At 37.9% G+C, this 71,936-nt stretch overlaps 4 protein-coding genes and 1 pseudogene across 6 annotated transcripts; 2 read left to right on the plus strand and 3 right to left on the minus strand.

The window, feature by feature from the left end:
* Window positions 1–12,016: 12,016 nt before the first annotated feature.
* Window positions 12,017–18,059, minus strand: LOC127630996 (probable dimethyladenosine transferase; annotated as a pseudogene).
* An 82-nt stretch (window positions 18,060–18,141) lies between these two features.
* Window positions 18,142–26,069, plus strand: LOC127631124 (DNA polymerase alpha subunit B-like). The gene is made up of 19 exons (XM_052109120.1): window positions 18,142–18,244; window positions 18,485–18,616; window positions 20,016–20,140; window positions 20,295–20,380; window positions 20,484–20,541; window positions 20,789–20,898; window positions 21,138–21,331; window positions 21,786–21,874; window positions 22,001–22,153; window positions 22,287–22,349; window positions 22,463–22,517; window positions 22,638–22,762; window positions 22,926–22,964; window positions 23,063–23,136; window positions 23,245–23,353; window positions 25,128–25,234; window positions 25,456–25,512; window positions 25,647–25,773; window positions 25,853–26,069. Exons 2-19 carry the CDS (start codon window positions 18,535–18,537, stop codon window positions 26,003–26,005), a joined length of 1,806 nt encoding a protein of 601 aa, XP_051965080.1. The 5' UTR covers window positions 18,142–18,244; window positions 18,485–18,534; the 3' UTR covers window positions 26,006–26,069.
* Window positions 26,070–26,312: 243 nt separating this feature from the next.
* Window positions 26,313–28,651, minus strand: LOC127631307 (centromere protein H-like). Its single transcript, XM_052109393.1, has 10 exons — window positions 28,555–28,651; window positions 28,177–28,302; window positions 27,999–28,054; window positions 27,868–27,904; window positions 27,703–27,771; window positions 27,569–27,625; window positions 27,421–27,484; window positions 27,234–27,285; window positions 26,817–26,974; window positions 26,313–26,672 (listed from the first exon to the last, which is right to left on the minus strand). Exons 2-10 carry the CDS (start codon window positions 28,290–28,292, stop codon window positions 26,586–26,588), a joined length of 696 nt encoding a protein of 231 aa, XP_051965353.1. The 5' UTR covers window positions 28,293–28,302; window positions 28,555–28,651; the 3' UTR covers window positions 26,313–26,585.
* A 47-nt stretch (window positions 28,652–28,698) lies between these two features.
* Window positions 28,699–32,488, plus strand: LOC127631210 (alpha-ketoglutarate dehydrogenase component 4-like). 3 transcript variants are annotated; one of them, XM_052109254.1, is made up of 5 exons: window positions 28,699–28,838; window positions 29,244–29,380; window positions 29,743–29,806; window positions 31,590–31,798; window positions 32,036–32,483. In XM_052109254.1, exons 2-5 carry the CDS (start codon window positions 29,330–29,332, stop codon window positions 32,051–32,053), a joined length of 342 nt encoding a protein of 113 aa, XP_051965214.1. In that variant the 5' UTR covers window positions 28,699–28,838; window positions 29,244–29,329; the 3' UTR covers window positions 32,054–32,483. The 3 variants fall into 3 exon arrangements, with proteins under 3 accessions (XP_051965214.1, XP_051965216.1, XP_051965215.1); XM_052109256.1 differs by having other exon boundaries at window positions 28,714–28,838; window positions 29,312–29,380; window positions 32,036–32,488; XM_052109255.1 differs by having other exon boundaries at window positions 28,729–28,838; window positions 29,247–29,380; window positions 32,036–32,485.
* Window positions 32,489–32,710: 222 nt separating this feature from the next.
* Window positions 32,711–47,697, minus strand: LOC127631209 (mesoderm induction early response protein 3-like). The gene is made up of 13 exons (XM_052109253.1): window positions 47,679–47,697; window positions 46,875–46,899; window positions 43,867–44,012; window positions 42,913–43,047; window positions 42,604–42,727; window positions 42,146–42,219; window positions 41,934–42,006; window positions 41,697–41,842; window positions 40,434–40,515; window positions 40,245–40,339; window positions 38,342–38,469; window positions 36,751–36,902; window positions 32,711–35,832 (listed from the first exon to the last, which is right to left on the minus strand). Exons 1-13 carry the CDS (start codon window positions 47,685–47,687, stop codon window positions 35,381–35,383), a joined length of 1,641 nt encoding a protein of 546 aa, XP_051965213.1. The 5' UTR covers window positions 47,688–47,697; the 3' UTR covers window positions 32,711–35,380.
* Between the last annotated feature and the right edge of the window lie 24,239 nt (window positions 47,698–71,936).

Below are 71,936 nucleotides of genomic sequence, written 5' to 3' on the forward strand. Positions count from 1 at the left end.
TGCTGGCAGCGCCGATAGGGAAATGATTTGTGCTCTGAAAGGAGTACCGATCACCTTGGGGACATAGCCGTGTCTAGGCTTTAAAATGACCTTGGAGTCACTTGGTCCAAACTCAAGACACGCAGCGCTGACAGACAGCGCGTGAAGGTCTCCCACACGTTTAACTGATGACAGGGCAGTTCGAAAACGGTTTTGAGTGAAAGGTATTTCAAATCCACGGATTGAAGCGGTTCGAAAGGGGGCTTTCATAGCTCGAGAACTACAGAAAGATCCCAGATAGGAACCGATGGGGGGCGCAGGGGTTCATCCTTCTAGCTCCCCTGAGGAAGCGGATGACCAGCTCATTTTTTCCCAGTGACTGGCCGTGCAGGGGTTCAGCGAACGCCGCGACGGCCGCCACGTACACTTTGAGCGTGGATGGGGATCTGCCCTTATCCAGCAGCTCTTGTAAAAACACGAGCAGCGACGACACCCCACATGTCCGTGGGTCCAGGTCTCTGTCGGTGCACCATTTTGAAAACACAGACCATTTGGACGCATAGAGTCTTCTCGTGGAAGGGGCTCTAGCGTGTATGATAGTGTTTATTACTCCTTCTGGCAAAGTGACGGGTAGTCGTTGATCACCTACGCGTGCAGCGCCCAGTGCTCTGGGTGGGGATGCCAGATCGTGCCGCGAGCTTGAGAGAGGAGATCTGCTGTCACTGGAATGGGCCACGGGGCTGTCAGTGACAGCTGCGTAAGCTCCGGGAACCATGTCTGATTCTCCCAGCGCGGGGCTATGAGGAGCATCAAGTGACGCGTTTCCCTGATCCTCTGCATTACCTGTGGCAATAGCGAGACGGGAGGGAAGGCGTAAAGCGGGCGGTTGGGCCAGTCCTGGGCCAGTGCGTCCTCGCTTTTCAAGAAAAATACTGGGCAGTGAGAGTTCTCTTCTGACGCAAAGAGGTCTATCTCTGCTCTGCCGAATATGCTCCAAAACTTCTGGACTGTTTGAGCGTGCAGGGACCATTCCCCTGGGGAAATATTGTCTCTGGACAGTCTGTCTGGGCCGTCGTTCAGGTGGCCTGGCATGTGCGTCGCCCTCAGCGAGCGCAGGTGGCACTGGGACCAACTCAGTATGCGTTTTGTCAGATGGAAGAGGTTCCTGGATCTGACACCGCCCTGACGGTTTAGATAGGAAACCACAGATCTGTTGTCCGAACGGACCAGGACGTGGTGACCCTGAATGACCGGGAGGAAGCGCCGCGGCGTACTCGACCGCTATCATTTCCAGACAATTTATGTGAAGAGCTTTTCCTGAACTGACCATAGGCCAAAAACCGGAGAGCCCTCGCGAGACCGCGCCCCAACCCGTGTTGGACGCGTCTGTCGAGATGACTTTTCGGCGTGATACAGCTCCCATCGTCACTCCCGCTGATACCATTCGGCCACTGCCCAGGGCTGCAGAGCTGAGATACAGGTCTGAGTCACTCTGATCGGCTGGCGGCCCGTGGCCCAAGCCCGGCGAGACGCGCGGGTGTTTAGCCAATGCTGAAGCGGGTGCATGCACAGTAAACCCAGCTGAAGTACTGCTGCGGCTGAGGCCATGTAACCTAGCATTCTCTGAAATTTTTTCAGAGGCGTGAGGCTGTTCATCTGAAAGGACGCGGCTAGTCGCTGAACACGGCGCGCGCGCTGCGTAGATAAGCGAGCCGTCATCGCCATGGAGTCTAGTTCTATTCCAAGGAAGGAAATTGCCTGACTGGGCTGTTGTGAGCTCTTGGTCCAATTGACTGCAAGACCCAAACTGTTCAGATGACTGAGGAGAACTGTCCTGTGAGACAGAAGCTCCGTATGTGACTGTGCCAAAATCAGCCAATCGTCCAAATAGTTCAGAATTCGCAAGCCCTGACTCCGCAGGGGTGCGAGCGCCGCATCCATGCACTTCGTGAAAGCACGGGGTGCTAAAGACAGGCCAAACGGAAGGACGGTGTATTGATAAACCTGGCCGTCGAGGCGAATCTCAAGAATGGCCTGTGACGGGGATTTATCTGAATCTGAAAGTAGGCATCTTTCAGATCGAGAGAAATAAACCAGTCCCCTGGCGCACATGCGCGAGGAGTTTCCTGATTGTAAGCATTTTGAGCGGTCTTTTTGCGAGCACCTTGTTCAAAACCCTGAGATCTAATATTGGTCTGAGGCCGCCGTCTTTCTTGGGGACAAGAAAATAACGTCTGTAAAACCCGACTTCGCTCAGAGAAGGTGGCACTCTCTCTATGGCCCTTTTGCACAGAAGGTTTGCTATTTCTGAATGAAGCATGCAGACTGCTTCCGTGTTCACAGTAGTTTCGAGCACGCTCTGAAGCGGGGAGGCGGCGATCGAACTGTAGCAAATAGCCCTGTTTTATTGTGCTTAACACCCATTTGGATATCCCTGGGATAGCTTTCCACGCTTTGAAGCGTAGCGCTAGAGGGTGAATGGCCAAGTCGCCCTGATTGCCGCACACAGCGAGCTGAACAGAATGTGTGGCGCGCTTACTGTGCTTATGCATGACTGCTCGCAGACAGCAGGGACAGGCTGTTCTGTGAGTGACTTCCCGATTGAGGTGAATGGGGAAAGAGTCACATCTGTTAAGTGATGCTTGGAGCATAGTCACGGGCATGGGACTTACATACAGAGAGGTGTTTGCTGGCCGTGTGACAGAGCGGGCAGCGAAGAGCGCGCTGACGGACTCGTGGGGCGTTTATTGACTCTAACACTCGAGCTGGCTGTGCCCGCTTTATGTGAGTGGGCTCTGATAGGAACACGGGAAGTGTAATGCTTGTGTGTAGGGGTGAACACTGGATTGTGGGCACATTTTCTACACATAAGGCATGTTTGCTTTTACAAGATTTCTTTGGGTCGCCGTGAAAGCGGCATTTGAGTGCAGGCAAGCGGGCAGTATCACCGGCTTGTTGGCTGCTGAATCCACCACTGCAGTAGCCTGAGAGAAGGGGACTGACAGGGGCGAAGCTTTGACGGTGGTCCGGCCGCGGCGGACTGAGCCGTCGTTTCCTCAACAAAGCTAGGAGGACTTCGGTTGCTCAGGTTTCAGCGCAATCTTAGGCCGAGGCCCGCGGGGCGGCGGTCTGTGGCGGCTGTCTGAGCGCGATCTAGGGCGGCCGCCCTGTCGACGCTGAGAAGTCTGGCTTTGCTGAGCTGGGCGCTGTGAAGAGGCTCGTGCAGGAGGCTGGTCACATGGGCGGCCTGCAGAGGAGCTAGCGCGACGAGGCAGGAAGACATTCATGGCTTGGGTGGCTTTCTGGACTTCCGAGCGGTCAACAATGCCACTCACCGCGGAACCGAAGAGACCGGACGGAGAGAGCGGGCGTTGAGGAACGTGGAGCGTTCAGCTTCTCCCATGTCGGCTAGCGTTAGCCATAGGTGTCTCTCGGTCACAGTCAGCGCGGCCATGCACTTCCCTAGGGCTTGAGCTGCAGCTTTGGTGGCGCGAAGGGCGAGATCCGTCGCGCTCCTTAGATCTGAAACAGCCTCTGGGTGTCTGCCTTTCTCATCCCACTCTCGAAGAAGGTCCGCTTGGAGGATCTGTAAGACGGCCATGGAATGCAGAGCAGATGCGGCTTGGCCGGCGGCAGCATAGGCGCGGCCAACACAGGCGGAAGTAGTTCTGCAGGCCTTAGACGGGAGCACTGGCTTAGACCGCCATCTCGCGGAGGGCGGGCAAAGGTGTGCTGCTACCGAATCCTCGACCGGGGGGATGGAAGAGTAGCCCCTCTCGGTGGCGCTGTCCACCGAAGCGAGAGAGGTGGAGACATGGGATCGGTTCCTGGCCGAGAGAGGCGCGTTCCATGATTTAGAGAGCTCGGCGAGGAGGGAGTGACCCGAGCCGCGGGCGCCGCGCGGTGACGGCTCTGAAGTTCTCTGAATTCCTGGGCCGAGGAGGAGGCTTGGGAGCCTGACCACTCCTCGCTGTCCGAAGCCATGATGGAACAGCAGCCCTTATCCTCCGCCTCGTCATCCGAGATGGCAGCAGTGCGGCCGCTCGGCAGCAACTGCGCGTCCCGGGGGGCAGGGAGGGTGAAAGCGAGGCTCGAGGAGAGGCTCCGGCGAGGTAGTCGCTTCTAACACCGGTTCCGGCAGCCTTTGGGAGCTGCGCTTCTTTCTGCGCGGCAAAACGAAAGGCGGCGCGGTGGCTTCGGTCTTGAGTGCGTCGAGTCGAGCCCGCAGGGTCGACATCGGAAGCTCCTCGCAGAGGTCGCATCCGCCGTCAGCGAGGGCGAGCTCTGCATGTTCCAGTCCCAGGCAGAGAGCGCAGATGAGGTGGCGGTCTCCGGCGCTGAGAGGGGCACGGCATGAGGTGCAGGTGGTGCGAGGCATCTTTAAAAAGACGCTCGTTGCTCTTTTTGTGAAGTTCAGCTGAGGAACTAGCTTGCTCTAAAAGGATACGTCGCCGGATGGCGTAGCTCGCAGGATGGCTGAAGGTGGCGAAGACGGCCGGCTTCTTCGAGCGCTGTCCAAGCTTGCTAGATGCCCCTCGAACGGCGACGCGGCTTCTGCAGTTCAGAGATGCGAAGAGCTTCGCTGAATAGATGAAAATCAGGGTTCCAGCCTATGAACTTACGCTTATATGCACTCTAGCCACGTCCATTCTGGCGGGCTTTGATACAGTGACGGCGCGGGCGCCTCTCATTGGACGCGAGTTCACTCAAGTTCGTCTATAGGCTGCAGCAGTTGCCGCAGAGCAACCAATGAGCTCGCTAGCTAGCCCGCTCAAGGTATGCAGCTGCTGCACTGCGTTGACAATGGATACAAAATTAAGGATAATTTTTTGGCTTCAATATCTCAGAAAAGATTAATCTTTCCCGTAGCGTAAGCTAGCTTACGCAATACGAGAGAACCTCTCATAAGAGAACGCAACTGCAGCCTGACACCCAATTAAATGAGCGAGATTCCTTTCACTTGCTCTCTTGAAGACATAATTTGCAACTAACAGCCTTGGCACTCTTGAAGTGGGTTTAATGTTGCTATTCAAGTAGAGAGCTAACATTCCTTCACACCTGAATTGTAATTTATAGAGGTCTGTGCTGCTCTCAGGCAAGGAACAATTACTGCATGTGTCATCTCTCTCTCTCTCTCGTGTGTGTGTGTGTGTGTGTGTGTGTGTGTGTGTGTGTGTGTGTGTGTGTGTGTGTGTGTGTGTGTGTGTGTGTGCGTGTGTTTGCTCAAGTACACTCAACTCATTGTCCATATTCACAGGTTATTAATATAATACAATTAGATATGTAACCAGTTTCTTTTACCAGGAAAGTACTTTATCTCAAGGAACGAATGAGATGTTCTGTCAATGTACATAATAATATATTTCTTACATTATATTTAAAGTGCTTCTCTTTCAAACTAACCTTAAAGAAGTAATTCTGATTTTAAAGAGTTTGACAGAGAGCTTGAACTTTCAGAACTCAAAACTAATTCCCAAGGCCAAAAAGACCATTTATTGAAATCAAGCTGTAAAATTGACCTGCTGAACTTCTGCAAATTTGAGACGTCACATTGATAAACACAGGACCGCCCACATTTACACATCAATGACCCCTATTGGGTGATCTGAAACTTGGTCCGTCCACTCACGGTGAGGTAATTAGGAGAAAAATGGATAGACACAGGATATTATATCTAAGAACCAGAAGAACTAACAGTATTATGTGGGAACATTTGCCAAACCTTGTGCTGTTCCTCACTCTGTGTAGCACCTACAATTCTGCATATCCTCAGCAATTGAAACAAGTGGCTAAAGTTTATTTTTAACAAGATCCCTGATAATGTCTTATCATTACAGTTTGAGTTACGCTTTTCACCACAGATTGTTTTGTGAATCTGTCACAATGTACTGCAGGCTTTGTTGTTACTAAAGCATAAGGGATGTAAAAGTCATATTGGACACAGCAGCAAACTTGCAGCCAAAAACAGACCGTTTCATTCTAGGGACCAGAGAGAGGGTGAAAAAAGGTCAAGAAAAACTCAAATATGACTAACATTATAAGTACTTTACTAACATCAAACTCAACTATGAATGTGTCCCAATTTTGGTCGAGCCATGCACATTGAGGAACATGATTGCTCAGCATGAATTCTAAAAATCCTAATATGAATATAAAAGTAATTTTGCTTTTGCCACAGGGTAGAGATTATCCCCCTTGGTTGCAAATTAAATGTATAGTGGCTGGGCGTCTGGAGGACAAGCTTTCAAATCTTTCGCCATCAAAGAGGGAGCTAATTCATTCAAAATCACAGTGCGAAGAGGAGAATAGAGGAAGGAAGGAAATAGAAAGGAAACCTGCATGGCAGAATGAATTTTACAGCCATTTTCACAAACCACAATCCTGATAATTGGAAATTGTTTAAATAGACAAATACTCTTACTGTTATTGTTACTGATGTAAATCGATAAATTCATATGGGATCTCTTCCAAACAGTCTAAAGAAGACATAAGAAGCTTTCTGTAATTTGATTATTTTTATGAAGACAGTGGTTGTTAATACCATGTTAAAACCGTTTTATTGTTGTAACATTTATTGCAGTGTCTATGGTATTTTTGTAGAAATTATAGGCCTTGTTACAATAGTACATTTTGCCAAATGTATAAGAGCCCATACAGGTATTCCAGACATAAAAACACTGCCAAAAAATATTTTAATTCATGAAAATGTTTGTCTTATTGTCCAGTAAAAACATCTAAGCATTCTTAAATAAGATAAATATAATTGAGAAGCAAAATGGCATAAGATAACAAATTATGTTTTGTCTTGTTTTCAGAGAAATTTAACTAAATGTAGAAATGTTTATGCTTCTAACAAGAAAAAACTGTTTGCCAAATAGGTTAGAAAAATAAACTTGTTTTTAAACACTTACCTTTCTCCCTGTTCCTCATACATTGCATTTAAAAAATGTTGCCACTGTACATGACTTGAAAAAGAATGCATTTTAACATTTGTATTACAATATCAACTGCATTTGCAAGCTTGTTTAAGAACAGTCAAATTGCTCAACAGATAAAGCATGGCACTTGTGATGCAAAGTACCAGGGTACGAGTCCTATTGAACATTTGATTCAACATGAGTTTTGAAAGTGCCACGAAAGCACCGCAAAAATAAAATAGTTGCTTCAATCACGCTTTGCTTTTGATGATGGTTAGATTTAGGTTTAACGTTCAGGAAATGGAGGTAGGTTTTGTTGATTTTAACATTTTAAGGCCATTAACCATAAATGCCCCATCTGTTTAGAAGAAAATATTACTCGCATTTGGTGCCTCACAGTGGACATTTCCACTCGGAACTGCCACCTTACACTGTGCGTGTAAGGAGCCACGTAATATATTTTGCAAAAATCTCATCAGTCAAGTAGTTTATAGGCACTAAGGCTTTAATTATGAAAATTTGAAAGTCGAATTATGAAAGTTGTAGATTGCGTGAAGCTGAGTATGAGAAACCACTTTCCAAGGAGTGTGTTCTGTAACTGACTGAGTTTCACAGCCTCATAAAACCAGTGCCTGTTAATGTCATTCGGGCAAGTGCAGGAGATACGGCTCTCCATTCAATCTGTCTTTCTCTCTCCCTCCCCCTCTGCGAGACCGCCATGCCACAGCCTCATGACATCCCTCAAACCTGCTTGAAAGGGACTGCCCTGACAGGTCTCTGTGAAGAGGCCTGTCACAGCAAGGCTACCTCTGAAAAGCTCCAGATCATCGTCTCCCATGGGGAAAATCTTTCTCTCACTGTCTCTCTCCCTCACGCACACACACTCACACACACCTGTCAGGATCTCTTAACTGGTGTTTGCTCTGGAGTGGCTAAACTTGGGTAGCAGCTGAAAAGGCTGAACAGCATTTTCTCTCTCTCTTTCTCACTCTCTGGTAAGCTCTCTCTCGTCCATTCCTGTATACCATCAATAATGCAGTTTGAATCCCCCTTATATGATTTATCATGAGCAGGAAGGGATGTGATTGTCCTTTCTGCATGCGAACATCTGCAGACATCAATATATGTGGCGGCCTAGGTCAGCCTCGAGCCGTGCTTCTGTGCCATACCCCACTGAGCATGCAGGGAATACCTCAATATACAGATAGTCCCACTGCACATTTCATACATTCTTTAGTCTAACAGTGTAGGAGAGGAAATATATGAAGAGAAGACAGACAGTTCCAGGCTTAATCATTAGTGTGAAATATTTTAAGGAATGCAGTACATGAGGATTGCTGTTTTTTTTTTTTGCTTACGCGCTGCGAGATCTTGTCACAGGCGTATCATTAATTTAGTAGCCTGTGTACATTGAATTAACATATATTTAAGATACATGAGAATGTGAAGTGATAAAGTAAAATAAAATTACTTTAAAAAAAAAAAGTATTTTATGCATTTGTGTGGAGTGAAGTGTTGGAGCAGTGTCTATTCATCATTTTCAAAACCAGAAATAAGTTCCTTTTTCATTCATTTCATAATTGAACATTAGTATAAAATTGGCATCATTAAATTTTCTTTTACTTTTAAACAAAAAAATAAATAAAATTTATTCTGATTTAAACAGACTCGCCAAGTTGCCTTTCAAACCGAAGCAGCAAATGTTAGAATGTTCATTTATAATTTCATTTAGTTTTGAGATATCTGATAGCATGACAACAGGAAAGACCATTGTACTGATGTGGAGAAGTGTAAGCAAGACTTATTAAATGTAAAGTTGAGAAAATCTACCTGTGGTCACACATTAGGTGGCCTTATCTACTATGTACTAACATTTAATACATACAAGACTTAGTATTTTCTGTGTAACTATATGTTGTTCTGCAATTCCCACATTTATTGCTAGGTATGGGTAGGTTTAGGAGTAAGGGTAGGGTTAGGATTAGGGGTTAGAGTTAGGTAAATTTAGGGGTTTAGGGGTAAATTTAACAGTGTAATAAAAAATGTATTTAAATGCAAGTACTTTATATGTAATTACAATGCAACATGTGCATAATAAGTACATTGTATCAAATGGTTAAGTACCTAGTAATTAAGGCCACCTAATATAATGTGGGTCCCTACCTGTTTAGAGTATGTAGATGCATAAGTTCCATTTAAAGTGTCAGCCACACAAGTTTACAAAACTTGCATATAATTAGTTTTATTTTGTAAAAAAATAAATAAAATAAAAAAGTAACCGAATGGGTCAAAACATTGGAATTATTTGATTCTTCTGACACCCCAAATATGTTTATTAAAAAATTTAAAAAAAAACATAATTTCTGTTTTATTAAGTTTGACAAAGTAAAATCAAAAATTACCCCCTGGAATCTACTTAAGTACCACTTGGGGCGCACATGCAACCCTGGTTGGGAATAACTGAGTTACAGCATTTCATCATATTTAGCTGTTGTGCTAATATGCAGGCAACGTGATTTCAAATCTGGCTGGAGTCATTTCCATATCCTATTTCTCCCATTCCCTGGACTCACTTCTCTCCTATAAAATAATAAAAAGGCTAAGTGTAATGAAAAACAAAAAAGTGTGCAAAAGAGAGAAATACAAAATCTAACAGAACATTCTTGTTACCTTGAATGTTGCATTTCTAAAATAATTGCAATTGTGATATAAAAGTGTTTCTACAGACGTGTCTAAGAAGACCCATGATGGCAATGTGATAGAATATGATTGTCAATGGCAGGTTACACAGATCAACTCTGCTGAAAAGAGGATAACCTCATTTTGACCTTACTTGGGAAAAACTCAAATGATGGAGTGCTCTGTCTGTGTCCTGTTAGAGGATTTAAGACCAGCTTATCATAAAGACCAGTCCTGCACCATTGACCCTGACAAGAGCAAAATGATATATTGAGTATTTATGGGATACTACCACGGTCTGCTGCAACTAGCCAATCCGAATAACCACTTTGCTCATCTGGGCATGGACACATATGACGAAAAATGGAGATCAGTGAAGGCAGAGGAACTTTTCTTGCAAATAAGAGGATGGGTAAATCCACACTGAATATAACACAGTTTTCATTTTCATCTGCATTGTTTGGAGTAACTAACTAGAAGTAGTGACACTTCTAACTTATTGAATTGCATGTTAATAGCTCAGCTGTTATTTACTGTCAGAATAGCATAGCTTTTTTAGAAATTAGCTAATCTTTCCGGCAAGTTGCAATGTAGTGCGTCAAAATGTAAGGAATTATTAATAAATCATAAATATTGATGTTTTTGTCATATTATGTATTGTGTCCACAGTTTTACAGTCGAGTAAACAGAGGAAGTAAACAAAAAACAATCTTGGTCCTTGTACAGGATTTAGCTTTTTTAAATAGTGTTTTTTTAATTATTATTAAAAGCTTTTTTTTTTTTTTAATCAATATACTTTTAAATCATCGATATAAACCCTGCAGTGAGTAATTTTTGACCCATATGTCCCATGACATTTAATCATTCAAGTTCTCCTTTATTCTGTATCACAGTGCTCAACAGAATCCAAGTATCTCCCCCATGTGAACTATTAAATTAGAAAAAGGGAACAGATACAGCAGACAAATAAATACATCTCAAAGTCAAACACGTTTCACAGCATCAATGTGCAAACTCGGCTGCCATGTCCTCCAGGCCCCAGACTCAAAGCTCTCTCTCTTTACTTCAAAGAAGACATTTGAATTTCTAATCTCGATCCAATCAGCAGGCCTTAGGCTAAGTGACTGACGAGAACCTGAATACAGGAAAACTAGGACAGTATCTGGACAGCATAAGAGGGATTCACATCTAAAGCTAAATTAATTATGTTCATCGTGACCTTAGGAGCCAAGAGGAAAACCAATAGGCTAATTGAGCATTAGTGACACAGCAGCAATTTTGCAGTGTTTGTGCTGGTGAGTGCATTTTTCATAAATTTCTTTGACAATTCAGCCACGCCTTCCGCAAGTAAAACTGATGTATTGTGAAACAAGATAACAAGAATAGCACTGGAAAAGCCAAACTGAAATGACTGTTTGTTCTTTAAAATGTTATGTATTATGCGTCACTTTAAAGTGTGTGATTTATGAAAAGTGTTGAGAGCCAATGTGGGGAGTTTTCTAGAAATTCTTTCAAAAGCTGAGAATATTGAAAATTAATTTGCTTAATCCATAGTTGACAATAAAAGAATGGGGAAATGAGGGTTAAAGATTAACTTTTAGGATATATACATGTAAATCTAAAATATTTCTTGGGTCAATGGCATGATGACACTCATTCTACAAATGTATTGTTTTTAATACACAAAACCAAAACCCTAACTGCATGAGAGATGAGTCTCTTATAGGTATCTTATAGGATCTCTTAAAATATATCCATCTATCTACCTATTGCTTCACCTCCTGCTCTGTCTTTGCATATATTTCATTTGAACCCTTGGTACTCTCAGTTTGTAAATTCATTAATCAATTAAACTAATAACTGCATATGCAGTGGATTTGCTGTTCTGTCTCCATCAAGACAAGTAGACAGAGTTCATTTTTACATTGATCGACAGAAGAGGTAATTGTCACTCAGATGAAGCTGTACACCTGTGGTGTTGCAACTCTAATCAATTTCTTCCTGCTCCCCCAGGGCAAGACATTTCACCGTGGTGCTTCTAAGAATCCCAGCCAGCGGAGATGGAGCTGTTAATACTACGGTAAGGAACTAAAGCCAAGAAATGAACGAAGACATTTTGGCATTGGTGGGCGTGAAATTAATGACTTTCTTTGTGAAGGGGAAAATACTAACTTATTTGCATCAAGTTTCATGTCAGTCTATGTTCTCTCTGTGTTTTTATAAGTATATTTAGATCTATTTTAGTCTCCCACCCTTTCTTGCTGTCTTTCAAAAGTCACACAGTATTGTTAAGTATTTATTGAGCTCTTCGTGACAAGAATTAACAACATGTTCAAAATAGCCATTACTCAGAAAGGCTTCATTGGCAACAGCATTAACTGTTAACTTCCACATCAATACTTGAGTGCCACCCAGTGGTAAATACTGTAATGGCCAAAAAAAAAAAAAAAAAAAACATTTCAAAAGATAGTTTGTCCAAAAATGAAACTTGTCATTTACTCACCCTCATTTTGCTTAAAACCCAACATAGGCAGTGCATTAGTCTCAGTCACCATTCACTTTAAAAGCAGATTTTTCCATACAATGCATGTGAATGGTCACCGGTCATTCTGCATAATATCTTTTGTGTTTAATGAAAGTATGTAATACAGGTTTAAAAGAACATGAAGATGAGCAAATTATGACAGAGTCTTTTTTTTTTTAGGTGAATGGTCTCTTCACTGTTCTTGGGGACTGCATCGCTTACATAGCCAGCAATGCAATTCATGAAAATAATGATCCAGTCATGTAACCTCATGTCGTGTGAATAAACAACATCAGTTGCCATTATGAATGTAAAGTATTATTTGTAAAGAAAGCTACTTTTTCAGACCACAATTAGGACAAGTGGTGGTTAGAAATAATAGGTGACACTTTTAACTGTATTAAATAATAAATGTTTAAAATATATGGTGGGTCCAACTGGGTTGTGTAAGGTCAGAATCTGTTCTGCCAGTTTTAAGTCCCAATAATGCCACTCAGTGGTGTCCCACCCTGTATACAAACTCCACTATGGCATTAGTCACCACTCAGTACCCAGTGTACATCGTGCAGTTTTTTTTACATGCACAGTACAGGGCCCATCAGAGTTCTCATGGAAAAGTTAGCTCATTTGTAGAGAATACGACAAAAGGGCAACCATATCAATATAGAGCACCCTTATTGTTTATACTTTGTGGATGTGCTTAGTGGATAATGGTACACTCAAAGCATGCTTCAGCTTTAATATTTTGTGATAATATTGTTGTTGTTTTCAGGCAAGTTCTCTTTAAAATGCTTCATCCAGAAAGCTTGGAATACTCAAAATCATCCTTACCTTTTATCAACACAAAAAGCATTAACTTTAATAAGAAACATGCCTTTAATTAATTTTAATAGAATAGGTATAAAACCTATTACATAAATATAATTTGTCATCAAATATTGACAAGTCAAAAGATAACATAATACACCTACAGTTAACGTAACTGTACTATGTTCATAAAGGCTAATCATTTCTCACTGACAGTTCAGTATTGTGGTACACAGTGGTAGGACAGTGTGTGTAGTGCTGAGATAGATGAGGAAGACCAATATTCTTTGTAAATTCAGCCTCAGATACACAGACTTTGCCTTCAACATGAACTCTTGACAGTCACCATGCACACAACAGTTTTTCTACTATCTGAAAAGAGATTCTTCAAATATTTTCCCATTCAGGAAAGGTACATAAAACCTTCACAACTTGAATGACTAAGTGTCCCTTTGTATGGCCACTGAAAAGAAATGCAGTTTACTGGATACCAGAAGACTGTGAAGCTGTTCCTTAGGAGAAGTGTATCCCAGCTGAGTTGAATGCATGAAGAAGCCTACCGTAAAATATGGATGCAGAAGAGACACTTAAACCAATGCAAAGTAGTTATACATTACAAAAACACATTTCAATTTGTTACCAATACAGACAAACTGAAGAAACATGTCAATACTTACACCATGAAATCATCTATATCCATAGAGCGTGCCCTCTTTTCACTAAACTTTGCTTCTTGGAGGACACTGTAAATTTTCTGAGCCATGTTAAAATCATGTGCCACTTCCTGCAATACAATTTGAAAAAGCACTTCAGCAAAAATAAAAAATAGAAAAAATAATTCTAAAAATATGTATAATTTGTGTACTTCATGTAAGCAGACTCACTATGTTGTGCACGGAGCAATGGATTCTGTAGTTCTTCTCCAAAAGTTGCTTGACTGCAGCAGACCTGAGTTGAACAACCAAAACATCAATTTAGACCAGCTTTTTTTAATCTATTACTACTGATTGGTCAACAAGAATACAGTCTATGCAAGTCTTACTTGAAGGCAGCACTTAGTGTTTTGTTCTTTCTAACAAAAGCAATTCTGACAAGGCCATCCCATTCCTACAAATGTGCAAAAACAATGTTACATGTTTGTTAAGCATTGAAAGCAAGTTTCACTAAAGCACAACCATTATACACTCACCTAAAGGATTATTAGGAACACCTGTTCAATTTCTCATTAATGCAATTATCTAATCAACCAATCACATGGCAGTTGCATCAATGCATTTAGGGGTGTGGTCCTGGTCAAGACAATCTCCTGAACTCCAAACTGAATGTCAGAATGGGAAAGAAAGGTGATTTAAGCAATTTTGAGCGTGGCATGGTTGTTGGTGCCAGACGGGCCGGTCTGAGTATTTCACAATCTGCTCAGTTACTGGGATTTTCACGCACAACCATTTTAGGGTTTACAAAGAATGGTGTGAAAAGGGAAAAACATCCAGTATGCGGCAGTCCTGTGGGCTGAAAATGCCTTGTTGATGCTAGAGGTCAGAGGAGAATGGGCCGACTGATTCAAGCTGATAGAAGAGCAACTTTGCCTGAAATAACCACTCGTTACAACCGAGGTATGCAGCAAAGCATTTGTGAAGCCACAACACGCACAACCTTGAGGCGGATGGGCTACAACAGCAGAAGACCCCACCAGGTACCACTCATCTCCACTACAAATAGGAAAAAGAGGCTACAATTTGCAAGAGCTCACCAAAATTGGACAGTTGAAGACTGGAAAAATGTTGCCTGGTCTCGATTTCTGCTGAGACATTCAGATGGTAGAGTCAGAATTTGGCGTAAACAGAATGAGAACATGGATCCATCATGCCTTGTTACCACTGTGCAGGCTGGTGGTGGTGGTTTAATGGTGTGGGGGATGTTTTCTTGGCACACTTTAGGCCCCTTAGTGCCAATTGGGCATCGTTTAAATGCCACGGCCTACCTGAGCATTGTTTCTGACCATGTCCATCCCTTTATGGCCACCATGTACTCATCCTCTGATGGCTACTTCCAGCAGGATAATGCACCATGTCACAAAGCTCGAATCATTTCAAATTGGTTTCTTGAACATGACAATGAGTTCACTGTACTAAAATGGCCCCCACAGTCACCAGATCTCAACCCAATAGAGCATCTTTGGGATGTGGTGGAACGGGAGCTTCGTGCCCTGGATGTGCATCCCACAAATCTCCATCAACTGCAAGATGCTATCCTATCAATATGGGCCAACATTTCTAAAGAATGCTTTCAGCACCTTGATGAATCAATGCCATGTAGAATTAAGGCAGTTCTGAAGGCGAAAGGGGGTCAAACACAGTATTAGTATGGTGTTCCTAATAATCCTTTAGGTGCGTGTATACAGTAGTTCAGTTAAGCAACACTGACCTGGAAGCTGACAGGTGGCGGTGGATTTTTTTGGCTCTATCCTTACCACGCTGGACTCAACTTTTGGAGGTGGTCTGAAATTGTTCTTTCCCACCTTCAAAAAGATTTCCTAGCTCAATATTTAAGCATTTGCTGATATCTTCTTTTTTTGTGTATCTCATCCTAAATTGCTTAAAAAATTCAAAACAAAATCAAACATAAAACAAAGGCAATCGGAGTAAACACAAAATATAGTTTTTAAATGATAATGTTATATATTGAAGCACAAACGTTATCCAATACCAACTGGTCCATTGTCATAATTCAAAAATACTACAAATCAGCAATAGTTTATCATAAATGTCTGAAATTGGTTGCGAAACGTTCTGAAGCAGCTGGAAATACTGAATCTCAAGTTCCCCTGCATGCATCACATTGAAGCCTGCAGCACATGCAGACAATACGTATATTAAATGAAATTGAACAGCCTTATAAAGTTTAATAATCACATTAGGGCAATATCACGATTCTGGTCTTTATCTGGTCAAATTTAAGACCGGTTAAATGATAATGAAGACCATTTAAGAGATTTTTTTTTATGGCCTTAAATTTAGAAAACTGAATAAAACAATTTTAGGGCCCAGGTCAATCTCCGAAACATTCCCCATAAACATTGATTTCAGATGCTTCAATATTAACAATAATAAGAAAACAGCAGTCCTGAAATTGGGAGCTTTGTTCCACAAGTCATAAGCAGTGTCCCGCATTTCAATTTTGTCTGTATAATTTTTTATCTTTATTATTATTATTTCGGCATCATTTTATTTCATCGTCCTTTAATTACAAAATCACTATTAAAAAAAAAGTTCATAAGAAAACACTGAACATGCGCAGCGCAGCCTTTTTTCTTGCCAGAGCGGAAAACCCTGAAAAAAAAAAAAACAGAAAAACGGGTCCATCCGGATCTCCCGAGAAGAAAAAGTGTCTTTGTTCGTATAATAAAGAATTGGAGAAAATATATACATGGTTAAAACCAGTTACAGGTGACCCTAAAAAAGGAGAGTGCAGGGTATGCCACCGAAGTTTCACGGACAGCTCTGCTGAAGCATTTCAGTGACCCAAACATGACAGCTCTGATATCTTTGGCTTTGAGCATTCCTGTCACCAACGTGTTCATGGAGAGTGTGTTTTCACTGATGACCACTGCGTGGACCGAGACAACTATGGACCTCATCAAAAGTGAGCTCCTGGTGAAAGTGAACACCTACACCTGCCAGGAGTTCTACAGTCATAATGAATGAGAAGGCCCTACTCGAAGCAGCCAGATCTGACAAAAAAATGATGCACTAAATCTGGTAAGAACGCATTTAATCTTTCTAGTCTTTAATAATGGAATTGATGTGCTTATTTGGAAATGTGCTTTTTAACAATTAGATTATTATTTTTACTTCATTATATTTACATTGAGTAGGTCTGAGCTGTTCAAATTAGTTTGTATCGTAGACCTTTTGCTAAACTGACTGACGTTCACTGCACTTTCATTAACATTTAACATCACTGCAAAAACATCTAATATAAAATCAATATTTATTCACCTAGTACAATAATAGTAAGTTATCTCTCCCTCCTGTCCAGCAAAATCAGGTCTGCTGACCTGCAACAGAGCAATAGCCAGGTGGTCACCCTATCGTATGGTCTTTACCTCACAAATATTTAATTACCGGTTAAGGAGGTGTTCTTTAAACTGTTGCACCATTTTTACCCAGTCAATCTTTATTTAAGAAACACCTGAAATAGATCCACTTTGCAGGTGTAAATTGACGGGTCCTTAAACAAGCCCTCATAATAAATCTCCAACTTATTGACGAATTCACTTGTGAAATGGATTGCTGTGAACTGCATGCCAATGATTGACTTATGATCAATAATATGGTAGTAAACAATACATTGTATTCTAAAGCCGCTTTTTATATTGTCTTATTAATGATGAACTCTTCTGCTACAAGAATGTAATGCATTTCAATTATCTGAATTTTTTTTATTTTATAATATTTAAAGATAACTATGTATAATTATTTCATCATTATGTATTGAATTATGGTTAGATGAGGGCCTTCTCAGTAAATATTTGTATATGCGATTAATTAATCGACACCATGTAATTAATTTGATTAAAATGTTTTATCGATTGACAGCCCTAATATATATGTATAAAAAAAAATACCGTTTCAATCGTTACTGCTTTTGTTATGAATATACATGCTACGGCAATATTACATAGTAGAAAATAGTACTTAGAGATTTGGCGCACCGTCCACATTACTTACCTTCTCTATGATGCCGTTGACAACTAAAGGATTTTTCAAAATATGCTGACCAATACCCGTATTGAACATAATCCCTGAAACAGATCAAGACACGTTGAAACTAACCATTCCTCAAAGCTGCACCCTGGAAAAACGTTATATGTTCAAAAATGAAAACAAATGTATTTACTGTTTTGTTTTCACCAGTGATCTCTACATTGTAAGGACTGGCTTATCAGCTACAATGCAGTACAAAAATATCTCAAGAAAACCTACCTTGACTCTTCACCTCCAGGTGCTGTCGAGATTTTTTCTCGGCTTTAACTTTAGGCATCTTACTTAATGATATTTAAGATTCTAAGGAGCGAAATCTACAGTGCGAAAGTAAATAAAACGGTCACTTTATCCTAAACACTTGTGCAAAATACAGGAGGCTGGGGTTTCTTTCATCTGATTGGGATGTCAACAACCAAAGTCCCTTTAGCGCCCTCTATCGCAGTGGAGTAAACGTGAAGAAACCGGAAATGACATTTCATAGCTGTTTTGCGGGTACTTTTTCGCGGCAATCCGAACGTGATACAAAAGCTGTGGAAAAATATGACAGCCGCTCTTTGGCTGTAAAATAGAAGGTAATCTTTCTTATTATGCTATTGTCTGTGACTAAGATAGCTTTCTTATTTCGAACATACTCGTAAGGTTTTTCTTGTTATTATAAATAGAAAGCCTTGTTTAGTGTCTAGTAAACTATGTTGAGTATGTTCTGCGCCAGTATTTTGAGAGAATTTAAAGGCATTCTGTATTACAACAGGAAATAGTGAAATGTGTAATTTACCAAAAACGTTTACATCTTTAAGTTGTTTCTGTTATAGAACAAAAGTTACAAACATTTTACTTGTGAACATCAAAGGAGACTATAACAATGGCTTCAGTCACTGCAGAGGAGATAAAGTCTGAACTGGACACTTTCAACATAGCCTTCACCAGTGAAACCGTGGACAAAAGTAAGAAAATGTTATGTTTGTATTTTACAGATGTTACATCAGTAACTTTTGTCTTTATATCTTCTTGGACTTCATCATTTAAAATCAATAGTTTTCAGTTTCAGATACCATTGTAGAAATTTAGTATTCACAATCAGCCATGATTACTTTAATAAATGAGTGAAAGTGTCAAATAACTAGAAGGTTACTGAGATTAAGTGAGTAGTATTCCGCTGATCATGTGATTCTAACATGGCAGCCCCCATGTGCGGACCCTCTCCATGTATAATAAAACAGCTTTTATAAGGTTACTGATCTGACTAGCGTCATCATTTTAATGTGAGTGGTCATGATTTCCTACATAGATTGAAAAATTACAATTCATGTCTATAGGAGTACACCTTTTTTTAATGAGGAAAAAATTACTGAGTACTCCTTTAACTTCGAGGCACAATGAAATATGGGTAACACTTTAGAACAAGGTTCCATTCATTAACATTAGTTAATACATTACGGATCATGAAAAAACAAATAACAGTATATTTGTTACAGCATTTATTCATCTTTATTAATGTTAGTTAATAAAAACACAATTGTTCATTGTTAGTTCAGTGTGCATTAACAAATTCAACATTTGATTTTTAAAATACACTTGTATATGTTGAAATTAACATTAACTAAGAATAAATTCTGTAAATGTATTGTTCATTGTTAGTTCATGTTAGTGTTGTTAACTAATGTTAATAAATGGAAACTTTGTGTAAAGTGTTACTGAAATATGCTTTATAAACAAGTTTATTGTAATTATAATAATAATCATAAGAATAAAAATGTGCAGTAAAATAAAATTGAAGTGTAGACATTTATGTACAGATTTTTATTATATACACCCATCAACCACAACATTAAAACTACCTGCCTAATATTGTGTAGCATTCTGAGATTATATTCTTCTCACCATAATTGTACAAAATGTTTATTTGAGTTAGCGTAGACTTTGTCAGTTTGAAACAGTCTGGCCATTCTCTGTTGACCTCTCTGTTGGTGCAGATGGGCTGGTTTGAGTATTTTTGTAACTGCTGATCCCCTGGGATTTTCAAACACAGCAGTCTCTAGAATTATCAGAATGGTGCCAAAAACAAAAAACATCCAGTGAGCGGCAGTTCTGTGGATGGAAACGCCTTGTTGAATTGCCAGACTGGTTCGAACTGACAAAGTCTACTGTAAATCCGATAACCGCTCTGTACAATTGTGTTGAGAAGAATAGCAACTCATAATGTTATTCTGAGATGCGGGCACGAGGGGGACCTCCACAATATTAGGCAGGTGGTTTTAATGCTGTGGCTGATCTGTGTATACTTACACACCTGTCTATCAGGAGCATGTGCTATTTTTATACTGTCTGTCTTCTCCCTTGTAGTGTTGGAGCAGTGTTTGTTTCACAGGCTGAAAGGTGATGAGATTGTATTTGAGTGGTTTGCTTTCAGCACCACTAAAGACCAGCTGCCGCTCTCTCTTGATAATCTTGAACAATTTGAACATGAGGTGAATACAAATTAAGCAAACATGTAACCTGTCAATCTCTAACAAGACATTGTTATCTTTTGACAATGCCCAAAAAGAAATTAGTTGTTTATGTTTAGTGGGAATTGCATTTCTCCTCTTGATTTCATTATTCCTGACTATGTACTACTTTCAGATACTGAACAAGAAGAAAAAAACTAAAGGCTCATCAAAAGGAAGTCAGATTAACAAGACCAGAGATATCAACTCTATCCAGGAACTGTATCCTTTAGGTTCAAACCAACATCAGAGGTTTATTTTTCATTATGCTCCTCTATTTGTAGCTAGAAATGCACACTGTTGCTTTCTTAACACAGTCTCACAGAATCAAAGCAGAGGAGGAAGAGGAAAGCATGCTGGACTCCTATTCAACCCCTGCCAAGGTGTGAAAACTGAGAAAGGAAATGTACAGTAGATGGGTATATCCACATTTGTAGATGTGCTTATTGATCCTCAGTGAGAAACTCATATTGAATTAAAATTAATCAGATCTCATTTTGTCTTTTCACTTGACTTGCATACATTGCAACTTGCTTAATTGTTAAACGGTATAACGAGTTCCTTTTGATGTTGCATTGGTAGAAAGCATCAAACAATAGCATACATTTTCTTTTCCCTATGTGACGGCAGGGCTCTCAGAAGAGAGCACTGACCACTCCAGAGCATCCTCAGTCTAAGAGGGGTGTAGCTCGACTTTCCAGTACTAGTCTAATGCTGTCACCTGCCAGCTTCTCACCAAGGTGACCAAAACTCTGATAAACACACTGTTTCAATTGCATTTCTAAATAATTACCCCTAAAAGAGGATTTGGAAAATTTGCCATGAATATCTGATTTCTGAAACAATCACATGCTATTCTGTTTCTATTTTGCAACCTTATATACTGTGCATTTAGAACACAGTACTATATTTTCATATTATTGTAATATTATGGATTATATGTATATTTCAATGGTTGTGAAATTGTGTGTGCATGTAGTGCAACACCATCTCAGAAATACGGCATGCGTGGAGGCAGAGGGGAGGTCGTCTCAACGTTTGGGGCAGTGCAGGGTCCTCGCTGGCTTGGTACAGGACAGAGTGGTGTGAGGGTGGAGTTGCTGGAGGGTAGAGAAGATTCCCTGAACAGCAGCTACAAATACATGTTCCAAAGGCTGAGAGATGTGCGGGATGGTGAGTCTGTGCTCTCGATGCATTCTTGAGCACTAATGTGAATGCTCAGACCATGTTTTACTCTTCTAAATTAGAGTTGGTATGATTCCTGCATGATTGTTAGTTTATGTAAGTGAAGCGGATCAAATTCAGAACTGGTACAATAATTATTTTTTTTTTTTTAAATCGAATCTATCAACCTTATGGATTTCAAGGCATTTTGATTTAGGCGAAAAGATGCAAAAATCAGTATTTAAGTATTCAAAGAACCGTTAATGGAATTACTAAGGAATCAGAACCAAAATTGCTAAATTCCTAACAATTTTCATACCTAATTGAACCAAAATATCTAAAGGGGAGGAAGTAATTTCGTTTTTGTAAACACTTGGATGAAGGCAGCACAGACATGCACAGTAGTACTGCTATAGATAACGAACTACTGACTGAATGAATTCCCTCTTTTTTTATTTGCTAGTTCTAACTGGCAAGATTGAAGAGCTAGGAGAAGAGTTGCGGACTCACTTCAACATAGAGGAATTCTCTCCAGTTTCATCACCTGTTCAGGTGCAAGCACAGATGGCATTATATTGAGTCCAAATCTTTCCCAAAGCCAAGTCCCTACATAAATATTTATGTCCAGATCAGACTGGGCAGTAAAGTGACCACCTTTTTTTTCTCTTTCTCCTGCAGGACAGCATTACAGTACTGGGGCAGATTTGTTGTGACAGTAATGGGAAGCTAAATGCCCAGTCTGTACTGCTTGAGGCAGGGCAGGAACAGGGTGGCAGACAGGTTCCTGTGGATCTCTCAGAGCTCAAAGAGTTCTCACTCTTCCCTGGTCAGGTGAGGCTTACATACTCTCATCTATTTTATGCTTGTTACTTCTAAAAGTATTACTATAAAGTGTCATATATTATTAATGATTTTGTCAGAGCTGTTGTAACTAGTTGCAGCTCTCTCTCACTTTGTTTTACAGGTTGTTGTTATGGAAGGTATGAACACTTCTGGAGAGAAGTTTGTAGCCACCAAACTATATGAGGTATCTCTTATAATATTTAATTTGCCTGAACATTTCTTATATTTTGGAAAGATGGCATCACTACAGTGTCAGTCTTTGGAGAAGTTTGCTTATATGATTTGTTTGTCTTCCAGGGTATGTCCCTACCTTTCTACTCTCCTCCTGAAGTGAAACAGGAAATAGATGAAGGTAAAAACGTATTGGTCGAAATGAATCAAGAACGTCCTTATCAAATGCTTAGCTGAAATTAAACCATTCATAAATTCATAAACCATTCAAAAAAATTTACAAATCATTTTCCTGTCACAGTATCTGAGCCTGTGATGGTGATGATGGCCTGTGGACCATTCACTCCCTCTGATGGCCTGACCTATGACCCTCTGCTTGACCTCATTAATATAATCAACAAAGATCGTCCTGATGTCTGCATTCTGGTGGGTACAGCTCCATGCCTTTTCTTCTGATGTTGTGATCCAATAAGCTGTTTTATTATGTTACATCCTAATCCATCTTGCAGTGTGACTGCTTTTTTGGACATATGTATGCCTTAAATTTTGCATTTCAGCTAATAGTAAACTGTCTTTATTTCCTTCATAGTTTGGACCTTTTGTTGATTCCAAACATGAGCAGATAGAGGTAGACCAGATTCTGTTTGTACTGTATTTGAAATTCCTATATTCACATTATTCATCATGACCACAATGTAATTACTTGACGTTCAACATTTTTAATAGAAAAACCAGGTAACGGAAACATTTGAAACCATCTTCAAGAGATGTGTGGACAGTATCGTGGAGGGAACCAAAGGGTATTTATTTATTTTTTCTCTTATCTTTGTGATATTGCTGACCAATTTGTAATTGCATTTTTATTTTTGGGAGCATTTACCTTTATTCAACACATACACTTTTTGTAGAACGGGGTGCAGGTTGGTGTTTGTGCCATCTCAGAGAGATGTTCATCACCATTACATTTATCCTCAGCCACCGTTTATCCTGCCAAACCTCAGCAAGGATGACACAATGGTGAGGCCGAGTGGTATTATACACAAAGTACATTACAAAACACGATTATAAAAAAGTCTGCATGCTTCACTCTTTTGAATGCTGTTGGTTAAATATACACTCACCAAGTACTTTATTAGGAACACTATGGTCCTAATAAAGTGCCCACATGGTCTTCTGCAGCTGAGCACATCAAGGTTCGACATTGGAGATGCTATTCTCTTCATTACAATTGTACAGATTGGTTATGAGTTACAGTCAGCTTGAACCAGTCTGGCTATTCTCTGTTGAAATGTCAACCAGGCATTTCTGTCTGCAGAACTGCTGCTCGCTTTTTGGCACCATTCTGAGTGAACTCTATAAACAGTTGCGTGTGAAAATCTCAGGAGATCAGCAGTTACAGAAATACTCAATCCAGCCCGTCTGGCACAACAATCATGCTACTGTCAAAATCACTGAGATCACATTTCTTACCCACTTTGATGGTTGATGTGAACATTACCTGAAGCTCCTGACCTGTATCTGTGTGATTTTATGCACTGCACTGCTGCCAAACAATTGGCTAATTAGATAATTGCATGAATAAGTAGGTGTACAGGTGTTCCTATTAAATTGCTCTGTGAGTGTATTTATGTGACTGCATTAATCATAAATGTAGTTTTACGTTAAAAATATCTTAATTCGGGGAACTCAATAGACAGACTGTGGACCGGATCCGGACTGAAGGACAATTCAATCCAGACCGAGATCCAAGTATTTGTGCTCGTTATCTGTCTAAGTGACTGTGTAGGCTTACAGACGCAGAGAGGGAATAAAGCAAGGAAAGCCTATTTATACTTGAATTAAACAAACAATATTTTTTACTTTTATTATATTATTAGATTCTCACTTTAAGGAAAATATAAAAGTGGTCCATTCAGACTTTTACATTTTTATACATTTTCTCTCAGGGGACACCCTTGAACCCCCATATAGTATTTTTTATCCTTCAAAAGGCCTCCAATGCTGTGTCCCATACATGTATATTCTGATTGTTAAAATATTTCAACAAAAACTGGACTGCTGTCATTCAGCTTCAAAACTAACGGTTGATCTTATTCTGATGGTTTTGAAGAGGCTTTTGACTGTTTAGGATTTCTTTTTTTATCTTTTATATGAAGTACTATTGCTGCCAATGTGGCAAGTTATAATAGCTATTTAAGAATATATATTATGGAGGCCTGGGTATCTCTGCGAGAAAAGACGCTCACTACCACCCCTGGAGTCGTGAGTTTGAATCCTGGGCGTGCTGAGTGACTCCAGCCAGGCCTCCTAAGCAACCAAATTGGCCCTGTTGTTAGAGAGGGTAGAGTCACATGGGGTAACCTCCTTGTGGTCGCCATAATGTGGTTCTCGCTCTCGGTGGGGTGCATGGTTGTGCGTGTATGCCGCGGAGAATAGCGTGAAGCCTCCACACATCTCCACGGTATCGTGCTCAACAAGCCACGTGCTAAGATGCTTGGCTAGATGGTCTCAGCCGCGGAGGCAACTGAGATTCGAGTCACTATGCCACCACGAGAACTGAGTGCATTGGGAATTGGGCATTCCAAAAATGGCAGGGGAAAAAATTATATTATATTATTTCATAGTCCTGTAACACTGTAAGCTACGTATTATTATCCGGACCTTTGCTGGGAAGGAAATGTAGATAATTAAATTTGCATGGAACTTTATTTGAGATCCCCTATCTTAAACTGAATAATTTAACTGTTTCTCTTTCTACTTTTGTTGTCCAATATTTGTTTTCCACCTTTAGCGAGTAACCTTGGCTCCTGAACCATGCACTCTCCTCATTGGCAAAGTGACCTTTGGCCTGACTTCTACAGACATTCTGTTTCATATGGGAGCTGAAGAAATCAGCAGGTAACTTATAGCATGAAAAGCAACATATGACTGACATTTTTACAATTTACAGTTTATGTGGCACTGATTTCTTTACGAATGAGAATAAATTGTATGTTTGGATAAAATGTACTCTTACAGTTGATTGTGATTTCATTAACATCTTGTAATTTGAATTTGAAAATAATTTTCAAAGCACAAGTAAGCACAAGCACTGATTGAGTTTTACTGTGGTATTACAGTGGCACAGGCACTGAACGTTTCTCACGGATCATGAAACACATGTTGACCCAGAGAAGGTTAGTAGAAAACTACCTGATTTAAAAATTTAAAACATCAGACATGAGTAGTAGTAGTACTTGCCTCTACACTTCTCTGCTGGTTTTGAGATGTACATATTCTTCTAAGTTTCCATTTTATTATGTTATTTTAGCTACTATCCACTATATCCTCCTGCGGAGGAAGTTAACATGGATTATGAGAAGTTTCAACACTTTGGCCAAATGGCCATCACACCTGATATCCTTATTGTTCCTTCTGAACTTCGTTATTTCATCAAGGTAAATGATCATATCTTAGAAATGTCCCTTCTAACTTAACATCTGTCATTTGTGCTCATTAAATAATGTCACATTTCAGGATGTGATCGGCTGTGTGTGTGTTAATCCTGGACGTCTCACTAAAGGACAGGTGGGTGGGACATACGGACGTTTGCTCATTCAGCCAAACCCTGTGCTGGTGGCAGGGAAGAGAGTGAGCCCATGTATAGCAGGACAGGTGGTGAAAATATGATATGTGGATGTATTAGTCTTTTCTACTAGATTTCTGTTTTTGAACTTTGTTCATTAAATCATGTCTGCATTTTTATGTTTATATGAAATCTTTCACTTTAAGTGATTGGGAAATAAAATGCTTTGTAAATTAAAGCCTGTCCAATCAGCACGTTATCTAATTGATGTTACTTTAGGGTGAAAAAGGTATTAGATACACATGAGAAATGGCACTCTAAACTGTCAGTCCATTAGTTAGTATGAACTTTATTTTTTAAAAGCTAATTCATTTGCAAATTTAGTTCATTCAGTCTACTACCATTGTCCATACTTTCTGGATGATTCTTTAAACATTATATTAGACTTAAATGAGCTGGTGTAAAAAGCTTAAATATACAGCAAGCATGTTGAAAGATTCTTCCCATATCGGTCACTAAAATGAATCATTACAATTTTGCATACATTTACAGAAAACCTGTTTTGCTGCTTCCATGCACATTGAGGTTGTTTTCCGGTAACAATGGAATTTTGTTAAAAAGTAACTATGCATTTTATAAACCGTATTTACAGTGGTGGGAGAACAGTGTTTGAATGGGTCCTCTTCAGTTGGGTATGTGCTCCAGTCCCATTGTAATGTCTCTTAATTTAGGGTCATCTCTCCAGTTCACTTTACTGGCAAGTATGATTCCCTGAAACAAGGCAAAATGTGTTTGACAGGTTTTCAAGTACATGGGGTTTCTTAAAAAAAAAAAAAAAAAACTTTTGCTAGATGGGCAGATAAAATTAGATGATGAAAATAAAATTTTCAAATGATACTATGAGAAGGCACATACCCGGAGAACATTTTGTAAAATGGCTGTGACCTTCTGATATTTCTGTAGGACTGCTTCAGCTCTTTCCTTAGCCCTTTGCTGAACCTCTCCATGATTTCCCATCATCTGTTTCAACTCATTTATCTCTTGCATTTTCTTCTTTATCTGTCCTTTTAAATCTAGGAAAGAATCAGATACCCTGTAGTTATTACCAGTCACTCTAATGGTACTGAAAATCTGAGTGTACTTTTTTCCTCTTTTGAAAAACGATTAGAGCAGATGTGTTTCATCTTGTCACAGCATTGTTTTATGTTGAGATATGGGGATTCTAGAGATACACTGAACCCAGTGCAATATTAGACCCCACTAGAGCTGAGGAGAGAAAAAAATAGACCATATAAATAGTTTGCAATTCAGAAAGTCAAATTAAAATAGTACCTAGTCTTTCCTTTTGGAGATCTGTGATCTGGTCCTGAAGAGCTCGTGTTTCCTGGAGAAAGACATCAATGGAAAAGGCATACATTTTTAAAATGTTAATTTCTATTTGCATTATGGTCATTCAATTGTTAAATTAAGTCAATGGTTTACAATAGTCTCATTTCTATGTCAGAGTAGGGAATTCTACCTTTAAAATTCCCATGGTCTTTTCACAAAGCTCTGTGTTCTGGCTGGTCAGTGCCTTCAATGGCCTGCATATGATGACCGATGAGATTACTTTTAGGACCAAAGGCTAGAGACATTAGATTAAGGCACGCACATAAGAATTCACTTACTCAGCATCTGAATCATTCTGAATGATCTTCTCTGTGATAGTATTCCAAATTTGCATTCTAGAACAAAAGCAATCATTTTAAACGAGGAAAGGGTTGAGATGTGCAAAAAAAGTTTGAGACCACTGAATCATTACCTGTTCAACACCAGGGTTTTGTTGAAGTGTGAGAGCCTTGCCTGCTCTATTTCACTTTCATATTTGGATCTATAGATTGTACAAAAAACATCAGGTTCTCTCAAACATATAGCATATACCGGTACATGTACAGATATATTCATAAATTTGAAATAACAAACTTACAGATCTGCATCAGCTTCACATAACTCTTTGTGTTTTCCTAAGTATAAAATACTACATTTAGCATCACATTTATTATAAGTGGTTAATATTTGCACTGTGTGCTGTTTGATCACAGATAAATAGGAGCTCACCCATACTGACTTTAACATTCATCTCAAAGCACTGGTTTTCCATTATTTCTTTCATTCTTGAGGGAAGAAAAGATACAGAATGAACAGTTACACAACATTCTTTATTTGCTCCAAGTATTAGTGCAAGAAGAAAAATGCAAACCATACAAATAAAGTATATAAAAGAAAGGTAATTCACTTTAATAAACGTGTGGGTGTCACTCCATCAGAAGCTAATGATGGATCAGGCTGGCTGTTACTCATTGCAACAGGGTCCACATCTGAAGAGGGTTCATCATGAATATTGGAACTCATCTTTTTGCGTCTGTGCAGCAAAAACACAAAACAAATTCCATTCAAACGAGTGATTTTGTCAGAATAACAAGCTGTACTGTTTTACTCCTTTTTACATTATTTTACATTGTGTTCTGTAGCGTTATCTTAAAGGGGTCATGTCATTGTTTTTGACATATATATATATATTCGAGGACCAGAACTAAGTGATGTGTGATATATATAGAGAGTGAGTTACATATATATATATTAGCTATTTCTATGGACAACTTATTCCTCTTACCGCCGCCTCTGGTTCTTTCAATTGCTTAGATTTTTTTAACAAATGTTTCTGTACGTAGTTGTTGCAAAACTCGAAACCGCCCGACCACAATAAATGCAGTCCAGTGTGAAACTGCCGCCAGGAAGTAGTTATGTCACGTGACGCAAGATTTACGAAACCCCGCCCACCTATATCAAGCCGAAGATAGGCATGAGCAGAAATAAAGGATTGGCCTGGCTAATAACAGATTCGAGGTCAACATGAGAAAATGAGGTTGTATTAAACTGATACATTGCGTATTATTGGTAAGAATTTATATCTATTGTGCTCAGAATGAAGTGTCATTAGATATATTTAAATGAAGCCTTATTTTAAAGGCAAAACTATGCAGCAGATGATGTTAGCATGATGAGCCAGGGCGAAGTGAATCCGTTTGAGGGGTCAGTTACGCTGCACAAATGTATTGTTCATGTATGATTTCAGAGCTTATGGATTCGACGAACTCTCTTGTATATGTGCTTGGATTGTCAGCCAGTTTCATGTTCATTTAGTATCTTTTAGCTCCAGAATAGCATTGCATTTCTGAACATAACGATTGTATTTACCACTGGATAAATAACATTGGTCTTTATATTAGTCTTATTATGTCTGATTGCCAATGCCATGTCTTAAAGGCAGTTGAGGAAAGCGTTTTGTCCTCTAATTTATAGCAGTATCATCAGCGCCATCTGGTGGTGAAGTGTTAATTTGTGGGCGTGTCTGTGTTTTGATCTGGAAGCTGTTCTCGAATGTCGTCATGGGAAGCAAAGTGAGTGGCAAGATGGCAGCTGCCAGTCGGGTCGTGCAGGTAAATAATCGCTCCAGCATGAACACTGAACGTGTTGCTGTGACATCTCGTCTATTTAAATGCATTGTTGAAATGTTGATCACTTCTTCGCTTAGGATTTGGGAATTTTGCGCATGGGTGGTTGTCCTTCACCAAATGCATTGATTTCACTGGTTTGACAGATGCCCTTGTGGACAAACCACCTCTCTGTCTGTTTATATCTCTTCATTTGTCTTTAAACCTTATTGTAATCTCGACAGCACTTAAAGCATTATATATTCAAAATGAAAAATATTTGTTTTATTTAATTGTAAATATCCACAACTTGTGAAATGCACTTGTACACTTTATATTTGTTCTGATCATATTCATTTATTTTGCAGGTTGTGCGACCTCATGCACCTTTAATTAAATTCCCAGAACGAAACGGCATCCCCAGGCCAAATGGTCAGTATTGAGGCCCTTATAGTGCCTTATTTTATTAGCTTTTTGTATGTTTGTCCAAGTTCAGTCAATGTAACATTTTCAGCTATATTCAGTATCTGAGTGACATTATGCACTATTTCTTGATTTTCTCACACTTTAATTGATTAAGATCAACAATTGGTGAGTATTATTTGGGGCAGTTGGTAATGGGTTAGTTCAGAGTTTCCCAAATATTTTTGCAGAAAGAACCCCCACAGCAACATCAGTAAGGCAGATGTACCCCTTTACTGATATAAAATATGTGGACCAAAGACTATATTATTTAACATATAATTAATATTGATTATTATTAATGATGATATATATATATATATACATATATATATATATATATATATATACACACACGCACGCACGCATGCTGCACATGCCAAAAAAATCAGTGGGCATGCTTTTATTAAAAGTTGGACAAAATGTGGTGTTTTACAGTGGACTTTTTTTTTTTTTTTTTAATGATATAGGAGCAAATGGGCAGATTCAATTCATATAAAATTTTATTGGTAAGAGAAACTTAAGTGTACTTTTTCAATGCATTATTAGACACTATATGTACAGATATTAAACATATTGAATGCTGACGTTTAATTTGCTGAAGTTTAGAATCTCCATTATTAAAACTATTATTTTCTCTGGCTGCCGTTCAGTCTCTCTCTACAAGTATACATGGCTGCAGCTCGCTGGACAGTCAGGTTCTTTTCAGTCTCTATCATGCACACGCTGGGTCTCACTGGGGTGAAACTGGTTCAGATGAAAATGAGTGAGCATTTCTGTCGCTCGCAATGAAAATGTGTGCACTGCTCCACAAAATCAGTTTCTGTGCTAATATGTGTGGTTTATTCTGGCTTTACCTCCTGGAAATTTATAGTTTATATTATAGTAGAGAATTTTAGTTGGGAAAAACTTTAGCAAAGTTTCAGAAACAAAACGGATACGGCATTAATTGCGTTCAATTTGTTTTACGTGTAAAAAAACAAAACTATGCAGAACTTGCAGAAATGAATGCATTACTAGTTTTATTAAATGCTTGTTTACATGCACAATTTGTATTATTTACAATATTGATTCTACATTGATATGTAGAACAAGTGCTAAAACTGTATTATCTCTTTAAGACTACTGACTGCAGTTCAGTTCTGCCAGTGAGTGCATAATAACGAGAGAGAACACACACTTTCTTTAGTGCATTCTGCTGTTTGATTAGAATAATGTTCCTCTTTTTTTGTTTTTGATCAACAAACTGTATTAACAGAAAGGGCATTAAACGAGACGTTATTAAATGACAAATGGATAGTGTGGATCCCGTCTTCGGACACATTACACTGGATGAGGCTAAGCATACTTTTACTCTCCACACGCAATAAAAAGATCTTGGTGCCAAATTTTGCATAAAGCTAAATATCGATATCGGGATTGTTTAAATGAAGAATATTTTTACCGATCTCTAATTGTATTATTTTGTGCCATACATGTTATTTTGTTAGGTTCAACAAAGCAAAACACAAATCTTTTCGCATACCCCATGAAACCTGCTTGCGTTCCTCCTGGGGTATGTGATTGGGAATCACTGGGCTATTTCACCCAAAAATGAAAATTCCATTTAAGTGATATGGGTTTGGAGCAACATGAGGGAATTTATGTAAAAGTAAATGATGACAGAATTTTCATATTTGGGTGAACAATCCCTTTAAAAGGTCACACAGCACCAGTTCCTTGATAACACTACAGTCTGAAATTGTTTTTCCAGTACAAGAGGCACTGAAAGTGATTGCTGCCAGTATCCCACAGATCTCCCCATCTGCACCTCCACCTGCAACATCAATTTTACCTCCACCCAGACCACCAGGACCTGTCACCCAACTCCCTGGCACCCCAGACAGCATTGCTGTAGTTCGAGATCTCCCTCAGAGATACCGCAGAAGAACCCTTGCGTTAGAAGAAATGGACTACATCCAGGTTGTTATTAATTTGTTTGAAATGCCAGAATCAGTTTTTTGCATAACTTTTTTATTTTATTTATTTATTTATTTTTTAATTGTTAAATGGATATTGCACAAATGGTTTCTTTTCAATATTACATCTATTATACTAACTTGAATATGGAGGTTAGAAAAATATAGACAAATTTATACATTGTTGTCATGTTTAGAATATACAGACAAACCACCTGACAATAACTTCTCTCTCTTGCAGCGTGGTGGACCTGAGTGACAGTGGACTGAAGTCATTATTTGTGGAAATTTTTTTTTGTTGCCTGATATTTTCTCTCTACAAAAGGAATTCACAAAATGTCACAACACAATAAAGTACAAAGAAATTATAGTTAAATTGTACATAGAGATTATTATTTAACAACTGTACAGCATCTGATTGGTTGTTGTACATATTCAGATGCTCTATATTAACAGCAAGGATGTTAATTTTCACATTAAAAGTATACAGCTGCTTGCCTTTTTTGTAGTTTTCAAAGAACATCTTTCCTATTCTCAAGTCCAGTTGCTCTGTACTCTCTTATTTGCCACCATCTCTAACCATCATGAACAAAGCTGATGGTGAATTTCCTCTTTCACATTACATGTTCTGGCTTCAGAGCAAAGCATTGAACTGAGTAACTGCATATTATACAAGGTCTATGCTGAACAAAATGGATCACTACTGTTGATCTGACATATTAAAATATTGACAAATGTTTTGAAAGCTTTTGTTTTTAGTTTTCTTTTATGAATAGCCACCAGTCTTAGTCTTCATCGTCATTTTTACTTTAACCATATTCAAACATAATAGTCGAGTTGGATGCATTGATGTTTTCAGTTATTCCAAAATACCACATCTGTTTCCAGAGCTTTTATTTCTGGAAATTTTACACCAATAAAAGTACAACAAAAATACAAAATAATGCAAAACAAAAAGCAATGCAATTATATTTACATATTTTATAAACAACAGATATCTGTTTGAATAATTCCATTATTAAATGTTATGATTGTCTTTATATATGGATATACATTTATAGGATTTGTTGGCTTTGTTCACAAATTTTCCCATTGTTCTCACCCCCACCCCCTGCTTAATAATTCATTTAAATTTCTAAATGAAATAGAACACACACCCAAAGCCACTGAGGATACATAAAACTTTTCTTGATATTTTTCAAAGATGTGTTAATTCTGTAGTCAAAACAACTTGTACATTCTGGTCTTAAAGTTTAAAATTAAACATACAATATGCAAAACATTTCGGGATAAAATCACTTCCACAGTACCTCAGCAAATCTACTCAAAGACACAACTGTGCAGTTTGCTGTATCATTTATAAAAGTACTAATATCTATACAGAGCACAGACACAAAGTACAAAAATAAAAAAAAGAAAAAAACTTTTCATATGAGCACCAAGTACTACATTAGTTGTGTTGTATGTTGTGCATGATAAAGTTCTCTTATTGACCGATTCTTTGTAGTGCTTTCTAACTTGTCAATGAACAATCCACTGATCCATTTCAATCAGTGTCTATAATCACATCTCCAAACATGCTATTAATGAGTACTTTTCTATGCATGAACTATGCAGATGTATGAGACTCTTTCAACTCAACTTATAATTGCAACTGCAGTGCATTCAATAAACTCTTCACATTACTGATAGCAGCTGTTAAATATCAAGGGTGTAAAAATCACGGTGAACAACTGGAAACATACTCTTCTAATGAGCAAAGAAATAAACTGTGTCCATATACGGATGCTTAAGAATAAAATGATCTATAATTATAATTTCCATTTCTATATAAATCTCTCACAAAATGATATGTGGTATTTTTCTCAAACGATCACCACTATCATGCATGTATTCGTTGTCTCTTACTGCAGCAAACAAAAAGCGGAATAAAGTAATGAATATTATGAGACTTCGAAGAGTAGAACAATCTGTACATATCTACATATTATTGCCATAAATAACACTTTCATCATTTGTGCACTTATTTAGCCTAATCATGATCAGCGCAATTAATATACAATAGAAATGAAAGGTTATTTTCTTTTTGCATGCAAAAAGCAAACGGGACTCAAGCTCAGAGTAAGTATCGGTTCTGATGCAGTGCGCCAAGACAATTGATTTTTGGCACGGTACATTAATTAGCTTGTATTGTCTCGAATGAACAAAAGTCCAATTAGCTTAGTGCACACAAATTACAAAAATGGTAACGAACTTGGCAGAATTGAAGACCGTGAGCTTAACATAAAAGAGAGGTAAAAGTGTGATCAAAAATTAGCTCAATTATCAATAAACATTCAGGTTTTCCACATACCCCTGGTAGCAACCAAATATACATAATGCATAGCTGAAAAAAAAATAACACTGGTTCAATCTGCACTAAAGCTGTTGATAGTTATTGATTGGCGCCTGTGAAGATAATGTGAATCATTTAAACAGATGTACATCCTCTATGGGAATTCTAAATGCTCTGTGCATTTCTCACAGCTTAATATATGTACAGTTTAAACATTAATCTATGCTAATACTGTCAAGTGCAGGTGACTGTCCCATAGTGCACATCTGTCCCATAAAACCTCCTATTAGAAAGCCAAATCAGGGACAAAATCGTGAATCTACAGACAATGTGTGGTTTCAAGATTTTTCAGTAAAAATACTTGATACTTAAGTAATACTTGAGTTTAAAACATTTGTTCTTGTTTCTTCTCTCTGATCATCAAAAGGATGACACCCCAAAACAAATTATCTTTTTAAATGTGTGGATTACCACAATAAATCAGATATATTATTAAAGCTTGCACAATAGTTTTTTTTTTTAACTCGAACTGCTACACCAATCAACGAGATGCAAAAGCAATCTTTCTTTCATACAAAACATGGAACTCAAGGAATCTTAAAATACGTGGGCATGCATGCGTTATAAGGGCAACAAGCATCAACATTAGTGGAATACATGAAAACATCTTAGTGACTAGAAGTGCTCTTTGTTTTAACATCTAATCTTTGTTCTAAAGAAGTCACTATTTATATTACAAAAGCCATTTTCCTGATATACATAATGCTACAATTTCCAAGGCTTAAGTCTAGCTTGGGTTGTGTAAACACCAAAAAAAAAAAGTATCAATTTAGAAATGAACTCACATACATGACCCCCCCACCCCCAGTTTTGGCAGCAGCGACTTTAAAACTGAAAGATGCAGGCGTTGGGATGAGTACAGTAAGAGACCACGCCTCTCTGCTCCAGCATTTAGGTTTAACTGTATATCACCATAGACAAAAAGGATTTTAAATATCTGCAGAACCAGAAAAATAAATGGCTATTTAAACTCTTGAGAAATCAAGATTTCTTAGCTCTGTACAATAAAGACATCACTGATGTCATATTACAAACAAAAAAAAAGAACGACCAAAAAGTATACTTATATATATATATGTGTGTGTGTGTGTGTGTGTGTGTGTGTGTGTGTATATATATATATATATATATATATAATTAAAAAAACAACTAATAGTCAGTAAATGGGAGAATGTGGGTCTGAGTAAGGAATCAATCTGACTGAAGTGCGTTGTGTTGGTGATGTCGCGAATGCGAGCTGATGAAACCGTTCGCTTCACTGCTCCCTATGCTGCTGAAGTCTGTGACCGACACTGCCATTGTGGCACCTGTGAAGTGATGTGTAGGTCTGCCCTCGAAGTCCACAGCCAGGTTAGAAACAGATACGTCATTAATGAAGGACTCTGAAAGGCCCATCTTGAGCCTCTTGGATGGCCGTTCACAGTCTTTGGTGCTGTACATGCTGATCTGGCCCAGGTCCGTGCGATAGAAGCTGGAATCCAGCATGTTGAGGCAGCCGTTGTCTCCGTTTGTGATGTAGCTCAGATGCTCGTCATGGTTTAGGGCTCCTCTGTGTAAACTCTCCAGAGGAGGGAAGTATGAGGAGTCTAAACAGCTCATGTCTCCAGGACCGTTGCATACGGTTGCTACGCTGTTACTAAGGGCTAAAAGAAAAAAATTATTTTCGCATTTTTAAATACAGAAAAATTATAATTTTGCTTAATCTCAGAACCATGACTGCATGACATTTAGGTTCTCAGATAAAGCACTGCACTCTCCTATAATATTAAAGGGATAGTTCACAGAAAAATTAACATTTTGTCCTCTACCGACCCACCTGTTGCTCTAAACGTGTTTGGAACAACACATTTACATTTATGCATTTGGCAGACGCTTTTATCCAAAGCGACTTACAGTGCACTTATTACAGGGACAATCCCCCCGGAGCAACCTGGAGTTAAGTGCTTTGCTAATGGACACAATAGTGGTGGCTGTGGGGATCGAACCAGTGACCTTCTGATTAATAGTTATGTGCTTTAGCCCACTACGCCACCACCACTCTCTAATTAGGACAGATTTTAATTTTTGGGTGAACTATTACTTTACATACATGATATTTCAGAGGGAAAAATGATTCACTATAAATGTATTGTTATGTCAATGATGAGAGTCGATATTATAAATCTATACTATTTTCCCTTTAGAAAAAAAAAAAAAACACTACAACCTACATTATATCTATACTTGGCATACAAAGAGTATACAATTTGAATTGGAAATTAGGGCAAGCCCAATGTAATATGTTTTAATTCGATTTAAGCATTTTCATACTTTTCAGTGTGGACAAGCAACTTTTGGAAAATGCTTAAAAACAGCAGTGTGGACGGAGATCGTTTCGAAAACCAAAAACAGCATTTTCAAATGTATCCGGATTAATGTAGCCTAAGCCTACATTTTATCAGCTTTAAAAAATGCAACTGATTCTGATCATTTGAAAGAAATACAATTCTCAAATGTAACAACTGACCAATAACTTTTTTCTTTTTATAGCACAATGGGATGGTTGTGGTGGCTGAGCTCACCGGTAAGGTCACTGGCAGTAATGGAGTTGAGCAGTCCGAGCTGTTCCTCTGCTGATGCCTCCATCCTTCCCTCTGCTCCAGCTGAACACACAGAGGATGAGCTGTCCACCGCCAAACCCTCCGCCTCATCCACCAGCCTGTCCATCAAGTCTCTAAAGAGGAAACAAAAACATAGTTGTTACCTAAAATGCAGCCTGTTTTTCACACAAAGCTATCGTATGACTTCATAAGAATTGGAATGTAGTGTAGAAGTTGTGTGGATGACTTTTGTTTTTAGTCATTTGAGGAATTGACAGCCCCAGTCCCCAATAGGGCTGGGTATTGACACAGATATCCCCATATTATTCAGATTCACAAGCTCTCGATTCGATGTTGAATCATATGGATATATTTACATGTACATTTTTCTTGAAAAAAAGAAGAAAAAAAACAGCATAAAAATTTGTATAAAGGAACCTAACTTTCTAGATAACTTCGTACATACAATAAAAAATATTATTTAAAAATATATATTTTATCAAAAGTTTTATTTTTAATCATATTTGTCACATTTTGGCTTTGAAAAAAAAAAAATCTAATTCAATTCCATCAATAAATGTCTTGAAATATATATATATATATTTTTTTTTTCTTTACATGTTTACCGTTTACTTTCATAAGAAATATTTACATTGATATGTAGAACAGGTGTTTATCAGTACTCTCTTTAAGACTTCCGGAATCAGCCAGTGGGCGCATATAATGAGAGGATGTGCACGATTTCTTTAGCGCATACATGTGTGATCAGTATTATTTAAAAAAAAAATTCTCCCAAGTTCGAATGCCCAATTCCCAATGCGCCCAAGTCCTTGTGGTGGCGTAGTGACTCACCTCAATCCAGGTGGCGGAGGCCGAGCCTTAGTTGCCTCCACGTTTGAGACAGTCAATCAATGCACCTATCACGTGGCTTGTTGAGCTCGTTACCACAGAGACGTAGCGCACGTGGAGGCTTCACACTATTCTCCATGGCATCCACGCACAAATCACCACGTGCCCCACCGACAGCGAGAACCACATTATAACGACCACAAGGAGGTTAACCCAACGTGACTCTACCCACCCTAGCAACCGGGCCAATTGGTTGCTTAGGAGACCTGACTGGAGCCACTAAGCACGCCCTGGATTCGACATGTTAATTAGAATTAAATGTTGTTATTTTTTCCATCAACAACTGACTGCAAAGAACAGAAAGGATTTTAAAAGAGACATTACACAATGCCATTTGGATTGTGTGGATCGCGTCTTTGGAAACCAAACTTTTACTTGCATTATAGAGGGTTGCCACAGAGTAAAAGATCGATCTTGGGATTTAAAAATCGATATCGGGATCATTAAAAGGTAGATCGCGATGCATCTGAAAATCAATATTTTTACCCAGTCCTAGTCCCAAATTACTTAAATCACTATATGGAAAATAGCATCCAGAATATTCTTCAAAAATTAATTCAACAGAATTCAGTCATACATATTTGGAACAACATGAGGGTGACTAAATGAAGATAGAAGTAATTTTTTTTGTAAATCATCCCTTTAAAACACTGCATTGACTTACGTCACACCCGGGTAACTACTGTACTTCTTCTTGCCAAATCGGTTCTGTTGAGCAAAGTAGTCGAAACGTTCAGACTTTTTCCACATATAATAAAAAGCCACACATTCTGCAACAGTCCGTGTTTGAACCTGAAAAGGAAGAAAGAGAAGCCTTGAGAATATAGGCATTTAAGAGAATATAAAAAAACATCAAATAAAAAGGAGTTTACAAAAAACATAACTATTACTACTTTTCACTAGAAATGCACCGATCGACCGGTCAGGGACCGGAATTAGCAGATTTTCCACATGCTTGGAACGGACCGGTAACCGGCCGGTCAGCCTCACGTCTTACCGATTCCAAGCCGGTCCGTTTTGTTGCCAGCGGCGCAGGCAATAACGTCACAGCCGCATGTAAACATGTCATTGGCGTGGGAGATCTTCACTGTGTGAGTGAAAAATACATAAAGTTCGAAATGTTTAATAATTGTAAGGCCAAAGTAAACCGTGGGGGAACCACCACAATAACTTTCGGATCAACAAACCTAATTAGACATTTATAACACCATCACACAGCTGAAAATGCCCATTTTAAAAAAGAAGCTAAAAAGTGAAAGCAGCTAAAGTCAGCCACAAGTCAGCAGCCTCTCCTATCATCCCTTGGAATGAGCAGCGAAAATACCAAAGCAATTACGAGGAAAATTATGGAATTCATGGCCCTGGATGACCAACTGTTCTCCATAGTTGAGGACAAAGGGTTCAGAAATCTGATAAATTTCCTCGATGCGGAGTAGGAGGTACTTTCCGACGTCACGTTGCCCGAGTTGTTTAATCTCGTGTCATGTCACACACGCAGCCTGTTATCTGTCAACATTTGGGTACACAAATCCGGGAGAGGGGATGTGGGGTGCTGGATGGCAGAGGCAGGCTAAATACATACAAATTGTGCCGTTGTGATTTAACGTAATTTTTCCCACCGTGTCCGATATTAAAATCAGTGCGACACACATTGCAAAAGGCGTGGGCATTGTCGATATGGCTTCGGGATATGAAATTAAATTCTTCCATCCAGCTGTTGTTAAATGTACATGTATATGTTTTTTTTTCACCAGAGCACCAGCTGAGTCTTCTCCTCCCATCTACCAGTGATGCTTGATTTAACATCCCGCGTCTACTACCTGCGCAGATATCAACAGCGCAAATGGGTTGTAGGTTTCCTGGTTGTGGTCATACATGATTTGTAATGTGTATGATGTGTTGATTGTTTGAGTAGGATGCGTTTCATTCAAGATCTGGCAACTGGACCACCTTGGAATAATATATTGATTTGATTATTCATATAACGTGGTTTGGGCCATACAAATTACGGGAGTTTTTTTGGGAGAAATAACAAAACGGTAGACTCCCGGGAAAACCGGGAGTGTTCACAGGTATGCAAGCCGTTCCCGAAGCAGTGCTCAGTTTTACAACTGATATTTGGACATCTAACGTAAGTTGAGCGTATTGGACACTTCAGTTTTTCAGATCTTTGGAATTGTTTTGTTAGACGAGTAATAAAGAGAAAAAGGTCCATTTATAAAAATAGTGGAAAATGACATCTGTTATATAAAGCAACTCATTTGCAGTTAATTGTTATTTCTACCTCTTTCTAGTCACAGAGCACTTTATTTTGAGAGTTGTTTAAGTGAGAGAAGATCCTGTAACTTAGTGCAGTTTGGGGGAAATTGTAATTTTTAATAATTTATTTTATTATGAAAATAAAATTTAGCATTGAAGAAAGGTAGATTTTGTTTGCATATGTGGTCAATAATAGTTCTTAGAAAGAAAATTGGAAAAAATTGGTATCGACAGGTCACACTTGCAAACAATCGGAAATCGAAATCGGTGCATCTCTACTTCTGACCAGCTGATGAATTGTCACTTGCCTTGTGTTTCTGAATAAGATGGAAATTCTTCTCATAAATCTGCAGTGCATGTTCAAAGTTCCTGCATTCATCCTCTGACCATGGTGGTGAATCTTCTATCAAAGCAACATAAATCGAAGGAAACAGTTATGCCTTCAGATGTACAGCAGACTTCAAACTGGTTCAGGTTCTTTTTAGTGAACAGCCTACCTTTTGACGTCTTCACATTATTGCAATAATGTGTCAGTGCCTCGTGGGTGTCATAATTACACTTCAAAAGCTCCAACAAGGCCTAGAAAAGACAAGAAGGTTATCAGTGTAATGTAACAACGCCACACGCTTTTACACGGACAAGAGATTTTCATATTAAATACATTTATTAAGTGAGGAATGTTTGACAACGGACCATTGAATTATTGAAAAGGTGGTAATGCGGTCACTACAAGCCCGAGGGGCCGTAGTCAATTATTCCACTTATACCACGGTCACCACACCTTAAGACATCGTTTAAGGTCTGATTTCAAGACATTTTCTGGTATCGAACCTAAAACTTTCTTGTGAGTGGAACTACTTTCTTCCACGATGTATTCAACGTCTTGCTTTGAGCCTCCGTTACTAGTTCGTAAACTTGCGCTGCTTTACAGAAACACTTACTGGAGTAAGAAGGTAGTGCGTTTGTGTGAGCATGCATGTGTGTACGTGAGCGAGAGAGAGAGAGAAACTGAAAGAGATCACTTGTGGAATTACCTCTGTTAGCTGTGGCTCTTGTGATCTGCAACATCACTTCAAATTGCCAAGATGTATGTTTAAGTATCTCAGTGCCACCATTTTTTATATATATATATATCTTTTCCATTGCTAAACAACTGTTCACATCCCCACCGAGTCGCAGGGGTGCACTAACCTGAAGGCTCTGTTTGTTTCCTGTGTGTGTATGTGCATATGTGTCCGTGTGTGAGAGCGAAAGAGAGGAGGAGAGGGAGCGCAAGGGTGCTTTCCACAGATATTAAAAGTTGTTTCGGATAATATAGAAACTGTTGTATTGATCAAGGCTCTGTTTGCTGGTCGCTACCTTACGAGTTTGTGTGCCAGTGTGTGTGTGTGTGTGTGTGTGTGTGTGTGTGTGTGTGTGAGAAGGCAAAGGAGCTTTTCAACCGAAATATAAATAAATTTAGGATACAGACCTATCCTAAATAGGATAAAAAGAAAAAGATTTTATTCTTATCTGATGTACTCAGCCAATGTGTTTGTTTTAACTGGATATTTTGCCATTGTAGCATGTAGTTTTCTTTTAAATAAATACAATAATTTGGCAAAGTGATATTGAACTGTTATGTGGTCAAGACCTCAAACTACTTCATAGCCGTGCATTAACTATAAAAATAATTGCACACCTTAGAACGTCTATCAACCAAACAGAATCAAGCATTCAACACAAACATGGTATAATACAAGTGTTAACGGAGGACAGACCTGCTCATTATCTCGTACGTGTTCAGATGCGGAATCTTCAGTACATCCGTCTGTAGACTGTGACAGTGCTTCTCTGAGATAGTCTTTCACTTTACACTCTGACAGCACGCCAGGACTCCACAGCAACTGATCTTCATCCTTATACACTTTAAACAAAACAAACACACTTTACAACTGGTCTCCTTAAGGTTCATTTAATTTGAATGTCACACACAGCCATTTTTTCAAAACACTCACCCTTTTCATCATCGTTATAGTGGCTGAGCCCAACGGGAATTTCTGCTTGATACTGAGACCCCACCATTATTTCCTGTGTTTTTATTTATAAAAAAAAAAGAAAAAAATAATAATAATAATTTAGGAGTTAATTAAGTATTTTGAGAGGGTCAAAAAGCATGAGTAAGAGAGCAAATTCTTCAGACAGATGTTAGGAGTAATACAGGACTAACCTTTCTGGAATCTTCACTGCTCACACCGTCCTCCTCCCCTTCAGATTCTTTATCACCATCATAAGTCGTGTTGGCTGATAAATTAGAAATTCAATGCATTAAATTAATGACTATAATTTTAAAAGGTCTAATGCATGCTTACATTTTTCTAAAAAGTTTTAAGTTTATCTTAAGATAGATTTTATATTTTAAACCACCACGTTCTTGTGTTCAAACACAGCTGGATGGAGCGCAACTCTGAACGCACGTTCAAGACGTGTTTTCTAAGTTTCTAACAATGTTTAACTTGATTAATGAATCGTCATTTCATTCATAAAATCGATTGACAGCCCTGATATAAAACTATAAATGACCAAATAACAAATAAATCACGGGACCAATAAGATCCAAATTAAAATGTATTGAGTATCTGTAATGTAACAACACAAACTAATATGAAAGAAATTTATTCTTCTCACATCTGAGTGTTCTAGGGAAGAAGTCTGTGGCCTCATGGGATGTAACCGAAGGAGTCAGGTCATCAGCAGAGGACTGCGTCTCCTCCTCATAATCTCCCGACAAGAGATCTTTTGCTATCTCCTCCTGTAGTGGAATGAGAATACAATGATTTATAATTTCATTGCACTACATGTCACCACTATTTCCACAATCAGCATGACCATTGAAAATACCTATATAACTATAGAAGCATGAAATCTAATGGTAACTTTTGATGTGGTTTAAACACAAAAATGCCCTTGACATTGTAACAAAAACAAAATTGTTACCTTATCGAGTGTCATGTCAGGCAGGTCATCTGCAAGGTCAACAGAAGAACTGTCCATGCTCGATCCTGCCCCTGTACTGACTGAATCCTCGTAACGATACATAGCCAACAACTCCTCGATTGGCATGTTCCCCTCCTGTTTCATATTAAAGATGATGTGTTACAAAAATTACCTTCATTGTCATGGAGACAGGTGTGATTTCTCAGGACACCTATTTCAATGATATCTGTCAGGAAGTAGGGGTATTTTGTGTGGTATTTAAAAAAAAATTCTGAAAGAGATAGTTCACCCAAAACTTTAAATTCTCTCATGATTTACTCACCCTCCTGGCATCCCAGATGTGCATGACTTTTTTTTCTTCTGCAGAACAGAAATTATGATTTTTAGAAGAATATTTCAGCTCCGTAGGTCCATACAATGCAAGTGAATGGGTGCCAACATTTTGAAGCTCCAAAATCCACATAAAGGGAGCATTAAAGTAATCCATAAGGCACCAGTGGTTAAATCCATGTGTTCAGACACAATATGATAGGTGCAATAAACGGATATTTATTTAAGTACATTTTTAAAATAAATTCTCCTCCCTGCCCAGAAGGGGGCGATATGCATGAAAACTGAATCACCAAAAACAGAAGAACCCACGATTATCACATCACTTCAGAAGATGTGGATTTAACCACCATGGTCGTTTGGAGTACTTTTTATATGTTGCACTTATGTGGATTTTTGAGCTACAAAGGTCTGATCACCATTCACGTACATTGTATGGCCATTCAGAGCTGAAATATTCTTCTAAAAATATTTGGTTGTGCTCTGCAGATGAAAGAAAGTCATACACTTCTGGGATGGCTTGAGGGTAAGTAAATAATGAGAGAATTTTCATTTTTGGGTAAAATAGCCTTTTAACATAATTACTAAGATAATGTACTTTTTATTTTTATGAATGCAAGTTACCCTCTCCAAGTCAGCCAATTCTGCACTGAAATTCTTCTCTCTATCCAGAAGTTCCTCCTCCTCTAAAGTTCTTTCGTCATCATACTCATGAATCAACATCTCAGCTGTTGGATCAAAATCATGATCCTCGGAGGAGAAAGAGCCAACTAGGAAGGGGGTCAGTATTATTTTTTCATTATTTTCTTTGCAAAACATTTTAAAGGATATCACACTGATATGAATCAAAATCACAGGACCATTTAAAAAAAAAAGTGCAAACCATATAAAGCTTTTTAATTTAAAAATGAAAAATTAAACCCCTGTGTCAGTTCCAATAGCTTTGGCAATGGATAATTGGTACTTTAATTCACCCAAGTGGCATTCAACTGATCACAAAGAATAATCAGAACATTACTGAAGTAAAAAACAGCTCCCAACACTATTTGAAAAGTAATTTTGATCAAATCTAGACAGGCCCCATTTCCATCAGCCATCACTCCAACATCTTATCCTTGAGTAATCATGCTAAATTGCTAATTTGTACTAGAAAATCACTTGACATTATATCAAACACAGTTGAAGATTATGTGGTTCATTAAATGAAGCTTAACATTGTCTTTGTATTTGTTTTTGAGTTGCTACAGTATGCAATGGACTGGCATGTCTTAAGGTCAATATTAGGTGAAAAATGGCAATAAAGAAACATCTTTCTCTAGAACCTGTCAGTTAACCATTGTTTTGAGGAATGAGGGCTATACAATGCTTGAAATTGCCAAAAAACTGAAGATTTCATACAAAGGTGTACGCTACAGTCTTCAAAGACAAAGGACAACTGTCTCTAACAAGGACAGAAAGAGATGTGGAAGGCCCAGATGTACAACTAAACAAGACGATAGTACATCAGAGTCTCTAGTTTGAGAAATAGTTGAGTGTTATGGATCTTCACCCCAATGAGCTTTTGTGGGATCAGCTTGACTGTAAGGTGTGTGAGAAGTGCCCGACAAGACAGCCACATCTATGGCAAGTGCTACAGGAAGTATGGGGTGAAATGTCACCAGAGATATAGATCTACAAACTGACAGCTAGAATGCCAAGGATATGCAAAGCTGTCATTGCTGCACATGGAGGATTTTTTTGATGAGAACCCTGAAAAATGTTTTCAAATTGTAATAGTAATTTTTCACGTTATTAATGTCCTGATTATACATTGTGATCAGTTGAATATCACTTTGGTGAATAAAAGTACCAATTTATTTCCATAAGAGCAAAAACTGTACATTATTCCACACTGTTCGCTGCCAGTGTATCTATAATTTTTCAGCAAATTCTAAGTATTTATTTTCAGAAATAGTCACTTATTTCTCTTAACCTTTAATGTAAACCCTTAACAAGTTTTTCCTGCATAAAGAATTATGAGGTGGCAGCCTCCATCTAATTTTTTGCCACCTCTGACTGGCGACGAAACTCAGGCAGGCAGTCACATGCACAGATAGACCTCAAGTGGTGCTCAAGTACCCACCCTCTTTTTTTAATTTATATTAAAAATTTTATTTAAATTTGGCCCTTGGCAACAATTCTCAATTAAACATATAAAACAAAATCTCCACAGACCAAGCAGAACTTGGGCAATAGCCCTCCATTAAGCTTAACAAGCAAGCTAATCAGGAGTTGGCTCAAAATAGCATCGTGCAGGGTCGGAAATGCCCCCAAAATTCAATATTTGAATTGCAAGATACAGGACGTGCTTTCTGCCGACTCGGTCTGCATGAACTTCTGTCTGGAGTGTGGAACGAAAATGAACTGAAACTCAGTGTATATTTGCCTTGCAGACATCAAAAGATATGTCTATAGAAAGCCTGAATTGACTACTTTTAAATTAACCAATTTAAATCGAAAACAAATATTCTCTGATTGTGTAATCCATATGAGACCAACAAGAGATAAAGTCTTTCCCGTTTGAGCTCATCGTTTTTGGAAGACACGCTGTGATTTTACATCAGAAGAAGAGTGTGATCCGATACGGACTCTCACACAAAAAGTGCCCCAAAAAAGTAAATTTTGTGAGCTAAAAATGGAGTCTACAAAATCTATTATGCGTTTCATAGCCTTATTTCAGTGACTTACCACCACTAACCACTTATAATCTTGATTTTCTCAAAAATGCAAACATGTTTGGAGGCTCTTATGTTACAACACTGTTGAGAAAGTGATGCAGTTTATTTATTCACTTTATTAATTATTCATGCTTGACATGATGACTACAATCACGTCAACTCTATCTTGGGCAAATTATTTTTATTGTTATCTCAAAGTGAGTTATGGCATTTGGAACCAAGGTAGCTTTTTTTATTAAAAGTCCAAAAAAACTCTACAAACAAGTGATCTAAGGGTTTTACTGAACCTAAGAACTACTTGCCACATAAACCAAAAACATAATTACATAGAATAAGTAACAAGTAATGAGATCCAGCACTGTTTCAGTTGTGCGCATGGTAAATCAAGACCTGTCAATCAAAGTGATCAGTCCAAGCCAAGCTGTAAAACAGTGGCTGATTGGTCTCTACACATCGTCCCTTCCTACCATACCCACCCACATACATGAGAAGATCTTTTATTATCGGTTTAAGCGGTTAAACAAGTTTGCTGTTTGTTAACTATAAATGAACACATTAGCTCTTATGTTGCATTTAATTAATTTAATGTTGAACCTTTTAGCTTTTTTAATTAAATAAGCTATACGTTTATACTTGTCAACTTCTTCAATCATCTAATTATTAGAACACCTAAAATATGTTGCTGGTAAATGTTTGCTTCAGCCAGTGTAAGGCATGGTGCAAGTGTATGTGTGCACATGATCAGGATGGTACCACCTCTACCTCATTTTGAGCCAGGAAAAAACCCTGCATTAACGGTTACTTAATTTCATTACACTTCATTAAATTGCATTATATCTATTACACCAGCCATTGGAAATCCCGTATCAGTCATCCACAAATAACAAACTAAAAATGTATTTTAAAGAGACATACCGGGGCTCGAACTCCCGAAGGAAGACTGTGCAGACACATGAAAAGAAAGAGACAAAAAGAAACCAAGCAAAACGTTAAATATAACTGAATGATAATGCAAAATATATTATACTGCAATATGCAATTACATGTATCCCCTATTATGCATCCGTCTGCATGCAAATATAAATAATAGCAAAACGCATGACAGTAAAGGACTGTACAACACATGAAATACATGAATGTAAATATAAAGCTGCATCATATAAACATATCTACTTAAAAAAGCAAAACAAATCTACTTGTTAAGGCAACAAAACCAACCAAAACGAACAATACAACAAAACTACACTTATTGACCAAACTGCCATAATGTCTACACGGATCCTGTCATTTCCAAAGACTGAAAAATCCCACCGGCTCGCACCATAAACAAACCTTTGCTGCACAATTACAGCCTAACATGCCATATGCATGTGTACAATATAATAAAACACGACAAAGCTTTATAAAATGATGAAAAGCGCCGTTAAAACGGCGTTCATATCGAATAATTAATCGTTTACCGGCGATGGTTTCGTGTTTGTTTGTTTTTCTGCGAGCTAACGGAGACGAGAATCAGCGGCCTGTCCGATCCTGATAGATCAGTCTTCAAATAAACCCGTCTACGGCAGTCATTTTTACATAAAGCTGGCTAAGTTGTTCAGCTTAAACGCACTAGACTCTCCTTTAAACATACATATCAGTAAAACCCGACATCATCATACTGAATTGTTAAAAGGACTGATTTAAAATCGAATACTTTTTTCCAGCTATCCAGCTTACCTCCGCCATACTGGTCTCTTCAGCCTCATAGGTCGGCTGTGGTGTTGTACCCGGATGTGGACAGTAAGCCAATGGTAGAGGAAGAAATTTTGCCACGCTTTTCAAACAGGTTTACAGCATATACGGTTTTCAATGTGGTCTATTCATAGAGCTCACAGTAGTTTGCATGGGTTATATTTCACAGTTAATTTTAAAATGTATTATAAGATAGGCAATATTTGGAAGAACACGTGTTGCAATGCAATGCAGCATAACAGCTCTATATTTAGTGCATGTAGCCTAATGAAATTAATCCATATGACTCAAGTGGTTTAATCCATATCTTCTAAAGCGATGTGATAGGTGTGGCAGAAAAAAAGATCAATATGTATGTCCTTTTTTACTATAAATTCCCCTCCCTGCCCAGATATGCATGAAGAATGCGAGTCGCCAAATATAAAAGAATAAGAATGTGGAGGAGTGGAGATTTATAGTTAAAAAAGGACTTAAATATTGATCTGTTTCTCACACCTATTATATCGCTACTGAAGATTTTAGTATGGACTGCTTTTGGGCTGCCTTTTTTTTTTTGTGCATTTTTTTTGGGGCTTCAAAGTTCTGGCCGTGCATTGTGAGGACCTACAGAGATGAGATATTTTTCTAAATCTTCATTTGTGAAGGAAGTCATACACATCTGGGATGGCATGAGGGTAAGTAAATGATGAACTTTCATTTTTGTGTGAACTAATATTCCTTTAACAAATTAACCCTGCCACATGAAATTAAGATATTGAATCAGTACTTTTCAAAATATTATTTTAATCCATGAATATATATATATATATATATATATATATATATATATATATATATATATATATATATATATATATATATATATATATATGTGTGTGTGTGTGTGTGTGTGTGTGTGTGTGTGTGTGTGTGTGTGTATATAGTATAGTACTGTGCCAAAGTCTTAGGCACATTATATTTTTCACAAAAACATTTGTCTTAAGATGATTAATTTATATAGTCTGCTTTTAGTGTATCAGTAGAAAATATAAATTATAGATTTCAACATTACCTTTGCAAATATAATTGAATAGAAGAAGAACAAGGGGCCTTACAACAGATGGTATGGCCCCCACAGTGCCCAGATCTTGACATCATTTGAGTCAGTCTGGGATTACATGAAGAGACAGAAGCAATTAAGATAGATTGAAGAACTGTGGCAAGTTCTCCAAGAAGCTTTTGCGTGATAGGTGTGGGAGAAAAAAATGAGGGTTGAGACGAGAGTGAAAATATTTGACAATTAAAATTAAAACACAATTAAAAATCAAAGTATTGTTTGCTGAGCACAACTTGATATGCTAAGGGAAAATAGTTAGGGTTTTAGTAAAAAAACAATTATTGAAAACATTTTATACAAAATTACTGAGACCACAGACACATTTGTAGCTTCATCATATAAAAATGTGAAAACTGTCATTAATGCTAAATTTGTAGTCATTTAATTGGTATGAGAGACACATGAGCAGTAGGAAGATCATTATCTAGATCATTAGAAAAAAATTGTCTAAATCAGAAAAAAGAGAGGAAATAATAAAAGGGCTTTGTTTCTGTGGTGGAAAAATATGATCTTTAATATGATCGTTTAATACGGTAGGCTATGTGCCTAACTTGTGGAGTATTCAGACAATTAATCAAATGTAGTTAAAAAAAAATATATAATAATTCCAAGTTGAAATATTACACATTCCTAATGACCCAATAACTAACATATGCAATCTTCAAATGAAACTAATTAATGTCGACAACCTCATTTTACAACAGGGAAAGGCCTGCAAAACCTTGATATTAGACCGTTTGTGCATGCAAAGTAAAAGACTGCCCATAGATATATTTTGCTTTTAAAAATGTTTGCAATGCTTTGGCCTTTTTGATATTGCTTTTGTCATGATCCCATAAAAATAAGAACCACTGTAAATTTGCTGGTGCCACCATTTGATGTGATTCTGAACTGTTTCTAGTACCACTTAATGAGTATATTTTACATGACTAGATTTCACTTTTACTGCAGCTCCATCTGTCGTATCTGTGACCCATCCATCATAATAAGTGCTGAAACATTCCAGAGTATGCCAGTTTCCCCCAAATAATCTACTTATAATTAGGGCTGGGGGATACAATGATATAGATATTTATCACGTTAAAGATAATCACGATGTCGACGGTAAGCTTTTGAGGAATTTTCGATATTTACTGCGTGTCGCTAAAACACAAGCAGTTCGGCTTTCTCAGGCTGCGTTTCCACTGGGGCGGACAATCCTACAATCCCCTTGCGAGCATGACGCTCGGCTTTCATAGGAATTAATTGAAAACACTCTTTGCTTCGCTCACAACGTGCCAGTGGTAACACAGGGTCAGATTGGATGAACTTGCTAATGCTAGCTGCCTTGCTAACAATTAGGTTATGTCGGACATCGGATTAATTCCATCCGCACTGCAAGACTTCATGACAACAGTTGCGCCCTCTCATCGTCTCTAGTGAAGAACACGACAGAATAACAGTGATGTGGACAACAGCTCTGATCTTTCTGCACTGTAATCTTAAATATTGTTCTCTAGCACCAAACATGCATCTTTGCTGCCCTGTCCCACTCTGCACGCGTTGCCTCTTTTCCCTGCATGTGTGTAGACATGAAGCCCCACATGAGTTAACGTGATTTCAAAGCACCTTTTAGACCATAACGTTTTTTCCCTTCTAAATGTATCTTTATTAATCAGCATGTTACGAGCATTTAATAATAAACAAATCGATTTCTGTTCTAATTTTGTGAAAATGAATTAGATGTCTGGAATAGATAAGGTAAAACTAAAATTGCTAGTTGTTAGACTAGTCTCTCACTTGAAAATATACAAATGTTTTTTAAATTTGAGAAAAAAAAAAAAGTTTTCTACATATTCTCTCGGGACACCCCTGAACCCACATTCAGCATCATTCCACAATCACAAGGGCTTCTATGCCCCCATACTTGGGTATCTGAATCTAAAGAAATATTAAAAATATTTAATTTTCATGTAAAAATATTCCAACAAATACTGGACTGATGTCACTATGCTTCAGAACAAACAGATGATCTTTTAACATTCATTTTCAATTGATAAACGTTAAAAGACGGTAAAACTGGTAAAAGATCCCGCAGACCCCACTACGTTGGCCGTCTCTGTACGCCCTGTGCAGTTTTGTAAAGACTATTTTGACTGTTTAGAATATTTTTTTTTCTTTTCTTCTGTCAACTATCAGACAATATGAAAAAGATTATCGTGTTAACAATTTTGGCCATATCGCCCAGCACTACTTATAGTTATAAGAAATTGTAAGTTCATAATGGTGTTTGCATGTTTAATTAATGTCAAATATAAACTGTTCTCGAAAGGCAACTTTTTGTGTGTTTTTTTTCTTCTTTTTTTGTAATTTATCGCAGGATAGCTTTTTGTAGCGAGATTACTGTAAATGCTGATTTTGTTAATGTTGTTTGATTAGTTGTCTTGAGTTGGAATGCTGGGAGAAGCCCTAAGTTGTTTTCAATAAAGGTATTGTGGGAACTCTAGTCTTGGCTCTAAGACAGCTGTATAGTTTAGGCCTTCTGTGATGGTAGTTTAATATCTGATTTGAGTCTATAATTATAATTAAGATATTGAATTCTAAATTATAACCTTGTAATCTCTAAAACATTATGTGTCGTTTCTAAATCTATCATTTTAAGAGCATATACTCCTATGATTCATAGAATTCTGTCAAAAGCAGGATTCCACAGGGTGGCAGTATTAGACATAACATTGCATTTCACACAAAAGCCATAATGTTATACTGTATTTACATGCTGTGTTTTTAAGCATTTAGCTGTCTTAACAGCTTTCTCTTTACCGGTTTCTTGCATTCATCCACCTACAGCAAATGCTTCAGATGAGTAAAATACAAGATTGGTTTACCGTCGCTCATTTATATAATATATATATATATTTTTTTCTATTTTGTTTATCACTCCCCAAAATGTTATTTTACACATGTGAGATTCATCTTTTCTCTGCTCGGGCTACTAGTGACCCTCAGCTCACAGGAACTGACTTGACATGTTGTTCTACTCCACTCTGACGTCAGAGCAAGACTGATGTAGCACAAGGTCATGCACACCTATAATACAGATTCATTGTTCAACTGATCATGACAGTGACTGCTGCAATCACATTCATGTTACAGAATGAATGCGAACACCATTAAATGTAGTTAGACCCGGAAACGTGTGAAAGGAGCATGTCTGACCTTTAATGAACCATTTCTAATAAATCCTTTCATCATATTTAGCCCTGCCAAATGTTATACCATACAATAGTTTTATTCAAATCGAAAGTCAAGAAGTTTAGAGACTTAAAGCTTTGTACTCACAAAGCATGTAGAGGATTTTTCTAAACAGAATATTTCTTAATCAGTGCATTCTCATTTTATGTTGTGACATGTAACAAAACATTCAAGAACCACTGATGTCTTGCATCAAACCTGTCGTAACATGGCTTATTGTTATGGTTGGGCTTTTAGGTGTTATTTTCCCAGGTCAGTTTTTAGCAGGTTCCTTTTGTATTCCAGAGAAGAAAGAACGTGATTCGAGTTTGGAATAACATGAGGATGAGCAACTGATGATGCATTTTCATTTGTGGGTGAACTATTCCTTCAAGGAACAACACAGACTGTTTTAAAATAACAAAATAATCTGTTTTAAAGCTATGATGCCTGCAAAGTGCTCTGAGTAACGCAAATGATAATCAAATAACGAGGACAGAAAAAACAAAAATAATAATCAAGTCCCTTGAAGTGTATCTACATGCTTGAAATATAACAAAGCAATTTTGCTTTAGACATGCTAAATATAGAGCATGACCTCCCTTATCCATGAGAAACAGGAGGTCTCTATTTTAGCAGCAAATCTCTCTCCGGGTTCAGACACCAATTGCTTGCTTTTGTGCATCTTCTCTCTGTATTTGTTTATATTTTATGCTGGCATACAATATGTGCACCACACTTTGCCACTGTGATTTTAATCTTGAGTCTATGCTTCTTTCCCCCCCCCCCCCATTTGCATTCAAATTTGAGTGAATAGTTTAATTGAAATATTAACTGAATTTCAGTTCTTAACAATTGGCATGTCCCCCATTTGTTATAACAACATTATGCACTTGAGCAAGTATGGCATAACCTGAAAATGTGTTAGCAACCAAAATTGCCATTTATTACAGTTTTTCTCAATCGCTTTGGCACAATCATCACATGTCTATTAAACTTTGTCAAACTAAATGACTAACTATATGAACATTAGGTAATTTGTTTAGATGGCTACAGTCATTTATAATTGCTTTGGCACAAAATGCATTGGGTAAGCCTTGCAGATCAAAATAGTTTGCATTAATTTGCTATTGAATGATATTACTCTCAAATGCAATTATACAAATATTTATTGTGTAAATCCTTACATGCTTAACAGAACAACCAACAATCACAATAACCTGTCACACATATATTAGATACATAATAGTTATGTGGTATTGTTGTAATAGTTGTCATATGGATAGACATAGGCTAGATGGGGAACCATTCAATTTCCTCACAATTTAGATCATTGTATGTACAGGTATTCATCATTGTACACTACACAGTGCTGTAATCTCCTTGTCTTTCAGTATTGGCATGTACAACCTGTATATGCAGAATCATTTTTGGGTTAATTATCCCTTTAAGTTACTCAGCATCTGATGCTGTCATAAGATTTTTGTAAGACTCAGCTCAGGTCACTCATGGCTCAAAAATGCATCCTAAGCACACTGAGCTGGGTGTTGGTTCACACCATTGTGTTCAGACTGCTCCCCCGCTGTTACTTGTGGAAGTCAGGAAGTCCTGCTGCAATGTATCACAGTGACCTGAGCTTGGACCCCACTATCTCAGGACACCTCGTCCAGCTTTTGATGACCCCCCAGTAGCAGGGAAATGCAGAAAGACCCCCATGTCAGCAGAGGTTATCATCACACATGTCAAAGTGTCACATCTGTTCTAACATGCACTCCAGTACAGCTACACTAGCGCTGTATCTTTTCAGTTGTTTTTAAGAATGAAAACACTACTGTATAGGCCAGTGGCTCTCAACCAGGGGCAAGGGCCCACTAGGGGGCCCCAGTTAAAGGGTTAGTTCACCCAAAAATGAAAATCTCTTATGACTCTTCTTCTTCAGCAGAACCAAATTGAAGATTTTTGTGAACAGATTTCAGCTCTGTTTGTCCATTCAATGCAAGTAAATAGGTGCCATCAGACTGCTGGCTGTTTGATGGGCCATAAGGCATATTTAGGCAGCGTAAAAGTAATCCACACAACTTCATTCGATCACTTAATTTCTTCTGTTGCAAACCGATAGGTTGGTGTAAGAAACAAATTTATAATTAAAACATTTTAAACTTGCTTCCGCAAAGCGCTGTATTTCTGTTTGGAATTAACAAACACTCACGTGATGTTTGTTCCTCTGTTGTGTACAATGCGTGCGTTCCAACTTCTTGCGTGAATGCTTCATTGTGCTTGTGTCACTGATGCGTTGACTGATGGCAGGAAGCAATTTTTTTTTCATTATTGATTTATTTTTTACACAAACCTATCGATTTGTTTCAGAAGACATTACTTGATCGACTGGAGTCATTTGAATTACTTAAATATGCCTTTTGGACCATAAGACAGCCAGCAGCCTGATAAAACACATTTACTTGCATTGAATGGGCAAACTCAAAAAATCTTCACTTCGGTTCTGCTGAAGGAGTAAATTCATACACATCTTGGATGGCTTAAAGGTAAGTAAATCATGAGAGGATTTTCATTTTTTGTGAACTAACCCTTTAACTTTCAAGGAAGATGCAAAATCATTTAAAATAATTTAAAATAACTAAATTAAAATGCTCAAACAGCTAAAATCAAGATATATGCCTACACAACTGACATCAAATTTCTCATTCTGGTGAAAATATGCACAAAATATGTATTTTGCATTGAATCATACTGAATATAATAATTCAACATACACTCACCTAAAGGATTATTAGGAACACCTGTTCAATTTCTCATTAATGCAATTCTCTAATCAACCAATCACATGGCAGTTGCTTCAATGCATTTAGGGGTGTGGTCCTGGTCAAGACAATCTCCTGAACTCCAAACTGAATGTCAGAATGGGAAAGAAAGGTGATTTAAGCAATTTTGAGCGTGGCATGGTTGTTGGTGCCAGACGGGCCGGTCTGAGTATTTCACAATCTGCTCAGTTACTGGGATTTTCACGCACAACCATTTCTAGGGTTTACAAAGAATGGTGTGAAAAGGAAAAACATCCAGTATGTGGCAGTCCTGTGGGCGAAAATGCCTTATTGATGCTAGAGGTCAGAGGAGAATGGGCCGACTGATTCAAGCTGATAGAAGAGCAACTTTGCCTGAAATAACCACTCGTTACAACCGAGGTATGCAGCAAAGCATTTGTGAAGCCACAACACGCACAACCTTGAGGCGGATGGGCTACAACAGCAGAAGACCCCACCGGGTACCACTCATCTCCACTACAAATAGGAAAAAGAGGCTACAATTTGCAAGAGCTCACCAAAATTGGACAGTTGAAGACTGGAAAAATGTTGCCTGGTCTGATGAGTCTCGATTTCTGTTGAGACATTCAGATGGTAGAGTCAGAATTTGGCGTAAACAGAATGAGAACATGGATCCATCATGCCTTGTTACCACTGTGCAGGCTGGTGGTGGTGGTGTAATGGTGTGGGGGATGTATTCTTGGCACACTTTAGGCCCCTTAGTGCCAATTGGGCATCGTTTAAATGCCACGGCCTACCTGAGCATTGTTTCTGACCATGTCCATCCCTTTATGGCCACCATGTACCCATCCTCTGATGGCTACTTCCAGCAGGATAATGCACCATGTCACAAAGCTCGAATCATTTCAAATTGGTTTCTTGAACATGACAATGAGTTCACTGTACTAAAATGGCCCCCACAGTCACCAGATCTCAACCCAATAGAGCATCTTTGGGATGTGGTGGAACGGGAGCTTCGTGCCCTGGATGTGCATCCCACAAATCTCCATCAACTGCAAGATGCTATCCTATCAATATGGGCCAACATTTCTAAAGAATGCTTTCAGCACGTTGTTGAATCAATTCCACGTAGAATTAAGGCAGTTCTGAAGGCGAAAGGGGGTCAAACACAGTATTAGTATGGTGTTCCTAATAATCCTTTAGGTGAGTGTACATGGTGTTGGAGGTGCTTGCTAAGACATGCATCACTATTTATTTTGCTCCTAATTGAGAGTCAGGGATTTGAACAAACCTAAACTCAGGTGCATAACTTCTGCAATTAATGATACCTCAAATAGTGCAAATTAGTGAGGAGAAATTAATTAATACTTTTCTAAGCGATTGGACTCATGATTTTTGCTGGATCCACAAGTATCCCATCGACTTTCACTGAAAAAAGGACCCAAGTCATAGCTAGGGATCAGAATATCATTAAGACTTGGGGGTAGGCTCTTTTGATTTGGGCCAGTAAGCAACCAACTAGCAACCACTAAGCAATGCCCTAGCAACCAACCACAGCACCCTAGCAACTGCAGATCAACACACTAAAAACCACTCAGAACACTTTAGTAACCACATAGCAATGCTCTGGCAACCAACTACAACACCCTAGCCTCATGGTGGTGAACTTTGCACGGGCAAGCACAAAAATCTAGACATGATTTTATCTTGTATTTAGATTGAAGTTGTTTCAAAGAACAAAGGCTTTACATTTCAGTAATTTCGACCATATCATTAGTATAGAATTAGCAGAATATAAAAGGAAGTGAGATTTAATAAAGGGTTAAATTTCACACCACTATAGTGACAAAATTAGCAATGATATTTTGTAGTTTTAACACTCTGTGGTCTAAGCTCAAAATAGGGTCTGTCTCACAGCAAGAAAACATTAACAGCTTGTCACTTGCATCCTGTTTGAGAGATTCTCATGCCTTTTTTTCAAAGCTGTCCAAATTCATTGTGCAGGGAAATGCAACTGTGGCCCAGATAGAGCTTTTGCGTGACTGTTTTGCTCCCAGATAATGTCTACAAACAACAGATGTCCAAAATAAATAAACGAACAATACAAAAAAATATATTCCAGGTACAAAAGAATATTTATGCGCAGCCCAAAAATAGCTTGTGTGTTGTGTGTGTGTGTGTGTGTGTGTGTGTGTATGTGTACAGACAAACAGATGATAAATAGATAGATAAACAGATAGACAGATGGACAGACGGATGGATGGATGGATGGTCTAATCATTATGTAGGGGAACTTTCCCCCAAGTTTCAAACTCCCTGTTTCCTCTTTGAGGAATTGAGGAAGGATGCCACACACATCCTGTGCAGATGCTTCGAGGATCCATCACTAGCTAAATGTGTGACACTATAGCTGAACATGTGTGTGAGTCTATGTGTGTGAGTGTGCCAATTACAGAGTGAAAGAAACGCCCACATCCTTTTAACATTGCGTAAACAAGGTCTAAGCCACAGTGGATGCCTTTTGAAAATGTCCTAGAATACAAATGCAGTAATTAAATTGTAAAAGACCACTATACGAGCCATTCATTTTCCACTATAGGCATCTATTGTGTGTTTTTGCATTAGGCCTGGGGTAATCAATGTAATGCAATTATATTGGTAGAGAACAGAGGGGGTCAAATGCCCAAACATTTTTTAATATGGAGAAACACAGTTGAATCAGGGTGAAAAGAGGGAGATTTTGTGGTAAATAAACTTGGGAAAGAGTGAGAGCGAGAGACAATGTGTTGAGGGAGGCCGGGTTTCTCATCTGAATCACTGAGACATTAAAGAGAACGTGGGCTGGTGAAACTGCCATGCTGCACCCATAGAGATCAAATCCCTGATACAGCCCAGGTTTACACTGCTGGCCCCGGGTCTCGACTGTCTGTGCTGCTTTTTGCAGCCAGACCTTTATGAAACATAATGCTGCAGGCTATAGAGTGGGAATTGTTTCCCAAAATACATTCAATAAGGTTGTAATTTGAAGCAAGTTCGAGATCAAACCTTGGCTGATTAATTTGCTTTTAGATTAATATGCATCTAACAGTGGAAGTTCAAATGATGGAGAATGAACTTGCAGCTGAATATTTTCAAAAACATTCATAAAGATCAGCCATCTGTGTCGCTGGTGTGATCTCACATATGTGGGAATGTATTGAGAAAGCACCGCAGAGGAACGTGTGATTGAAATGAGACTGTGTGCGCACACGGATTAGTCATCATCACTTTCCGAGTGCGAACGGGGAAGCCGTTAATGTGCTGATGTCATCTCTGCATGCAACTTTGTTGCCTTGCATTTCTTGAAGAGCAATCAAAGTTCACTAACTGTGTTACTTTCTATCTGTATACACAAGACTAATATTTTGTTTAATACTTCTGAACAATGTGCTTGTGGGTTTACAAACTTTTTTCTTTTTTTCTTTGTATTAGTGTCAGATTATTTTCCTCCCCCCAAAAATTTTTACAAATATTATTTCTTCTGCAGAACACAAACGAAGATTTTTAGAAGAATATTTCAGCTCTGCAGGTCCATACAATGCAAGTGAATGGTGGAAAGAACCCTGAAGGTCCAAATATCACATAAAGGCATCATGAAAATAATCCATATGACTCCAGTGGTTTAATCAATGTCAGTCCTTTGAACTGATACCCAAAATAGGAAATGAAAAATATTTTGGCTCTTATGATATCACAAATATGCTTTTACAAGTACAGTGGTGATTTACAGTGACATTATCACAATTGCATGTGATACAATCGGTTTACATGAAAAGATATGTGGACAGATATTATTCTTGTGTGACTTGCATTGTATAGATATTTGTGATTCCTTTCAGGAGTGATTTTTGTCAGAGGTTTCTGGCTGGTATCTAAACAAACCAATGCAGGAATTATTGAAAGTCATGCTTAAATGTAGAATTATTTGAATATCTTTTTCAACATATACAGATATGTCATATATTATATATTTATTGTCAGAATGTTCTTACCGAAATTCAAAAACACTTCCCCCAGTGGATGAAGCTGGAAGTGTTGTTAAGGTTATCACATTTGAATTGCAAAAATTGTCTGGTGGGTATGACGCTTGTCAGTAATTTTGCAGTATGCGATTGTTTTCAGGGTTTATGAACATTCGGATTTGGATGCAGATTTCGATTGCTTGTGTGATCATGTTGGTCATAAAAAGCTTATTCCCATTAAACACAGTATTTAACACTAAATCATGCAGCTGCAAGCAAAACTAAGATGTCAACTTTGTCTTAAGTGTTTAATGTGTTTCTGTGCTGAGGTTAAACAATTGGTGAAGTGCAATGTTCTGTGCACTTGGAAAAGCGGGGCATGCCACAAAGAAACCTCATGACCATCCAGTATGACCGGCCACTTCAGCAAACAATGATGTGAAATGCAAAAAGGAAAAACAGGATCCAGAGTTTGGGAACTCCCTTTGCCTCAAATACCACATGGTTATGTCAACAGCTCACAGCAGGTCAAAGGGAATATTTATCACAAGCAGTCCAGCACAAAACACACCGCTTCTGTTTAATTTATTTTCAGATTATTAGAAAGCTTGAATGTCTTGTCAAGTGATATTATTTTAGCTAAATATAATTGGTATAAATTCTATTATGTTATTATGTAACATAATAAACACATGTAGAATGTTGCAAATAGCTATTTATATTTCAAATAAATGCTGTTTTTCATGTTTTCTGTTTCAATAAATTTTTGTTCTGCTTCCCATTGAAAAAAAATTCTTATTTGCCAGACTCTGATTTATCTATTTCTTTAAAAGTGTGCCTAAAAAGCCAGAATCCCAGAGTTCTCTCTTCACTGTGAGTGAAACTGTGTTTTTGCATGTACTCTTTGTTCAATGAAGCTGCCAACCAAGGACATGAGAGTGGTCTGTTTCTCAAGCTAGAGACTCTTAAGAGATTGTCATCTTGTTGCTGTGCAGCAGGGCTGTCTATTTCTCTCTGTCCTGAATTGAACCAAGTTGCTTTCTTTTGTCAAGAGAGTACACTGATTAGCCTCCATCTCTCAAAACAACTGTAGAGAGACAAGTTTCTTTTGCCATTTTTGAAAGAATAATTGGACTTCAGAAATACACTAGTAACTGAAAAAAAACAAACACACATTTTAATATTGTAGAAGCACAACTATTTTTTTAGTGGAAATAATGAGAAAATTACAGATTTGCACATTAGAATGATTAAGGATAAGGTAACAGTGTTTATAGACTGGAGCAGTGGGGCTTTTATATATATATATATATATATAAATTCAAATATAAAACAGCTATTTCAAACAGTAACTAGATAGGTAATATACACTCAGCAACCACTTTATCACAAACACCTGTACACCTACTTAATAATTTGATTATCTCAGCAGCCAATGAGTGGCAGCAGTGCAATGCAGAAACTGGTCAGGAGCTTCACATCAACCATCAGTTTACATCAATGTTCACATCAACCATCAGAATGGGGAAAAATGTGATCTCAGTGATTTCAACAATGACAGGATTTTTGGTGCCAGACAGGCTGCATGGTTTGAGTATTTCTGTAACTGCTGATCTCCTGATCACCCACAACAGTCTTTAGCATTTACTCAGAATGGTGCCAAAACCAAAAAACATCCAGTGAGTGGCAGTTCTGTAGACGGAAAGGCCTTGTTGATGAAAGAGGTCAACAGAGAATGGGTGGACTGGTTCGAGCTGACAGAAAGGCTACGGTAACTCAGATAACCACTCTGTACAATTGTATTGAGCAAAATAGCATCTCAGAATGCACAACACATCGAACCTTGAGGTAAATGGGCAACAACAGTAGAAGACCACATCGGGTTCCACTTCTGTCAGCAAAGAACAGAAAGCTAAGGCTGTTGAAGACTAGAAACGCATAGCCTGGTCTCATGAATTTTGCTGAGGTACACAGATGGTAAGTCCAATGCAGCCTCAGCTTTCTGCTCTGAGCCTGCTCTAAATTCAAAATTCTAAAGCCATACTAAATTAAGCCTGCTCTGAGCCGCCTCAGCCTCTAGAATCAAAGGCAGTTCTGAGGCTGCTTAAATTCTATGTAAATGAAATGCCTGCTTTGAGCAGCATTAAACGTCTGCGTAAATGCACCTAAATGCCACTTTAGATGCAGCTTCTGTGCAACCTTTGCAATGTAAAGATGGTTTTAGTGTTACAAACTTTTGAAAGGTGTATTTGGTCTCCATACCTGGATGATGGCCCAATGTTACCCATTTGTTTTCTCTATCTTTTACACGGATCATTCCTCCTGATCTATTTATCACATGGCCTGCAACAAAAATGACTCCTTTTCCCCAATGTTTGCTTCACGAGAATACAAATGCAATCTTTTCACTAGCAGGGGGAAAAAGCATTTTCAGAGAGATGAAAGAGAGATTGTCCGTATTCTTGATGTTCCTCTAAACCAAAAGAGTCTCATTTATTGATATCAGAAATAAGAAGTCCAGGAATAATATGCTCTGAGGTTAGAAATCTGTGTGCAAGCAGTACATACAGTAGCATCACAATGGTTCTAGTCAACATTTTTGGTTACATTGTTAGTAGGACCACGATGTGTGAGGACAACTGATGATGATCATTTGATGCTGATGATTGGATTATACATACTACTATCACTACTGATTTAGTATATCTTTATAGTATGAATACTGCGCATAGTATGCACATTTTCTGTATGCATATATGTGACCGTATGCATCCAGGATGATTTACTGCATTTGCAAATTTTGGAAGTAAACAAAAGAGCTTGACTTGATCATCCATTTCCGGTGTGATGGTTGAATGGGAAGTAATACCAGCCGTGATTTTTTGACATTTGGTCTTTTGTTTAATTATTAATTGGTTGGACCGCCAAATATGAATTTTATACAAAATTGGATAATTGGATAATAACTGTTTTTATATAACACATGATATCACTCACTGAATTATACACAAGCTCATGTGACAACAATGCAGAAAACTTTGAAATGTTCTTGTGAATATAAAAAAGTAAATAAAATAAAAAACTGCACATTATTCAAATAGTACTGCTGTAAGCTAGAATTACTTTCTGAACATAGACATAGATGCAAACCCTTTCTAAACCCTTACATCATCTTTGTTTATTTTTTGCCATGTTGACAGATTGCGTTTTCTCAACAATGACTGTTTTTATTATACCTAATCCACCCTCATGCATTACTGCAGCTGGTTCCTGTTTTCCTCTACTGCTGTTTAACAGTTTTAAGTTCAAGTTCACATTTACTTTAATGTTATTATTCATCACTTATGTTTATGTACATGAGAGAAGGAAACATCTTGGTTTCAAAACGCAGTTTCAATCAATCACGATGTGAAATAATGTGAATAATTTGAAATAAATTTGAAATGAGTAATATCTTTGTCATTAATTTAACCAAACAGACCTGCAAACACCTGATTTCAAACATGATTCCAGAACACTCAACCCTATCTCCCATGTTTGGACAAACAGATAGTCCTTCGAATGGCTTACTTATAGTTGACTGTGCATGTATATATGTGGTAGGAGAGAGCATTTTAGCATTTAAAAAAACAAAAACGGAAACAACTTTTTAGAAGGATGAAAAACTGAACATATTCACCATCAATCACATCATAGCATCATGGTAATGTCATTGGACACTGGTAATATTTTGAGAACCATGTAGTAGTATATGTAGAAGTATATGCAGCAGTGATATTACCATTTGATTACTGTGCCATGTCATCAACACAGTACTTTTGAAAGGGATTAACATTGTGTATTATTTGGTTGGTTGGTGTTTACCACAGCAGTGTTGGGGAGTAGCTAACTACATGTAGCGACGCTACTAACTGAAATAAATTTTTCAGTAGCTCAACAGTTGCTCAGCTTCTTTTAATACAGAGTAGCTTTTCCTGTAGCGAACTACTTTTTCCAGCAAGTAGCGGTGTAGCATGACCAAACACTACATCATGTTGGTCAGATTATAACTAATAGCCTTCCTTATTGTGTAGAAGCTAAACGTTTACCAGCAAAACGTCAGACGATCTGGCAGCATATTTCAGACTGTAGATCAGAATCAGGCAGCGTCGTCTTCTTCTTTTGTAATGGCAGATCACAAACAAAAATAGTGAATTACCGACATCTTCTGAGAGCTTATTACAGCTCACTTGGATAAGAAGAGATTGTCTGATGGTTATGTAAAGCGAGCAACCACAGTTTGTTTACCTTTACAAGACGTACAGGGGCAGGTATATCTGATAAAAGAACACCATTTTATTCTTAATAGATCACACAACAGCATATTTACCTTTACTATTTTAAATAAAATAATTCAAAAAGTTATTATTGCCTTTTGAGGGATTTTGTTTCTGTTCTAAATATGTTTATTTTGCATATCATCTGTGCGTTACTGGGAGCAGTGAGTGCATTATTATTAAAACATTTATAAATATACAGTATACATTTTTATAATAATTACTATCATGCAGAACTATTTGATTTCTCAATTTCTTAGCATATAATTAACTATTATTTTCATGTAAAATATATAAAATGATTGGTAAAATAAATTATTAATGGAATGTATTATTATGCAACAATCTAGGATGACCATCTGTCCACTTTTTTTGGACCTGAACAAAGAGAACAAATATTTTAGAGCAACCTCTGTATGTGACCTGCAAAGTTGGCACTTGCATGTCAATGGAAAAAAAGTCAGAAAATACAATATGCATGAAACCAGGTAAAGGGGATAAATAAGCCCTGAGTCTTTATTTACATATTATTCATGCTAAATATTATGTGACAAGAACAATTTTTTATTTTTTTTTTATCTTTAGGGAAGTTAAACAGCAGGACTGAAAAGTGTGAAGTATAGTATAAATTTTTTTAATGGCATCTGATTTTTATTAGTTTTTATTTTATAATTTTGTATTTTATTTGATGGCCATTATTAACTGTTTTAATTTTACTATTCATTAAATGTATTTAATTAATACATTAATAAATGTCATCAGTGTAAATTTTGTAATTAATATTATTGGTTTGATAGTATCATTGAAAAAAATGATTGCCTCATTAAGTAGCTTCAATGTAGCTATCTACCTTTTGATAGTAAATTGTAGTGTAGCTAACTACTTTTTCAGAAGATTAGCATGACTGTAGTTTAACTACTCAAAATTATGTGTAGCTTAGCTTGTCAAACTACAGTTTCAAAGTAGCTTCCCCAACAGATGAAGAGGGAAAAAGTTCATCTTAGTGCAGCTGATTCAGAGCTGAATCGCAGATAGATCTTTGTCTGTGAGAAAGTGCCAGTGAGAGAAGGACATACCAGTGAGGAACAAGTGTGAACTACACATGCATCATTTAGCACTCTATCTGGAAGATTAGCAGACTGTCATGGAACTATCTAGAAAGTTTTAGTGCTGTTTTCATTTCAAAGCTCTTATGATCTTGAACCACAATTAAATCATGAAATAAGTCTAATTAATTACTTTTTGAGCAAATACACCTTTGAGAGCCCAGATTTTAATGAAAATCAAGTATTGTGAAAGCCAATGAAGACAATACAGTAAATGCATTTGGCCATGGAGTAAAATAATTATCCCATTATTGTTTACAAATTAGTGTGAATACAATATCTGAATGTTAACAGATTTGAACTTTCTCTGCAATCAAAGTATAATTTAAAGACCATCAAAGGATTAGTTCATTCTAATAAATCAAGTGTATCACATGCCTGCTTAATGTTACAGTAAACTCTAACAAAAGGATTTAAACTAAGTTAAGGGACATTCCTCTGGCATGAGCCTGCAAATAAAGTCATTGTAAATCACCAAAAAATTTAGTAGCTCCAAAAAGCACATGTTGCCATCATAAAAGTAATCCGTATGACTCCAGTTGATTAAATTGTCTTCTGAAGCAAAACGCTAGGTGTAAGAAAAAGATAAATATTTAAACTTTTTTAACTATAACATTTCACTTCCCGCCCGGCTGTGGTGTGAACGTTCACGAGGGTCAAAGTCGCGTAGCCTCTTGTGTGATGTAAGTGCGTTGGAAAGTTCAAGCGAGAACTGTCATGTGAAATACGTAGTATATGGAAGCACTGTGATGTTTACAACAGAGGAGGAATGTTAAACAGAAGCTGAATTGGTTAAAAGACTAACTTTTCACAGATTTCCAATCAATGATCTTGAGCGACTGAAGCAATGACTCCTCGCTGTTCAGTGGGATATCAAAACACCTTCTGAACCCCTCAAAATATTGAGGGTGTGCAGTGAACATTTTCCCCCTGCCGATTTCAGACCATCTGAGGGATCTGACAATAGATCTGATGATATCAACATGCCAACGTGCTTACGTCAAATGAGAGGCAGCTTGAACTCCACCCTCTCTTGATTGTGCATACCACAGCTGACTGGAAGCGAAGATTTATAGTAAAAAAAGTTGATTTATTATGTGTATTAATAAATGTATTTCTAACACGCACCTAACGTTTCACTTCAGAAGACACCTTTTGGCACCTATTCACTTGCATTGTAAGGACCTACAGAGCTGAGATATTCTTCTAAAAGTCTTCATTTATGTCTGCAGAAGAAAGAAAATCATACACATCTGGGATGGCATGAGGGTAAGTAAATGATGAGAGAATTGTCATTTTGGGGTGAACTATACCTTTAAATGGTATGGTTCTTTATATACAAGTTCACAGTTATATCCAGTTTGTTAATATAATACCTGAGTGGTAAAGGTAAATCATTTGTGTTGATTTTTGTGTGTAGTTGGCAGATTAAAAGACTCAGTTTCATGACAACTGCAAGGCAGCACTGAAGCAATATTTCCTTTAAACCAAAGTCTAAAAGCTTAACAAAATCTCTGACATTGATCTTTTTCTGCCTCATAAGCACTGAGATTTTCTTTCTTTTGAGAATCGTTAATGAGATCATATAGCAAGACATATTCAGTATTTTACCAGCTAGGTCCATTAACAATGTGGTACGATTAATTTGTTGTTTTTGTATGTTCCAAATAAACACTACTTAAAACATTATCTTTCCTCACCTGGCCCTCAATATGTAAATATTTCCCATTTGCCTTTTAGCTTATTCACATAAAGGATTACAGGTGAATAATTAAAGCCTGAAATTTGTGATGTTCAAAGGATTCCTCATTAATATGGAACACACTTCAAGAAGTTGATGAGCAGACCCGTAATAGCTTTTTCATCACACACACACACACACACACACACACACACACACACACACACACACACACACACACACACACAAACCACTCAACATATAACGCGATTCTACCTGCTTCTTATACAACGGATTGCAGCCAGGTTACAGATACAGGGTCATCACATGAGGGTGGAGGGAAACAGGGAGGGGCAATTGGAAGAGACTGTACAGATCTGCCCAGTGTCCCTTTCTTTCATGTTTGATTATGAATTTAATGAAAGACAAAGTAACATAATTGCTATGAGTGCAGCAAAACTCTGTCCCCTTTGGTGTATTTTCCTGAGATTCTTTTTATTGTAGGTCTGTTTATCTGGAGTATCATAGAAGTAGTCTTGTTCCTACAATTCATAAAATTACATTTGGTGCCAATTTTGTTGAAGCAAAACAGATATGAATCACATTTCCCTTAGTTTGTTATACAATTGAGCAGTATGTTTTTAATCGACCACAAGAGTACATTAAAACAGCAAGTAAAGTTAGTAGGCCATTTGATATTCAAGTGTACAGCATCAAAAATGTTCTGTCATTTACAGAATAATAATGAAAATATATAGATCATTAAGAAATTAATTTAGGCATATATAAATAAAGAATCAGATTTTTTTGTGTTTCCTACTTTAAAAACATTCCCACAGTAGAGGATGAGAATGGGGATTAGAAGTTAACACAACTGGAGAAATTAAAGATTTTAATTTATCAATGTCACATTTTGTAAATTGTAATTGTAAAATTGACTTTTCCCGAAGGGTCGGCCTTGAAACGGGGCCGAATGGGCCGCGATAAGCTGAAATGGGCTGCCACGTTATGCAGAACGGGCCACAAAACAGCGCCGCGATATGCAGAAAAGGCCCTTGCCAGTCGTCCGCCATTTTAGTTTTTAAATCTAAGTTTAAACTTTTTAATTTCTTTGTTGTTTTGTAAAGTCTACACTTAAAAAAGTGGTAACCTGCAATTGTTACCTAGTTGAACAATTTCTGCCTGATCTAACCCAAATTAAATGAGTTTTTTAGGTGTAACCCAATGCACTCATGTTGACTCATTGATTTTAAATAATATTTTTAACATATATGAAACCTGAAGCACATTTTTAGGTTAACATGTTTTCAGCGTATTTAACTTAAAGGAATATTCCATGTTCAAAGAAGTTAAACTCAATCGACATTATTTGTGGCATAATGTTGGTTACCACAAAAAATTTAATTTGACTCGTCCCTCCCTCCCTCCCTCCTTTCTTAATTACATTTTTTTTTTATCGAGGTTGCAGTGAGGCACACAGTGGAAGGGAATGTGGTCAATTTTTGGAGGGTTTTAAGGCAGAAATTTTAAGCGTACACTTTTACAAAAGCACTTTCATGAATTCTTGTTTTAAAACTTAATTTGAGCTGTAAAACTGTTTTTCAAATGTTTCAGGGTTTACAGCATTACATCGTCGTGGCAACTAAGTTATAAAATGTAATATAACTTTACACAGAAAACATAATCAGAGATTCTTTTATATACTGTATGGAGATAACGACCACCACAGCTCTGTCTCACATGAAAGAGAGTAACGGCTAGTAATGGTCAACTAGCTTGTGATGACAGTAAATTTATCGTAATAAAGTCCACACATAGTTCATTCCGAAATGATTGTTTAGTGTAAAACATGTTGACGATTAGCTGGTTATTTCATTAAATGATGAGCTGTTTCCTCACAAAACAGTTTATTCAGCGTACTGAAGCATCTCCTCCATAGACATCCATTCAAAAAGAACAGCCTCTTGTCTCCTCGCCAGTGTACCGCCATAGAATGTCAATGGGAGCACCGTGATATGCTGTTTTAGGCTAAGCTTGTAGGATCCCCTAATAGAAGGGTTCTGACATTATCACACTAAAATCATGTTAACAGGCATATTGTTGACATCTTTTGGCTACACTTTTGAAACAATGAGAATTTTAACGTTTATGGATTTTCCCAATTCCCTTATATGGTAAGTGCCTCACTCTAAGCTAGAAAAGAAGTCAAACGAGTCCAAATTATTCAACATTATGTCACAAACACTACTGATTGAGCTTATTGTTGACGAACAACAAATATTCCATTAAAAGAAGATGAGAACAACAGATAAAATAGAGCATGATTGAAATTGTACAACCCAGTACATCAAAATGATGGATAATGATCACATGAGACTAACAATTTCTGGTTCTTAGTCTCATGTGAACATATTGGTGCGCGTAACCATGTCTGTCATCAAGTGAACATCAACAGCCCCACAATCTCAACTCCCTGCTGAGATAATGAACTATCCAACTCTCTTCAACAACCCCTGGAAGCCAAAAATAGTTTGAAATTTCTCACTGGCTTTTAATGGGGCAAGCTTCACATTGATTGGCTGCCAAAATGAGAAGCTGCAATATGTGACAGGGAATCAGTTGGTCATGTGTGTATTTGATCATCCCTTTTTCCTCTTCTAAGCAGTGAGTGTGAAGGGCCCACAAGTATGCTGATATTTCAACACAACCGTCAATAAGTGTACATCCCCTACCATTATCAATGTGTCTCAAGTTTGTGTGTCGGAGTAATTATTCCCAAAAAAGGGAACTATATGTGGAAGAAAGGTTAGAAACACAAACATTGCACTAAAAACTAACAAACAGAACACACATTTAAAAACAGAGGTGAAATCAATCATTGAAAGAAACGGATTCCTCAACACTAAACAAAATCTCTTTCAAATTCCTTAAAACTCTCTACTTCCTGTGGACCGTTTACCTCCTTACATGTCTTGTTTAGAGCTAGAATACTAAATTCGTAACTCTAGAGTAAGACAGAATTGGCTGAAATTGTATTCTAATTATGTCTCTATGTTTCCTCTGTGATTTTCTCAGTCACTTCAAATTGCTTGTTGCCGTGGAGCCAGTCATCATTGTGATGTGGTAGGTGACTGCAGTAAAGGGATACTGAATCAGTAGGAGAGAGGATGACTAACCAACGACAGACCACAGCTGTAGAAAAGGAGTGCTTGTGGAGCTTACTCCTCACGAAATCACATTAGTATTCTGCTCATCCACTCACTGTCTGATCCTCAATGCTCTACCTAAATCATCCTTCTATTCCTTTCTCTCTTCCCCACCATTCTCTGTTAGATGAGAGTAATGCACCAGGCTTGGGCCAGCAGGTTGTATTAATATCTGAATAATTAACAGCTCTCTGTTATAGCTCTCTGGGATTATGCATGAGAACAACTAGACACGAATCAAGACACGAATCGTCTTCATTATGATAATAATGTTTCTCTTCTTTTTCAGGCTACTGGGCCTATAGCAATAGGCATTGCAAAACCTATTTAGGGGGGCTTCAGGGGAGGAGGAATCTGGAAAATTCCCCCCACTACATAAATGTGACATTTCTTAATGACAGATTGTCACTGACATTTCATTTTTGTGCTTTTTGATATAGCTTAAAACTATAGAGCTTGCACGATGATTGATTCATGTTCTACAGTTTTTGTTAATAAATGGTGAACAAAAAGGGATAAATAGGACAGATGAAATGTGTTGCCAATAAACAGAGAGTTACAATATTATTTGGTTATTTGTGCACTTTATTCCAGGTCTAATGTCTATTGATTAGCATTCCCATTTGCCATATCAATCAGATCCCGACCAACACTCATTAAAACATTAAAACATCTTGCTTTTACGGACGATATTATTGTGACTGTACTTGTATCTGCTTGTTGTGTCTTTCATATAATTGGAGTTAGGTGATGAAAAATATATAAAACTGTAATGTAGCTTAACTTATTGTGACTAAATTTACATGTCTGTTACATGTTTTATATTTGTTGATAATTGGTAAGGTTTAAGAATGGGTTTGGGGGATCTAAAATATCGATATGATAGTATAACTAAAAGAAAGTATTTTCTAAGTGTAATAAATCATATAGAGGTTAAACATGCAATAATATCAGAAGATTGCAGAGCCTATGGTGGATTAGTCCAAACTGAGGTGAGACTGTTCTGTCTGTGATGTCCGTGACGCACTGCGTTTTTTAAATACATTTTATTTTTAAAAAGGCCTTTCTTAGACAAAGTTTCTCCATCATTTACTGATAAATAAGAGCCTCACTATGGGATTGAGTCTGAGAATTGAACTCAGCAGTAAAGGCTCCGGAAATTTCAATTCCGACCATTTAATCAGTGGATTTTTATTCATTTTAACATCCACAATAAGCGTTTTAGATGCTGTCAATGTGTTGAAATTGTTTGTTACCAAGACTAATTTAATGAACATGTTTGTTTTTGAACCAGTACACACAAACACATAACACCCCCCCCCACCCCACCCCCCATGCTTTCCTTAGCCCTGCAATTATCCGTCTGGCCAGAAACTTAGCTTGAAGTGTCAAAATGTTGCTTTATCTTTGAAAACGTATTAACTGAAACAGTGAATGGTGGTGCTGTGTCATGTTGTGAATTTCAAAAGCAGCCCAGCTTTGCATAATGTTCTGAATAATGTGTTCAAGACATTTAAAACCCGCCAGAATTATGTGCTGGCATGGGGAGTCTGTTCTGGCGTATCTGTATGCTACAAGAACCCCTAGATGTGATTAGACTAAGCAGTGTGTGTGTGCGTGTGTGCGTGAGCGCGTGTGTGTGTGTCTTTGTGAAAAACTGACAGACAGGGAGGTTTAAAGGCCAGAGGGAGAGAGAGGAAGTGGAACATTGGAGAGAGAGAGAGAGAGAGAGAGAGAGTGAGAGAGAATTTTAGTTCTATTGTAGCCCTGAAAAGTTGAACAGCACACTATGCTTTGGAGTGGATGCTGGTTGTTCCGATGAGTCACTAGTAGAGGGAGAGAAAGAGAGAAAGAGAGAGAGAGAGCACCACCCCCAGTCGACTCTCTTCCTGTAGAAAAATATCTTGGCCAACCCACACAAACAGGAAATCAGCTTATAATGATGGTGTGTGGGGTTGAATATATACCTGGACCAACAGACAATAACAAGAATACTTGTGTTTAATTTAATTGGGTGCTGTTAATATTACATATACTGAATAACACAGAATAACCAGGTTAAACCCAAAAATTATCTCACCCTCATGTTGTTCCAAACATGTAGGACTTACCGGTAATTACTTCTCTGGCAAAATGCATGTGTAACATCTACGTTTGTTTTGCATGGAAGAAAGAAAGACAAACAGGTTTGGAACAAAATGAGGATGATGAGTAAATCCCAATGGAATTTCATTTTTGGGTGAACTATGCCTTTAATACTTAAGAGAGACATGAAGCAATGAACAAGATTTAATGTAAAACTTGCTGTCATACTGCTTGTGTGTTTGTCAGGGTGTTGCTATGCGGTTGCTATGGTGTTCAGGGTGGTTTTAGTGCATTGCTATGCAGCTGATGGTGTTCCTGATTATTGCCTTCATGATCCTAGTGTATTGTGAGCGGATACAGGGTGTAGATATGAGGTTGTTAAGGTGCTCAAAATGCTTTTAGTGAGTTGCCAGATGGTTGCTAGCAGTAAGAAACAAAAAGCAGCCAAACGATTCAATTATATTTAGTGTTGGATACTCCAATTATTTTTATTGGGTCAGTTTGTTTGGTCTCTTCATGGAAATGAAGCCCCCTTAAAGTAGACTTAAATGGATTTTGCCTTCTTTTTTGAGGCAAAATGTTTAGTTAACTGCTGCTGTTTATCACTCCATTTTGACTCTATAGGGTGGCTTCTAGTTTTATTTGTTTATATTTAGTATAAATATAGCTATATGTTCAATGTAATGTTGTCTCCCATATTAAATAATAAAAATTTAATTTTCTAATTGTTAAATATTTTTTATATATACTTTCTTCTTT

Source organism: Xyrauchen texanus, chromosome 37 (genome assembly GCF_025860055.1).
Source record: "Xyrauchen texanus isolate HMW12.3.18 chromosome 37, RBS_HiC_50CHRs, whole genome shotgun sequence".
NCBI lineage: Eukaryota > Metazoa > Chordata > Actinopteri > Cypriniformes > Catostomidae > Xyrauchen > Xyrauchen texanus.

Excerpts from the sequence above, each read along its gene's own strand:
- LOC127631210 (XM_052109254.1), top strand. The coding sequence starts at position 29,330 with ATGGGAAGCAAAGTGAGTGGCAAGATGGCAGCTGCCAGTCGGGTCGTG. Across the intron at positions 29,381-29,742 it reads CTGCCAGTCGGGTCGTGCAG|GTTGTGCGACCTCATGCACC; the intron begins GTAAATAATCGC and ends TTTATTTTGCAG. Across the intron at positions 29,807-31,589 it reads CGGCATCCCCAGGCCAAATG|TACAAGAGGCACTGAAAGTG; the intron begins GTCAGTATTGAG and ends TTGTTTTTCCAG.
- LOC127631209 (XM_052109253.1), bottom strand. Across the intron at positions 40,340-40,433 it reads TAATGTGAAGACGTCAAAAG|AAGATTCACCACCATGGTCA; the intron begins GTAGGCTGTTCA and ends TTGCTTTGATAG. Across the intron at positions 35,833-36,750 it reads TACTGCCAGTGACCTTACCG|CCCTTAGTAACAGCGTAGCA; the intron begins GTGAGCTCAGCC and ends TTTTTCTTTTAG.
- LOC127631307 (XM_052109393.1), bottom strand. The coding sequence starts at position 28,292 with ATGAGTTCCAATATTCATGATGAACCCTCTTCAGATGTGGACCCTGTT. Across the intron at positions 28,055-28,176 it reads ACACCCACACGTTTATTAAA|AATGAAAGAAATAATGGAAA; the intron begins GTGAATTACCTT and ends TCTTCCCTCAAG. Across the intron at positions 26,975-27,233 it reads TCTCCAAAAGGAAAGACTAG|ATTTAAAAGGACAGATAAAG; the intron begins GTACTATTTTAA and ends ATTCTTTCCTAG.
- LOC127631124 (XM_052109120.1), top strand. The coding sequence starts at position 18,535 with ATGGCTTCAGTCACTGCAGAGGAGATAAAGTCTGAACTGGACACTTTC. Across the intron at positions 20,141-20,294 it reads TTGAACAATTTGAACATGAG|ATACTGAACAAGAAGAAAAA; the intron begins GTGAATACAAAT and ends TACTACTTTCAG. Across the intron at positions 22,965-23,062 it reads CCAAACATGAGCAGATAGAG|AAAAACCAGGTAACGGAAAC; the intron begins GTAGACCAGATT and ends CATTTTTAATAG.